General features: G+C 43.7%; 2 pseudogenes; one reads left to right on the forward strand and one right to left on the reverse strand.

Moving 5' to 3' along the window:
- Positions 1–34,980: 34,980 nt before the first annotated feature.
- LOC129562962 (cyclic AMP-dependent transcription factor ATF-4 pseudogene) lies at positions 34,981–36,285 on the forward strand (annotated as a pseudogene).
- A 16,817-nt stretch (positions 36,286–53,102) lies between these two features.
- Positions 53,103–56,053, reverse strand: LOC129563315 (dihydrolipoyllysine-residue acetyltransferase component of pyruvate dehydrogenase complex-like; annotated as a pseudogene).
- Between the last annotated feature and the right edge of the window lie 13,450 nt (positions 56,054–69,503).

A 69,503-nucleotide genomic window follows, 5' to 3' on the forward strand; every position in this document is an offset into this window, starting at 1 on the left:
GCTGAAACTCCAATACTTTGGCCACCTGATGCAAAGAACTGACTCATTGGAAAAGACCCTGATGCTGGGAAAGATTGAAGGCAGGAGGAAAAGGGGACAACAGAGGATGAGATGGTTGGATGGCATCACTGACTCAATGGACATGAGTTTGCCTATCATCCAAGAGTTGATGATAGACAGGGAGGCCTGGCATGCTGTGGTGCATGGGGTCACAGTCGGACACAACTGAGCAACTGAACTGAACTAAACTGATGCCTCTCTAGAAAAATTGTCCGTTGAGGTCATTGGTTCATTTTTTTAATTGTTTGTGTTGTTTTTATGATTTTGATATTGAGTTGTTCAAGCTCTTTGTATGTTTTGGAGATGAAATCTTGATTTCCAGATGAAGACCTTGTATTGAAGAGGAAAATTTAAAACATACAGATAACTTCATGCTCATTCTGCTTCTGTAAGATATACTTGCTGAGCCAAGAAAGGAACAAGCTGACATAGCAATCAATTAGAACCATAAATTGTTCTGATAAGTATGGAATGTTCTGTTCTGTTTAGAAATCCCCTGTACCTAACCCATACAACTCCCATACTCTGTGACTGCCCATAGTAACCAGGTAACTGATCAAACCATGTCGACTGTAATTGTGTGTACTGACTCTATAAAAGTGAAGCTCACCCTGAGGTTGGGGCCCTAGAACCTCAGAGCGTTAACTCATCTGAGACCACTGGGTTAATAAACCTGAGCTCTTCAACCCTCTGAGTGTGGTGCTTGGTTTCTCGATGGTCCGACTTCTGGAATAGTATCTTCATTTGCAAATAATTTTTCCCTTTCTGGGGGTTGTCTTTTTCTTTTGTTTAGGGTTTCCTTTGCTGTGCAAATGCTGTTAAGGTTAATTAGGCCTAATTTCTTTCTTTTTTTTTTTTTTTCATTACTGTAAATGATGGATGAAAATTAACTTGCTGTGATTTATGTCAAGCATGTTCTGCCTCAGGAATTTTATAGTACCTGTCCTTTCAATCACATTTAAACTGGAGTTTATTTTTGTGTATGGTGCTAGGGATTATTCTAATTTCATTGTCATTTTCACGATATTTAAGGACGCTCCACCCTGTTCTTGTTAGAGAAATTAAATAGTCCTGTTTAAGCTTCAGAGACAAAGCAGAGCAGGCCTCTGACCTTGCTTCTAGCTGCCTGGACACTGCCCTGAGTGTGTGTGCCCTGACTGCCTGCTGTGAGTGAAAGACTTGCAGCATCACAGATATGTTCAGCTCTGTTCAGTCGCTCAGTCGTGTCCGACTCTTTGTGACCCCATGAGCCGCAGCACGCCAGGCCTCCCTGTCCATCACCAAATCCCGGAGTTCACCCAAACCCATGTCCATTGAGGCGGTGATGCCATCCAACCATCTCATTCTCTGTGTTCCCTTCTCCTCCTCCCTTCAATCTTTCCCAGCATCAGGGTCTTTTCCAACGAGTCAGTTCTTTGCATCAGGTGGCCAAAGTATTGGAGTTTCAGCTTTAGCATTAGTCCTTCCAATGAACACTCAGGACTGATCTCCTTTAGGATGGACTGGTTGGATCTCCTTGCAGTCCAAGGGACTCTCAAGGGTCTTCTCCAGTACCACAGTTTAAAAGCATCAATTCTTCGGCACTCAGCTCTCTTTATAGTCCAATTCTCACATCCATACATGACTACTGGAAAAACCATAACTTTGACCAGACAGACCTTTGTTGGCAAAGTAACGTCTCTGCTTTTTAATATGCTATCTAGGTTGGTCATAGCTTTTCTTCCAAGGAGCAAGTGTCTTTTAAAATAAACAGACAGAATAGGGGACAAATCTTGAGATTGTTGAGCCCCTGGAGAGGGGCTGGCCGATTAAGGCCCAGGTTTAACAACATTCCAAGTTTTACAAGACAAAACAAACAGCATTAACATGAAACCAGAGCTGCAATTTGCTCACAGATTGATGAAGATATCAGTTTGCACCCTGGAATCAATAGCAGAAACTCTGAACTGCAGTCTTTGAACTCTCATCCAGAGAGCGGACTTATTTCCTGTGACCTTTTGCCAACTGGGACTCCAGATGTGCTGTGACAGGAGACTCTTTAAGTACTGTGTTAGTCTGGATGTTGGTCAAAACCCTATTTGGTGATGTATCCTCTGCTGTTTTTATTTCTCTTTTAATGTTAGTATATTGAAAGTCAGCTAGATAATTCTCTAATAAATTTTGGTATTATTTATTTGTATAGAACAAGTGGCTTATTTTGTTAACAAATCCTTTGACTTGGAAACGAAAGTGAAAACTTTTAGCAGAACAATAGCCCCTTCCCTCCCCACCTCCCCACGGATCAGTTGTTTGTATTTTTGATGAAGCTGCATGAGCAGTTTGTGTGTATTGCAGGCCAATTCATTGTGGGTATCTTTGTCCGCCAATATTTTTCCTATTCTGAGGGTTGTCTTTATCTTTCCTTTAGGGTTTCCTTTGCTGTGCAAATGCTGTTGAGATTAATTAGTCCCTGTTTTCTTATTTCTGGTTTATTTTCCATTATTCTAAGAAGTGTATGTAAAAAGTACTTGATGCAATTGATGGTGTGTGTCCTTCTGAAATATTCCTCTGGAATTTCCTAGGATCTGTGCTTACACTTGGAGCCTTATATTACTTGGAGTTTCTTCTGATGTATGGTATTAGCAACTCTTCCCATCCTATCCTGTTTTACACAGTTTGAGGAACCTCCACACTGTCGTCTGTCACGGCTCTTCTCAGTTCCATCGTTAGCCTCAATGGAGGTGAATTTGTCCACACCTTCTCCACAAATTATTGTTTGTGGAGATTTTGACAAAGGCCATTTTAACTGGTGTGAGGCGATACCTCATGGTACTTTGGATTTCCATTTCTCGAACACTTAGCGATGCTGACAGCTTTTCATGGGACTTGTTTAGAATGGTGTGATTGACACTTACCTGTTCAAATTGGTTTCTTGAAGGTCTGCCGAAGTTGGACTTCCTTTTAACTGACCAGCCAAGGACACTTTGTGAGGGGAGGTGTTTCTTATTGGCTGCCCCGCAGCCTTGTGAATATGGAGTGCCCATCCTCACACCTTTGCAAGGGATTTTATGGCAGAAAACCAGAAGGCAACCACATGTCTTCAGGCCTCATGCTGATTTTTTTTCCTGCTGTAATTTCATTGTTATTGTGTATTGGAGTAGAGTTAATTTGTGTTGTTCTCTTTGCTTCCTGTGTACAAGAACTTGATTCAGTTCCACTTAGACGTTCATCTGTTCTCTTTTGGGTTCTTTTTTCCTATGAGGTGATTACACTGTGTACTCTAGCCTTTCCTGTGGTATTCAGTAGGTCCTTTTGGCTTCTCCGTTTGATATCTATTAAAGTGTTGAGGTTCATTCCAACCTCTTAATGGCTTCCTCTGCCCAACATTTTCTTTTTGAGAATCGTAAGTTGGTTTTGTAAGTTTATGAGGCTGTTTCTCTTGTGTAAATGAATTCCTTTGCATGAATTTTTAGATTCCACCAGTCATGGTTATCTTATGTTATTTTTCTCTCTGACTTACTTCCCTTAGTATTCCAGTCTTTGGGTCCATCCGAGCTGCGGCCACGGGCATTATTCTGTGTTGTTTTATGACTTAGCAGGGTTCGGGTGGAGAGGTTTCTGTTTTTAGACAATTCGTTTGATTCTGATGTCTTGGCTCTTGTAAATCATGCTGCCCTTGAAAACAGGAGTGCGAGTGTCATCTCGAATTCTGACTTTCTTTGGATCTAAGCCCAGGACTGATGCTAAAGCTGAAACTGCAATACTTTGGCCACCTCATGCGACGAGTTGACTCACTGGAAAAGACTCTGATGCTGGGAAAGGTTGGGGGCGGGAGGAGAAGGGGACAACAGAGAATGAGATGGCTGGATGGCATCACCGACTCTGTGGACATGAGCTTGAGTGAACTCCGGGAGTTGGTGATGGACAGGGAGGCCTGGCGTGCTGTGATTCATGGGGTCGCAGAGAGTTGGACATGACTGAGCGACTGAACTGAACTGAACTGAACTGAAGCCCAGGAGAGGAGAGTAGGATAGCCCGATCACAAGTGGTTGGCTAAAATTTATAGGCACAACCTGGAAGGAGATTTGGTGGGAATGTTTAGGACTCTGAGCCCAGGAGATAGCATCTCAGTAGCTCTGAGAAAACAGCTTCAAGGAGGCAGGAGGGGAAGTCAGGCTACATGCAAATTTGCAACGGAGGCAGCAGGCACTCTGAAGATCAGGTATCAAATTAAGGAATTCAGCATTCTCTATCTGGGAAGATACATGCCTCTGAGCTCACTGAATTCATAAGCATCTCAGCTATCTGGGGTGAATCCTGTTTCCTTCTTCACCTTGCTTCTTGCATTCCCCATCTCCTCAGCAATCACCCCGAGTGGTGGTAATGTCCATAGGATCGCAGTTTTAGGAGCCCTCATTCCCATATGGAGGCCAGAAATCACCGATATCTATGACATTTCTTGTTTATTAATATGGAAGGAGGTATTTTGATTTCATAGGAGGTTCTCCTATGCTTAGTTGTTTGTTGTTTTTTTTTTTTTAAGAAATCCCTATGCTGCTTTGCATATTTCCTGTACCCATTTACATCCCAACAAAGAGAGAAGGAGGATTCCTTTTTCTCTGAGACCTCTGTGGGATTTAGTTTCAGTAGGTCTTTTTGATACTGGTCTTTCTGAGCAATATGAAATTGCTGTAATGATTCCTCATAGTGGGTTTGATTGGCCTCATTTTAGGAGGTAGTTATGTGGAATATGTTTCCAAGTGCTTTTGGACTTTAGACAGTGTGAGTACAATGTATCTCTTGAAATTGGGCCCTTCTTTGAATTCTTTTTTTATTATTTTTCCAGGGACATTACTTGAAGGGCAGGTGCCAATTACAGCCTCTCAGGCCTTTTGAATAAAATTAGGCTTCCCTGGTGGCTCAATCAGTAAAAAATCTTCCTGCTATACAGGAGACCCAGGTTCGATCCCTGGGTTGGGAAGTTCCCCTGGAGAAGGAAATGGCAACCCACTCCAGTATTCTTGCCTGGAAAAATCCCATGGACAGAGGAGCCTGGCGGTCACAAAGAGTCAGACAAGACTGAGCAACTGAACTGAACTGGGCCAGGAAAAACACCAGACACCCAAAGATTTGTGTTTCATTACTTCTTCCCCCTTACCCTTGATTGCCAGGAGAAATATCAATAACCTCAGATATGCAGATGACATCACCCTTATGGCAGAAAGTGAAGAGGAACTAAAAAGCCTCTTGATGAAAGTGAAAGAGGAGAGTGAAAAGTTTGGCTTGAAGCTCAACATTCAGAAAACGAAGACATGGCATCTGGTCCCATCACTTCATGGGAAATAGATGGGGAAACAGTGGAAACAGTGTCAGACTTTATTTTGGGGGGCTCCAAAATCACTGCAGATGCTGATTGCAGCCAGGAAATTAAAAGACGCTTACTCCTTGGAAGGAAAGTTATGACCAACCTAGATAGCATATTAAAAAGCAGAGACATTACTTTGACAACCAAAGTCTGTCTAGTCAAGGCTATAGTTTTTCCCGTGGTCATGTATGGATGTGAGAGTTGGACTGTGAAGAAAGCTGATCGCCGAAGAATTGATGCTTTTGAACTGTGGTGCTAGAGAAGACTCTTGAGAGTCCCTTGGCCTGCAAGGAGATCCAACCAGTCCATTCTAAAGGAGATCAATCCTGGGTGTTCGTTGGAAGGACTGATGCTAAAGCTGAAACTCCAATACTTTGGCCACCTCATTTGACGAGTTGACTCACTGGAAAAGGCTCTGATGCTAGGAGGGATTGGGGGTGGGAGGAGACGGGGACGACAGAGAATGAGATGGCTGGATGGCATCACCGACTCGATGGACATGAGTTTGAGTGAACTCCAGGAGTTGGTGATGGACAGGGAGGCCTGGCGTGCTGTGATTCATGGGGTCGCAAAGAGTCGGAGACGACTGAGCGACTGAACTGAACTTACCCTTGATCCACAGGACACGTCCTAACTCTTCTTCCCTGGGTTGGGAAGATCCTCTGGAGAAAGAAATGGCAACCCACTCCAGTATTCTTGCCTGGGAAACCCCATTGACAGAGCAGCCTGTCAGACTATATAGTTCATGGGATCACAAAGAGTTGAACATGCTGGAGCACACATGTACTATGGCGAATGCAAACCCAGTTCGGTAACACAAATAACTCAGATAATTAAAACTCACAATATCTGTGAATTCCTAATACCCAGCCTAGTGTGTGTTAAATGCAGATAAAATGCTCCTATTTCTCACTCAACTTGGGGGAGCTCACTGAAAGGTTTTGCTGACCACACCAAGGAGCTGTTCAGATGCTCACCTTGGTGTGTAAATTAAATAAAGCTCAGATGAATCCATGTTAAATGTTATAGTGTAGAGGTATTAACTTTTATTATTTGTTTTATAGTTCCAGTAACTATTTGCTCCTGGAAAAACATAAACAATTCTGAGTAATGAACATTGGGTTTCTGATTAGCTATAACTTTGGAAATTCACGGTTTCTCTGATGGCTCCATGTGACTTCTGAAGTGAGTAAATTGTGAACACACAAAGAACAACTTCGACCCACATCCTAGTAAACAGGCAAAGCTGGTGAAAAGTATAAATAAAAAAAAAAAAAACAGGCCATTTCAGGTCCTGGAAATTGGCTAGTCCTTCTCCTGTCCCCAGCATCATGTTAAAGGGCACAATTCAAGGGTAAGATTAAGGGTTCTATCTCCTGTCTGTCTCCTTGGAAGCAGGAAATAAATCTCTCCTGTGAAAGGTACACTCTGGGAGCTGAGGCCTGAGGGTGGAGGGCTGCAGGCCCAAACATCAAAGTGATTAATCTAACCAAATTAATGCAAATGATTTTCAACACTTGAGTTGGATATTTCAAGTATGTCGTCTATCTCCTGCGTGGTATAATGTTGATTGTTCTCAGTTAATGTCTCTATTTGATCATGGTCAACTGCAACAGTTCTACCCGAATGTGGAGCATCGTCCAGCGAGAAATCTCCAGCACAAAACTTCACAAACCACTGTGGACACATGGAAACAGTGAGGGCTCCAGGGACACCTGGAGTCCAAAAAACTGAAAGAGGCAGGAAGGACCCTTGGGTGGAGCCTCTGAAGGGAGCGCAGCACTGGGCACCCCGACCTCAGACGGCTGGTCTCTAGGACTGAGAGAGGACAGGTTTCTGTTGTGCAGAGCCTCCATGTGTGGTCATTTGTCCCTGCTGCCCCAGGAAGCTCATGCAGCTGGCGGGAAACTCTCTGTCCTGATCTAAAACCTCCCTCCCATTAGGGGCAGCTCCCTGCACCTATGCTGTTTGCACTAACCATGAGGTTCATGCTGAGCCCTGGCTCCTTTCTGGGCACAGCATTTTGGAGGGTGAGGGCAGACATCACCACATGACCAGCCTCCAGCCAGGTGCCAAATCTCTAGTGAGCTTCCCTGAGGGGACAACGGTCGGGGTGGCTTTCAGGGTTCTGCCCTTCATCTCTGGAGGAAGAAACACCCCCAAGGAAGGGGAGGGAGGAGAGGCACGATGGCTCAGGGCCCCTCCTCCCAGTGCATCCCCACTGTGCCCTGAGGCCTGTCTCAGCTATGAGCACACCAGCCTGTGCTGAGCCCTGGAAACTCCCAGCTGGTCCCAAGGGTGGCCCTGCAGACCCCACCCTTTCCTTCACGTCTAGTAGGTGGTACACCCCTTCTTGCCACTCCAGGAGCGGTTCTGGAGCTGATCTGTGAGTGGTTCTGGGGTTTGCAGGCTGAGCCCCTGTTGCTGTGCCCTGCTTCCCCACATAAACATCCAGAGCAAGCTGTCTGCTCTGCTGCCTGAATGGCCCTCTCCACTCAGTATTCTCAGGAAAGGATTGGGGGTGCTGTAGGAGCACCTGCAAGCTCCTTTAATAGGGGTGTCCTTGTTCACAGCCCTTTAAACTTGTTCACACCTTTAGAAGGAAAGTCATTAAAGGGTCTAGAGAAAAGAGAGGAAGCCTCGAACAACCAGATGGAACCAGCTGGGACCACAATGGCAATGAATCTGACTTCCAGCAGACCCCAAGCTTCATTGCATATTGATTTTAGTGTATTATTGATGTAGGAGATAGATGGGCTCCAGATTAGACTTTTATAACTGGCCTCCTGTTTGCATTTCATGGGACACGAAGAAGTGGGCTTCAGGCTGGATGCTTACAACGTGTTAGCATTTCTGAGAGAAGAGATCGGTGGGCTTCAGTCTAGGTATTTACAATCAGCCTCCTGTTTGCCCTCTGAAATGGAAGTAACAACAGAGAGTAAATAGCCAGTGTTTGTCTCTTGTAAACACCTTAAGGTAACAGTCATGGCAAGGACAAGGAGGGGGCGAAAGCCTGTATGAGAATAGGATTAAAGGATCTCTGCCCCCCACTCTTTTGGGACAAGGGAGACACATACACATTCACAGAAAGACTTCTTGTGGGTCAGAACTCAAGAAATAATGCCAGGCCATAATGAGTCTTGCTCCTCCCAGAAGCCTTCACTTCGAGATCCATCTTGGCTGAGGGGTGAGTGTGCACCCAGGGGAGGGTCCCTGGGTAGGTCAGGTGTGAGAAAAGAAACCAGATAACTGGGCTGAAGAAAGACAAGAGGAACTGCCCTATGTAAATGACTTAACCACCTCTTTACTGTGCTCCAACTCACTAGCGGGGGACACCCACACCCTTTCTCTGCCTTGCTTCTATCTTAACAAACCATTTCTTTCTGTGCTCTCCCACTTGCTGTTATGCTATGTCTCTAATAATAAATTTTATACCTGCATTTACAGTTTTTGCCTCCATGGGAAAAACATTGTTCCCTGGGGGCAAAGAGCCAGGGAAAAATAGCTTCTAGCCTCTAGCCCTTCTTGCTGGTCTGGTGGCTAGGATTCCTGGTCTCATCCAGGCTTCCCAGGTTCAATTCCTGGGCAGGAAATTAAGATCTCTTCACATCACTACTTGTTAATTCGATCATTATATGAAGTGACACACCAACCGTCGTCTAAGACCCAACATGAAGAACCAAAAAAAGGTAAAAAGGAGATGACATCCCACTAACTTGGAAAAACCCTGCCCTTCCCCTAAATGTACCTGCCTCCCCAGGATTAGCCTCACTCCTCCTCCCTTTGTCTTTACCGTTTAAAATCAAGCCATTCTCTCCAGGTGGGCAAGAAGTTGAGCTGTCAACTTCTCCATTCTTTGGCCTCTGAATAAAGTCTGTGCTGTGTTGGTCTCAGCTTTGGTTTCGTAATTACCTACTTGAACCCAAATGGAAAAAGGAAACCTTCTTTGTTGAGGCAGAGTCTTAGCCAAGTTAGGGCCCAAGCAGGGTCCATAGGACTAACTTGGTATCAGTCTGTAAGGGGACAGTGGTCTCTGCCTGTGGGATGGGTGGAAGGTGCACCCACAGCCGCAGCACCGGCTCCTGGGCCTGGACTGCATGCTCTCGTCCCCACATTCCTGACACCACCTGACAGTCTGGCTGCCAGGCGTCCAGTCAGGAGGGACCCAGAAGCAGCACTTGGAGTCAGATCAGACGTGCCTTTTCACGGGCTGTGGATGTCCTGGGTATTAGGACTTGGCATGTAGAAAACAAACAAAGCCACTAGAAGCTCACGTGTGTTGTGGACTTGAAACCTACGTGCAGGGCAAGCGCTCCCACTGGACCCTGGGTTGGAAACTTCTGCACAGGGGATGGCCAGTAGTGCTTCCTTGCCAAGTCCTCCAGGCCTCCCTGGTGGGCAAAGCTGGACCCACATCCCATGGGCTCCCCAACCCAGAGCCTGAAGGGCTAATGCTGGTAGGGTCTGGGGACGAGAGCGGTCACTCCACCAACCACCAAAACCGAGCCCATCCCAGGCCCTGCTACAAGTCTGCTCGAATTTGTTCTCCAGATCCTGAACACAGTCCTGCAGGAAACAGGGGCCATGAGTACCACATTGATGGGGTTCTGTGGAATTTCCATGAGACCCCTTTCTGCCCTGTTCTGAGCAAATGACTAGTCCGTGCAATCATCACCCCACAAGCAGGCTGAGAGGCTGAGGCGCCAAGAAGCCAAGTAACCCACCCAGAAGGACAAATGTGTGGCCATGGAGTGGGGTCTGCGCCTGCTCCCCACCCAGGATGACTGCCCATTCACAGCATGTTCACTTCTGCCCCCTTCACCCGCTCTGGGGCAGCTCACAGAGCCTGCTCTTAGGGGGACACATTCACCTTCTTTTACCAGGACTCTTATCTCACAGTCCTGTTTCTGGATCACCCGGAAGGCTTGTCACTCTGAGGAGGATTCAGTCTCAAGTCACCAGGGCCTCTTTCCTGGATCACGCTCACCACTGCTCGTCCTTCTCCCAGCTCAGAACAGAAAGGCCTCCTCAGGCTCCGAGCCCTACGGCTCTGCCTGGGCGCTCACTCCCCTCCGGCCTGGTCCTTCCCTCTCGCGTCCCCGCAGGGTCGCCAGGCGCTCCCACTGTCCAGGGCAGGCTGTCTGCTCTGTCCTGGGGAGGCCTGTGTGGTGTCAGGTGCAAGAAACAACAGGTAGCTGCGGGGCCTCCCACGCGCAGCACAGTGGCCAGCTCCTGCCTCCTGACCTCTTCACTCTGGGTGGGCCCAGGGCGGGTTCAGGGGCCCCACTGTGTGTCCTGGTTCTCATCTCATCCCAGTGCTGCCCATGGGGGAGTCACGAAGCTACTCCGTGCTTGCTGCACAGAGAGGGTCCTCGTCACACACCCCTCCCAGGAGCACAGGCTTCTGGTGGGCAGGCTCCTCCAAGGGTATGGGGCTAACCTGGGCAGGTACCCCGCAGGGCTCAGCACCCAGGAACCATGTACAGAGGCGTACTTGCAGAGCACGCCCGGTCCACCTGTTGGTCAAGTCTGACCCTGAGCCCCCTCAGAGCAGGACCTGAACTAACAAACAGCTGCTCCTGGACAGGTAACTGATCCTGGGCTTCACTCTGCAGCCTCCCTCCACCGAGTCCTCCAGAGACCGCCCCCGCACCCAGGCACTCAGGCGGTGTCTCCACACACCCCTCCTCTCCCTGACTCTAGATCCCTCTCATTAGGAGGTCTTCTTGAAAGTACCTCCCACTCATGGGCCAGATGAAATGATTAGAAAACAAGCCAGAGCTCCAGCCCCATGTCCGTCCTGACCCTCGGGACCCACAATCTGTTCCTTGCACCTGGAGGGCATACCAAGGCCCATTTTCTGCAACTGTGAGCCCCTGATGGTGGAGGATTGGCTGACCTGACCCGGCTGGCCAGCCCTTCCCAGGTGGGCCTGGGTTGCGGTCTCTGTAAGTGGGTGTAAGAGTGCCTGCAGCTGTATCGGCACCACACTCTGTTGGATGTGTGGATCTGGGCAGGCGAGAGGGCCTTGCGGGTTGCTGTTTGTGATCAGGTCTTTTCTAGACCAGGTAAGGAAGAGGTGTGTCACCTGTACCTGCTGTTGGACGTCTCCCCAGGTGGGTGACAGGGGTGAGTAAGCAAGAGAAAAGGCAATGGGAGCCAGGACTGAAGGGGTAATTCCTGTAGGGAAAAGGAAAGCTTCCAGAAGAGCACCCGGGGGCAGGACCATCCCGCCTGGCCCTGGCTTGTAAGAGCCAACTTGGCAAGCATGCTCTCCCTGGGGTGGCTTCAAGCACTTTCCTCCAGCCTGTGAGGTCTTTGCGTGTGTTCAGGAATTTTACCTGGGATGGGTGGATGAGGTTCAGGAGCAGCTAGCCTGGGGCTCAGCTAAGGTTTACTGAGAGATGCCTCTGTGTGGCCCCCAGCTTCCCACTGAAGATGCTCCTTGGAGGGGGTATGAGGAGGGTAAGGGGGTGGAGAGGGTGGAAGGGATACTGGCAGCATGTAAGTCCCCCACCCCTGACCATCTTCAGAATTGATCATCAGTGTAGCAAGTATCTTAACTGGATTTTCACCTGTGTAACTGGTGGGTTCTTAATTAGCAATGTGAAGAGTGACATTAAATGTTCTCAGTCAGGACTGAGATACTACACCATGTGTACAGGTGTAAGAACCTGAGGAGACGTGTGCAGCCGGTACCCTAGGGATGGGCTTCAGACTTGACCCCTTAACATTCTGGAGTCCAGCCACTGCTTTAGCTTTTCTGAGGGCCCAGTGCTGACGCCAAGGGTTCTGTAATCTGGCTTCCATCTGCCTTTAGTGAGATGCACACTTCTAGGATCCTCCAGAGCAGGATCTGTGTGGCTGCTCTGTGGCATCTCTAACAAATGACCATAAGCTGGGTGCTTTAAACAACAGGAGTTCATCCTCCCCCAGTCCTGCTCACTAGATGTCTGAGATCAATGTGGTGCGGCCCTCCAGGGACTCCAGGATGGAGTCCTTCTTTCCAGTTTCTGGGGCTCCAGGGCTTGCGGCCCCTCCCTCCCATCTCAGCCTTCATCTTCACGCAGCTTGCCCTCTGTGTCTCCCTTATTTTGTCTCTTACAAGGAACCTGCTAATTGGATTGAGGGCCACTCACACCCAAGACGACCTCACCTCAACATATTTCAATGTATCTATAAAGACCCTTTTCCCAGATACGGTCTTGTTCACATGTTCTTGGGGGAAAACATCTTTTGGGGCCACTGTTCAACCCACTGAAAGTGAAAATCCCTCAGTTGTGCCCGGCTCTTTGCAACCCCAAGGGCTATAGCCTGCCAGATTCCTCTGTCCATGGAATTCTCCAGGCCAGAATACTGGAGTGGGTAGCCTTTTCCTTCTCCAGGGGATCTTCCCAACCCAGGGATCAAACCCAGGTCTCCTGCACTACGGGCAGATTCTTTACCATCTGAGCCACCAGGGAAGCCCATTGCTGCTGCTGCTGCTGCTAGGTCACTTCAGTCGTGTCCGACTCTGTGTGACCCCATAGATGGCAGCCCACCAGGCTCCGCCATCCCTGGGATTCTCCAGGCAAGAACACTGGAGTGGGTTGCCATTTCCTTCTCCAATGTGTGAAAGTGAAAAGTGAAAGTGAAGTCGCTCAGTCTTGTCCAACTAGTAGCGACCCCATGGACTGTAGCCCACCAGGCTCCTCTGTCCATGGGATTTTCCAGGCAGGAGTACTGGAGTGGCTTGCCATTGCCTTCTCCGGGGAAGCCCATTATCTGTGTATAAAATCCCGCTCATTTTAGGAGGTTACCAAGGTCCCATACAGACCAGCACAGACAGCAGCTATGCGGGTGGGGGTCTGGGGGGAATGAGGACCATGGAATCACCTGGAAAGGATCAAGGCCTGGCTTCATCAGAAGGTGAGTTCTTCCACCTTGGGGCCCATGAGAATAGTCACTCCATCCTACCCATGGAAAGGGGCCCAGTGTCAAGTCCAGAAATGTCTACCTTGCAAAGCTGGCTCTTCTGGATGTTATCATCAATACCATGACGTAACCAGTAACTACTGGATTAGGGGTAGAGGAGAACTAGTGTGGGGACTGGCCGTGGGCTCTGGAGGAGGTGCTGACGGTCACTGGGGCACAAGAAAGTGGGAGCCTGAGAAGCCCCCATGTTACTGAACCAAACTTGGGTCCACACACCTGAGTTCAATAAAGCCAGTCTACCGAGGCCAGGTTGTGGTGAAGGAAAGTGAAGCGATAATTAACACAGAGGACGTGTGGCTTGTGCTCTGAACCCCGAGCTCCCTGGTTTCAGCAAAGCAGTTGTACAAGTCACATGAGGGAGGGGGTCACAGAGTATGTGATCTGCTGGTGTAGCTCTCTGGTTGGGGAGGTAACAGGCGGCTAACCTCACAAATTCTCAGGCACTGGAGACTCATGCTCATCAAGTTAACCTCTTCCATTCAGTGGGGGGTTTAGCATCTGTAAAACAACTCAGGGAGTGTGTATCAGACACTGTTATCTCCATACTTCAGAGAGGAGCTACAGCAGAGGATACGGGATGGGCTCTGTCCGGGGAAGGCCCCATTGGCTCCTGCTCGGTTACACCAGGTGTCTGGGCTCAGCAGCAGGGAAGGTGGGGTTGCCTTCTGGGTGTGGGGAGCAGCAGGATCGCAGTCCTCCAAGGGGCCTGTTAGCCCCCAGGGTGAGTTGGGGAGGCAGCGGATAGACATATGCATCTGGCCTGGGAGAGGGGTCCAGACTGGGAATGTCACTGGAATCATGACCGGGAGGAAGAGGAAAGGCCAGGAAGGGTCAGGCGGGTCACAGTTGACCCCATGCAGGTGTTGGTGGTCTTTTGGAAACAACTCAGAACCGGAAGCACTGCCCCTCAGGAGCTCAGCTTTATTCTCTTGTTCCTTTGTAAAACACGGTGTCAGAGTTTGAGACACCATCTGGAGACTTCTGAGCCCAGTGCTGCTATGTCTTCATCAAAGGGACTCAGGCCCTGCCCATGTCCCCACTGGGGACGAAGCCCATCAGGGCACTGGGGTCCACAGACTTCAGGGAACCCTCTGCCCTCAGGACTGGTCTCCCTTCTTCTGACCAGCTGCTGGCTCTGATTCCACCCCCAGAGCCTGAGGAGTAGTCCAGTGTATCGAAGGACCACTCAGTCTTCAAGTTCCTGTTGCTGGACATTTGGGTGGACTCTATGTCTTGGCTATTTTAATAGTGCTTCCCTGAAAACAGGGGTGCACGCATCATTTCAAATTGTGATGATCTCCAGATCTGAGCCCAGAAGTAGGGTTTTTGGATTCCATGGCCCCTCTGTTCATTTTTTGCAGGAACCTCCATGCCATTTTCCATCATGGCTGCACCCTTGTGCATCCCCACTCAGAGGGTAGGAGGATTCCATTTTCTGTACATCCTCTGCAGCATTTATTCTTTGGAGATCTTTCTGATGATGGCCATTCTGACCTGTGGGAGGGGATTCCTCACTGTAGATTTGATTCGCATTGATTTAATAATGAGCGGGTCTTCCCTGGTGTGGCTCAGCAGTAAAGAATCTGCCTGCGGTGCAGGAGATGCGAGTGATGCAGGTTCGATCCCTGAGTCGGGAAGATCCCCTGGAGAAGGGAATGGCAACCACTCCAGTATTCTTTCCTGGGAAATTCCATGGACAGAGGAGACTAGCAGGCTACAGTGCATGGGTTGCAAAGAGTTGGACATGACTGAGCAATGGAGAGCAGTACTGAGTGAGGGGGTGTCTTTCCAGGAGCTTGATTCATGTGTGGCTGGACACATGTATGTTCCTTTCCAGGTTCTCTCCCCCTCTAAGTTATTACGGAGTGTTGAGGAGGGTTCCTTGTGCTATGCAGTGGGTCCTCGCGGATGATTTTATGAAGAATAGTGTCTGTGTGTTAGTCTGAACCGGCTCATTTCTCCCTGCCCTCCTCTTTTCCTCCTTGGGAACCATAAGTTTCTTCTTAGGGACCATAAGTCTGTGAGGCCGTTTCTCTTTAGTCAAGAAGTTCATCTGTCTCCATTTTAGATTCCACCTAGAAAGGACACCATACAATTCTTGTCTTTTCCTGTCTCCCCTACATCACTTTGAATGATCACCTCTACTTTCCTTCCTGTGGCTGGAAGTGTCATTACTTGATCCTTTCTCGTGGCTGAACAATACTGTGTTATGTGTCGGTACCCCATCGTCTTCATCCGTTTATCTGTGTTGCACTTGGATTGCTGCCGTGTCTTGTTCATGGTACCTATGCAGCTGTGATCATGGGGCTGCAAGCGTCTTTTCAAATTTTGGTTTTCTCCATGTCTACACCAAGGTGTGGGACTGCTGGACCCTATGGTACATCTATGTTTAGTTTTTTAAAAGAAACTTCATACTCTTTGCCTCCTAATGGATGTACCAATTTACATTCCCACCAAGAGTGCAGCAGAGTTCCCTTTTCTCTGCATCCTCTGCAATATGTATTGTTCGAGATTCTCTGAGATAGCCATTCAGACTGGTGTGAGGTGATAGCTTATTGGACTTTTGATTTGCCTTCCTCTAACTGAAGGAGATGGGAATACCAGACCACCTGACCTGCCTCTTGAGAAACCTGTATGCACATCAGGAAGCAACAGTTAGAACTGCACATGGAACAACCGACTGTTTCCAAATAGGAAAAGGAGTGCGTCAAGGCTGTATATTGTCACCTTGCTTATTTAACTTATATGCAGAGCGCATCATGAGGAATGCTGGGCTGGAAGAAGCACAAGCTGGAATCAAGATTGCTGGGAGAAATATCAATAACCTCAGATATGCAGATGACACCACCCTTATGGCAGAAAGTAAAGAGGAACTCAAAAGCCTCTTGATGAAAGTGAAAGAGGAGAGTGAAAAAGTTGGCTTGAAGCTCAACATTCAGAAAACAAAGATCATGGCATCTAGTCCCATCACTTCATGGGAAATAGATGGAAAAACAGTGGAAACAGTGTCAGACTTTATTTTTTTGGGCTCCAAAATCACTGCAGATTCTGATTGCAGCCATGAAATTAAAAGACGCTTACTCCTTGGAAGGAAAGTTATGACCAACCTTGATAATATATTAAAAAGCTGAGACATTACTTTGCCAACAAAGGTCCGTCTAGTCAAGGCTATGGTTTTTCCCGTGGTCATGTATGGATGTGAGAGTTGGACTGTGAAGAAGGCTGATCGCCGAAGAATAGATGCTTTTGAACTGTGGTTGGAGAAGACTCTTGAGAGTCCCTTGTACCGCACGGAGATCCAACCAGTCCATTCTAAGGGAGATCGATCCTGGGTGTTCATTGGAAGGACTGATGCTAAAGCTGAAACTGCAGTGCTCGCTTCGGCAGCACATATACTGAAACTGCAATACTTTGGCCACCTCATGTGACAAGTTGACTCACTGGAAAAGACTCTGATGCTGGGAAAAGTTGGGGGCGGGAGGAGAAGGGGACGACCGAGAATGAGATGGCTGGATGGCATCACCGACTCTGTGGACATGAGTTTGAGTGAACTCCGGGAGTTGGTGATGGACAGGGAGGCCTGGCGTGCTGTGGTTCATGGGGTCGCGGAGAGTCGGACACGACTGAGCGACTGAACTGACCTGAACTGAAGGAGGAAACAGAACAGGCTCCATCTTGAAAGCAGGACTCCATCTTGGGCCGGACTATGGACTTTGAGCTATATGCCCAGTATCTATGGAAACAACACACCAAGTGGAAAACCAGACCCCCCCACTCCCACCCCATGGAAAAGCCCCAGGGCTCATACCTAGACTCTCCGATGCCTAAAAGAATACCCTAATTACCTGTGTAACTGAATAGAATCATAAATTCTATTGGTCATATTGGGGTATGACCACAGGCCTATTGATAATTGCCCACTGTTAACCACCTAGGCTTAAGGCATACGAGTCATGGGTTTACTTTGTTCGTATCTTTCTTTTCCTTTGTTCAGACTAGTTTCAGAGAATTTGGGGAGGCGGGTTTGAGCACGTACACTTAAGGTATATAAGGTTTTCACAAAAACTGGTCAGGGTGCTTGCCTGAGGAGACTGCCTTGGGCCCGCTGGTGTAATAAACTGCACTGCAGTATCTGCATTGTCCTCCTGAGTGAGTTTGTTTTCCGGAACATGTGGCTACAACATAACCATTAGCAATACTGAGCACCTTTTCAAGTACTTAATGGCCCTGTGTGTGCCTTCTTCATGAAATGTCCATTGAGATCTTTGGCCCATTTCCTATTGGGTAATTTTGTTTTACTTTTGCTATTGAGCTGCTTGAGTTGTCTGTGTTTTGGATATGAATTCTTTCTGGGTATCTTTGTTTTGAAATATTTTTTCCTATTCTGGAAGTTGTCTTTTTCTTTCATTTAGGGTTTCCATTGCTGTGAAAATGCTGCTAAGGTTAATTAGATCCCTTTGGCCTATTTTTATTTTTTGTTACTCTAAGATGTGAATCCAAAAAGAACTTGCTATGATTTACAACAAAGTGTTTTCTGCCTATATTTTCCTCAAGGGTTTTAGAGTGTCCATCCTTACATTGAGATTGTTAGGGTCCAGAGTTGCCCTTTCCTCAAAGGAACAGAGGACACTCACGATAATGGAAGACACACAGTGAGGTTTATTTCCAGCTAGCTGGGGTCCAAATGTCTGCCCGACGCAGCGGGTTTCAACAAGGACCCCGAGCACTCTGAGCCAAGGGTTTATATAGCATTTTTAAACCATATTAGTTTTAAAACAGCCACACATAGTAATCTTTTTACACACAGTAATTTTCCACACTCTACACACAGCTGTATATCTCACCTCCTGGTGGTTTAACGAGATAAGCCCACCCTGGCCCTTTGACCTATCTGCCTGATCTCTGTGTCACAACTGCCCACATTATGGTGTTTAAGATTCACTTGTTCTTTAGGTTGCTGTCTTCCTAGGAATCCTCTCTCATCCTTACTCAGCAAACAATTCTAGGAATCTTTACTTAAAACAACCTTAACTTTGGTTCTACAAGCAGCAAGCAGCAAGCAAAGTACAGAAGCAAAAATGCATTGCAGGAGCATTAAGTTCTATATTAGGTTCTACAAGATCTTTAAATTATTTAGAGTTTATATTTGTGTATGATGTCAGGGAGTGAGAAATGGACTGTTTCCTGCTGTATCAGTAAAAAAGGAAGTCACAGTCATCAGCAATTTCAGACCTCCAGTGTGAGCCAGTGAGCCCTCAGGGAACTCAGGAAGGAGAAGAATATCTGCTCTCTTGGCACCACTAAAGAGCCTCTTGATGAAAGTGAAAGAGGAGAGTGAAAAAACTGGCTTAAAACTCAACATTCAGAAAACTAAGCTCATGGCATCCAGTCCCATCACTTCATGGCAAATAGGGAAACAATGGAAATAGTGACAGACTTTATTTTTTGGGCTCTAGAATCACTGCATATGGTGATTGTAGCCATGAAATTAAAAGACACTTTCTCCTTGGAAGAAAAGCTATGGCCAACCTAGACAGCATATTGAAAAGCAGAGACATTACTTTGCCAACAAAGATCCATCTAGTCAAGGCTATGGTTTTTCCAGTAGTCATGCATGGATGTGAGAGTTGGACTATAAAGAAAGCTGAGTGCTGAAGAATTGATGCTTTTGAACTGTGGTGCTGGAGAAGACTCTTGAGAGTCCCTTGGACTGCAAGGAGATCAAACCTGTCCATCCTAAAGGAAATTAGTCCTGAATATTCATTGGAAGGACTGATGCTGAAGCTGAAGCTCCAATACTTTGGCCACCTGATGTGAAGAACTGACTCATTAGAAAAGACCCTGGTGTTGGGAAAGATTGAAGATGGGAGGAGAAAGTGATGACAGAGGATGAGATGGCTGGAAGGCATCACCAACTTGATGGACAGGAGTTTGAGTAAGCTCCGGGAGTTGGTGATGGACAGGGAAGCCTGGCCTGCTGCAGTCCATGGTGTCACAGTCAGATATGACTGAGTGACTGAACTGAGCAGCCATCAGACTGCAGACACTCCATAAAGTAAGCCCCGAGAAAAGGAAGCTCAGGATGTGAAAACAGAATTCTGGCCCCAGATAGGTGAGGTGCATATGAAAGGAATGATTTCAGTGAGCCAGGACTCTAGCATCTTCCCTTACACAGAAAGGCACTAAATTCCTTGACTCAGGATATCTGGTTTTCTTTAACAATAATCTTTCGATATTCAGACTACCTGTCCTTTGTTACAAAGTTCTATGTAACCTGGCTCCTCCCTCCATCTCCCGGGAGCAGTTCTCTCAGGGTTACTTGAGATGGTGTCTCCTGGGCTTGAAGTCCTAAAAATTCCCACTCAGTAAAACATAGCTCTCAAGTTTTAGGTTGTGAGTATTTTTTTAAGTTGACAGGAATATTGTAATTTTGTTCCCATTTTTATTGTTTAAGGAACTTCCACACTGTCTCCATGGGCTTTCCAGGTGGCCCTAGTGGTAAAGAATCCACCTACCAACACAGGAAACATAAGAGACTCGAGTTCAACCCCTGGGTGGGGAAGATCCTCTGGAGGAGGGCATGGCAACCCACTCCAGTGTTCTTGCCTGGAGAATCCCATGGCCAGAGGAGCCTGGCAGGCTACAGTCCACAGGGTCGAGAAAAGTCAGACACGACTGAAGTGACTCAGCACGCACACGCACTGTCTCCGTAGTGGCTGTTCCCAATCGACTTTCCAGCATTGATGGAGGAGGGTTCTCATTTCTCCACACCTTCTCCAGCCCTGGTTCTTTGTAGAGTGTTTGACAATGGCCATTCTGACCCGTGTAAGGTGGTACCTCATTGTAGTTTTGATTTGGATTTCTCTAGTATTTAGCAAGGTTGACAACATTTCCTGTGATTTTTTTTTTTTTTTTGAAGAGTATGAGTGAAACATCTTGCAATTGACTCTTGAACGTCTGCCCTGTGTTTTGATGAACACTCCTAGCATATTCCTTGAAGGCCGGTGGTGTTTACTCACAACCCCACGGACCTTCTGAATATTAAGCGCCCATCCTCACTGTTCAGTTCAGATCAGCACAGATTTCGACGTTGTTGTTATGGAAAACAGCCACAAGGTGGCAGCATTTTTTCATGCTCCTTTTTTTTTCTTTTTCTTTCTATGCAATTTCATTTTGATCTTACATTGGAACAGAGTTGATTTCCAGAGTTGTGTTTGTATAAGGTGTACAGGTGTTGCAGAAACCAGTACTCGAGAAACCAATCACCACACTGGGAGAGTTGGAGAACTCAAGTTTATTAAGCTGATGGGCCCAGAGGAGTTAACACTCTAAGCTTTGAGCCCCGGAACAAAGCGGGGTTCAGTTCAGTTCAGTCGCTCAGTCGTGTCCGACTCTCCGCGACCCCATGACGGACATGTGGTGATCCAAGGACGAAAGAGCAGATAACTAAGGAGGGTCTTGTAATGCAGGAATGGAAAAACCAGTCCTTCCCTCCCCCATGTTGTAACTATTAATGAAACAGTATAACCTGTCTCCCCTCCTACCCCATAGGAAGGAGGTATTTGCCTTACTCTTTCCCCACCCAGTATACGTGCCTCATCCAATCAGCAAATGACCCGCAAGACCCCTATCCCACCCCTTGTACCCTGGGTATAAGAGTGGACTCAGGACCTCCATTCAATGTCGGCTCTCCCTTTAGCTGGCCTGCTGTTGTAACAACGTCTCCCACTCTAATAAACTTTATTTCCCTCTCATTCTGTCTCATGTCTGGAAATTCTCTTCCAACCTGCGCCTGGACCACGCCATTTTTGGTGGCCCGTACGGGGACCTTGGGGGTCTCTTCCCCCTCCTCCTCACTTCTCCTTTCTCATAGGGACCCTCTGCAAACAGGCAAGTGCTGTGGAAGCAACTGAGGAACTCTGGCCAGGGTTACCCTCTGGTGTGTTCCAAAGGCCCCACTGCTCACTGCACCCCAGTAGCTGCTGCCTGAACGGGTAAGGGTCTCTTCTTTGTCTTCTTCCAGCTGAGAACTAGGCCAACCTACATTGTGTGGGCACGGGTCAGGCACTTAAAAGCCATTAGGGCGCCTGCCACATGAAGACTCCCGTGTGAGGATAATGGGGACATGGAAGGGATCAGGCCACAAGGGCATCCGCCCCCAGCAAGACAACTTCCGTGCATCATGTCAGGCACAAAGTGGTTGAAGCAAAGCAGAGACCATTGTCCCCTGGCCACCGCCTCCCAGATAGGATTGTAAGGCGGATTCCTCATCCTTCTTCCTGTCACTTTCACTTCTTTCCCTTTCTATCCGGATTGATTTACCAGAGCCTAGGTATTGCCTATGAGCCATCCCAAGAGTGCCTTCCATGTTTCAGGGACTCGCCAAACGGTGAGTCACCGGTGGCTCCCAGGAATCTTTCTCTGCCCAGGTCACATGGTGTCTTAGCTGTGTCTTTCTCTGCCTGGGTCACGTGGTGTCTTAGCTCTTTCTCTGCTCAGGTCACGTGGTGTCTTAGCTCTGTCTTTCTTTGCCTGGGTCATGTGACCGCACGGTTCTCAGTGGTCACCTCTCACTGTTGTCTGTGAGCGTTGGGACGGTGGACCATTTTTGTGCCATTAGTCACACAGATCACTGGGACAAAACGGACGCCTCCAGGACCCCCATTCTACGGCAGGTAGGCTAAGAGTGGGTTCTGGTACGTCCCGGGAGCCTCTCTTAGACTCAACCCTTGGCTATATTCTCAAAAACTGGAAATTTTTGACCCTGCAAGAGGCCTGGTCCCAATACAAACTGGGGGACCCTCCCAAAAAATGTTTTTGCCAAAAGCAGGGAAAGGACTCAGAATTTCCTTATGTTCAGTCCTTCATGGCCCTCAGTCAGAATCCAGATTTGGGGGACTCATGCCACAGGTGTCTTTCTGTTGCTTCCCTATCTCCTGTTCTCCTCTGTCTCTCTCCATCAGATTGCCTAGATGACCCCTACTTGACCTTTCATATCCACATGACCTCTAGAAAAGAATTCTGAGGTTCCCTTTGGTCCAGGTCTTTCTCCCATATTCAAAAGCCTGAAGGGTCAAAACTTCTCCTAACAGTCTAAAGAATCCCCTTCTAACTATGCTTATCTCTCAGGTGGAGAGGGAACCAAGTTTCCCCCACTCCTGAACATCCTAAAGAAGTCCCTTCTAACTACTCCTGTTTCTCAGGGCGGGGAGGAACCAAGTTTCTTCCCCCACTCCTGCAAATTCCCTTAACTCTTCAGATTTGTCTGATGGGACAAAGACCTCACTTCCCACCAGAGGGACAATCCAAGATTTTTATCAGATGATCTGCCCCTGATATCAGAGTCAATTTGCGCACTATTTGGTCTATATTTTAGCTATAAAACCATGACTACAGAAAGGAAAGATGACTTTTTGACACAGGATAGCCATGATATTCTTTAGACTCCGGAGAAAACTGGTTAAAATGAAATTTTTTCTCTTGGAAACTGCAAAACCGGTTCTTTTCTCATATGCAATTAAAAACAACTAGCTTGAGAAAAGGTCTGCCTAGGGAAAAACTTGAAGTTAACCCTTTCCATGTCCTTGAAATACACAGCCCACTTTGCCTGAGACCTCAGCCTTTGGCAAATTAGAACTTCAAAAAAAGGTGGGGCAGGGGGGCATCAAAGAAACATTTTAAATCTCTAGCAGAAAACTATGAGATTTCTGTCTGTCTGGATTTATGTATGTCTCAGTGTGTATCTTTGGCTTTTTAAAAAATATTGCTGAAGTTGTAAATGCTGCTGCTAAGTCACTTCAGTCGTGTCCGACTCTGTGTGACCCCGTAGTCGGAAGCCCACCAGGCTCCCCTGTCCCTGGGATTCTCCAGGCAAGAACACTGATTTAATTGGCCTAAAGAAAAGTAAGCACTTACAAATCAGACAACTCTAAATACAAGAGAAATTAACCTAAATGAATATTAGATTCACTTGAACTAGGAAATAGTCAATATTAAATATCTAGTATTAATGTTTGTTTGCTAATCTAATAGAGATATGTCTAAGAGTCATTAACATAAGCATAATATTTTCACTGTGCCTAGGTTTATTATAAGTTAAATATTGTTATATCTGTTACAAGTTTGTCAGCAAGGAAAGTACCTCAAGTGAAGAAACTTCAAAAAATGTAAATGAGATATGAGATTTTAGATAAACCCTATTAAGAATAATTATATTTAGAAATGTCTGTCTAAAACAGTCCCTCTAACTTTGGTAACCTGAATTTCTAGGGTTGTGCTAAACTAAGTGACTGATTTATTGAATAGCTAGGTCATTTCCAAATAAAATAAGACTCTGAAACATTCATTACTGAACACTAACTTCCTCTTCCAGAGAAACTAGAGATTTTGGACTATTAATGAATAATGTTGATGCCATCCTGAGATGTTCTCTAGAATTTTTTTCAGAAATTATCACTGGTATTTATGTTCACCAATCTATAGAATGCTAATATAAAGGTCAGTTCTTGGTTGCTTAAGGAAAGTAGGATGTGTGTTTTCAGTAAAGAAGGTATGAGGAATGAAATCACATTTTATGAAGGGGAAGGGAAGTAGGTCTGACTTACAGGTGGTTGTTTCAGGATGGGGGAACAAAGTAATGGGTGCAGAAAGTGACAAGGTTTGATGGAAAGTGCACCCCAAGAGAAGAGTTTTGTGCATAAATACAAGTTTTTTTGAGATGTTGAACTGCCTTTGATAATGAATTTTAGGTTTGTTTACCTGTGAAGAGATCTGTTCTATGTTTACCTTTGAAATCTTTTGTTAACTTTGGCTAAGTGAATAACTATTGTTTCACAGTGACTTCTACGATCCTCTCTGACTGAGTGTTTGATATTTTTTATATTTATTGAAAACTCTTCCTAAATCATTTGACTTCTAGCTAACTTTGGGATGCTTCAGAGGGCCCCTGAAACATCCCAAAGAGAGAGATTAAACTACTTGAGTTCATTTGACATGTTAAATTACATGGGAAGTATTGTTGGAGGAATGATGAATCTTCTCAGGTTACATTGTATGGTTGATGTTACTAATTTAGAAATCCTAGAAATTATGTGAAATTCATGAAAATCTGATATGTCCTGGTAAAATGTTGTCAGTTATAATTCTAGTTATCATATTAAAGTGCTACATATCACAGCAATGACCAGGCTACTTTGTCAATTGCAGTTTAATCAGATTTTAAGCATGCCTTCTATGGTTTCACTCTGATGCCTCTGCAAGAATACTGCTATTTTAAGATTTATGGAAAAGACTTCTAAGATTAACCGATAAACAAATTTTGTTTGTTATCTGGTAAGCTGGTACCAGACTGGAATTTAGTCTACTCTCTATGTTAAGAGAACAAAGTTTTCTTAGCATGCAGCTTTTGATAACAGATTACAAATTTCTTTGCCTTTAAGTGATTTATATTTGTTTTTAAAATCTTTTGTTACTTTGGTAAAATAAATAAACATTATTTAAGACTATGATACATGTAGACAAAGCTCATTCTGCTTCTACAAAAAATAAGCCCTCATGGTTAGACTTTTGCTATTCTGATGTCCTTAAAACATGGCAATAGTCTACTTCTAAAACAGGGATTTAAAAATGGGTGAACAATAGCTGTAAATCAAAGAGTCCGGGCTGTGGGAAATCCAAGAAGGCCACTTGGATTTTCCCGGCTCCCTGACAAAGCTCATTTTTATTTGATGGGTTAAAGCCTTCCCTGGCTACAGGGTTAATGCCCTTACAATGAGAAAATTATGTTTCACTGAATATTAAGCTTTGTTGATTGTCAAACTCAGTTTCTAGTTTTGTTAATTAAGGTCTGCTGCTGCTGCTGCTGCTAAGTCGCTTCAGTCGTGTCCGACTCTGTGTGACCCCATAGACGGCAGCACACCAGGCTCCCCCGTTCCTGGGATTCTCCAGGCAAGAACACTGGAGTGGGTTGCCATTTCCTTCTCCAATGCATGAAAGTGAAAAGTGAAAGTGAAGTTGCTCAGTCATGTCTGATTCCTAGTGACCCCATGGACTGCAGCCTACCAGGCTCCTCTGTCCATGGGATTTTCCAGGCAAGAGTACTGGAGTGGGGTGCCATCGCCTTCTCCAAATTAAGATCTAATGTTTACTAAGAATCACTTCTGAGATAGTTCGTTGTTGTTATGTTATATTGCTAAAAGACTGAATTGTTATTAAAAAGGAAACTCTAAGTTTGTTTCTAAAGCTTATCTAGTAAGCAATCTTCAGATAAAGATCAGATGCTCCATGATGTACAACCAGGAGATTAACACCAGGGTATAGTCATTTAACAAATGAAGTCAGACGACCTGGGGTATACTGGGCTCTACCTAATGAAAGTTGTGACTTGCAGTTCTTATGACCTTACTAATAACTGCTAGCGATATTATTTTCTATGTAACTTGTTTCAGAAGATTGTTTATGTTACTAAATGTGTGACTGAGCCTGTAATAAAATGCTGATATGCCGTTCCATATGAGATCAATGATTGTAATAATGTAACTCTAGATATGAGAAGAATCAAGGAGAAAGGATATTTTCCTGGACCAAGAGGCTAGTAAGACAGGTATGGGCCAGAGACTTTTGCCACTTGCAAGGCCAGATCTCATAACAGCACATTGAGTGGACTGTCAATGGAATCTTCATTAGACCTGGGAGTGAGCCTTCCCAGCTCCATGGGAGAAAATGGCCATGAAATGCCCCCAAAGCATGGTCAAATATGTGGCTATGAAGGGACTCTGCTGACTGGAAGTTGGCACTTGCCAGCTGCCTCTAGAAAGATTACATCATGACCACTGCAAACTGCTGACCGTCAACACCCCCTTGAAAGGAGTTCAGGATGGAGATCAGAAATAAGGCACTCTGTGCTCTGGGAAAAATCCAGAAGAACCGGCCTTCAGATAGTCAGATGTTTTCAGGTAAAGATTTTATGAGCCCAAATTCTTGCATCTTCTCCTAACTAGAGAAATACTAATGTCAGAAACCAGTGTCCAGTCCTGATTCTCCTGGCTAGCTCCTGAGCAGCTTTTCTATTTCTATTAATCTTTGGGCCATGTACCTTTAAATTTCTTTGTAAGTTTGTTTCTTCTGGAATACAACAAATCTCCAAGTGATAGTTTAACAAGAATTTCCCCTGACCAACAAACACCTAGACAATGCTGAAACAAGTCACCTTATCATTCCATGGACTCTCATCTCCCTCCATAAATGCACCCTGACAGAGAGCAGGCAAAGGGAACCCAGAGCCCCACGATGCTCCTCTGCAGCCTGAAAAAGGCTGTGTGGTCATTGCCCCTTTTCCCCTGAGACCTGGTTCCCAAATGCCTGGGAAGGGAAATAGGTAGACAGTTAGATATGAGCAGGGTATCAAAAGGGGCCAAAGAATTGGCCCTAAAAATAACGAGAGGGAGGAATGTGATGACCCAAGGACAAAAGAGCAGATAACCAAGGAGGGTCTTGGAATGCAGGAATGGAAAAACCAGAACCTTATCGTCCTTCCCTCCCCCAAGTTGTGACTATTAATGAAACAGTATAACCTGTCTCCCCTCCTACCCCATAGGGAGGAGGTATTTGCCTTACTCTTCCCCCACCCAGTATACGTGCCTCATCCAATCAGCAAATGACCCGTAAGACCCCTATCCCACCCCTTGTACCCTGGGTATAAGAGTGGACTCAGGACCCCCATTCAATGTCGGCTCTCCCTTTAGCTGGCCTGCTGTTCTAACAACGTCTCCCACTCTAATAAACTTTATTTCCCTCATTCTGTCTCATGTCTGGAAATTCTTTTCCAACCTGTTCCCGGACCACAACAGGACAGGCATGATTAAGCAGGTTTGTGGGTTTGCAGGGGCTAGGGGGGTTGAAAAGAGCAGGACAAGGGTAGGTGAGATAAGCTCCAGTTCCTAGTATTGTGAGTCCCCACTTTCCGAGACCTACATGATCTAGACTTTGCAAGGAGCAAGCTGAGTTACAGAGGCAGGAGAAGGAGGTAAAATTTTAACTTTTCCTCTTCACAGGAGCTTAATTCGGTCCATGCATAAACGCATATCTTTTCTTTTTCAGGTTCTTCTTCCCATATACAGAAGATCCTAAAAAGTACTGAGAAGCAAGAGTCAGAGAAGAGAAAAAAAATGTGGCAAGAGGTGGTGGAAGTGTTGGAAACAAATGCAAAATCCAAGAAATGTAATCCTGTAGAAGCAGGACTCTACAAATTTAAAGCACAGAAACTGGATTCTGGAATTCTTTATGGTGGGTACATGTTCTCTAAGAAACTGCCAGAGAAGCCACCCACTGTGCCTGTTGGCTTTGATTTTGAAATGGAGAAAAGAATCAAACAGCGAGAAGAAGCAAAGAGGGTATTGGAGGATAAACACTTTAATGCAAAGCCTTGCCCTTATCATATCCTGTTAGGTGTCGTGGGTGTTCCCAATAAGAAGGAAATTCCACTTACCATCCCCAGGACCCCTGCCTTTGTTCAGAAGAAGAGAACCCCAAAACCCACCCAAGAGGGTGAGGATGAGGAGCAGCCAATGGTGATCAGAGCTCAACAACTGCCCCATTACGGAGTACCTTTTAAGCCCAAAACCCCTGTGAGAACTGTGGAAATACGCCCTTTCTCTTTTGATTCAAAAAGTCACTTACAGAAAGAGAAGAAAATAAAACAGCTGCAGAAAGGGGAGGTGCCCAAGCTCTAGGCGCTTCCTTTGCCTCATTTTGCCACCATTAACCTGCAAGAGAAGAAGATGAAGAACACAACTAAGGGTGAGCCTTTTGCTTGGAGCCTGGCAGAAGAGGTCCCTCAAGGCACAGACTTGGGTGCTCCCCGTGCCCAGGTGACAAAGAAGGCTCCTCTTGGTGTGATGGAAAGAGCAGCTCCCGTTCCCGGATGATGTCGGCAGCCAAGACTAGTGGTGGAGTTGACTGGAGACCTTGGGTGGTACCCACATAGTCAAGGGCTGCTCACATACAGTAATTTGTGTTGCTTCCAGCCTCCTCCTCTTTTATAAGTCAGAATATATAGTTGATTTAGTTTGTAATTTATTCACCTAAAGTGTAATTTTTAACTGCTTTTATCCTTCACTTTTTATATTTAAATTAAAAAATAAAGATACTTGATTCAATTTATAGTTTATGTCTGATTCTTTCCTCTTCTCTGTACAAACTGAATTTGGAGTTAAGGAGCCCTTTGCTGTGAGGGGGGAGCCTTGTTAACCGCCTGATGAGGAAGAGACTTGACTGATGTGTCCCTCACCGAGGCTGTCTGCCGGCTTGGGGCAGAGTTGCTGTTCAGGCACCTTCTTCCCTTCTTGGTGCTGACAATGAGGGAATGCTGAGCAGGACGTGTTTTAAGTCCTCCTGTGACCTGGGCTGGAATCAATATGTTTGCCTTACTAAAAATTAAAAAAGGCAGCTTGATACTTCTCCCAACAGTGATTCTTAGCATTTACATGTCATCATTAGCACCGAAAGTGTTCTCTTTCCTCCATGTCTTCAGCACTTACCTTTGTAGACTGAGGATGGCCTTTCAAACCTTGATGTGGTTTGGATTTGCATGTCTCTAACAATTCCTGAGGTGCAGCACGTTTTCATGGGCTTTGATTTTAACTAGTGTGTGTGGAACTGATTGTGGAAGTTTTCTTCTTTGCAGTCTGCCCAGTTTTTATTTATTTTCGATTAGTTACCCATAGAAGTTTTTAAAGTGCCAGTATCATTTAGAGCCCAGCAGTCCTTGTGAATATGAAGTGTTCATAAGTGTTGCAGTGAATTAAGAAATAGTTTTCTTTTTTTTGCCTTTTGAGTCCTTCTCTACTTTAGCTGTTCCTGATCTACATTCTGCATTGACAACTAAGTTTCCTTCTTTTAGAAGTCTTTTAGAAGACTAGCCTGTTATGTAAACTGTATCCTGCACCTGTGTGTGTGTGTGTGTTTTATTTGCTCAGTCATGCCTGACTCTTTTCGATCCCATGGACAGTAGCTTGCCAGTCTCCTCTGTCCATGGAATTCTCCAGGCAAGAATAGTGGAGTGGGTAGTCATTCCCTTCTCCAGGGATATCCTGTACCTATCACCCTCTAACTCTGCATGAGCCATACTTTGCATCTATTGTCTTTTAATTTTATGCTAGTCACATCCTGATGCTTAGCTTTATGGTACTCTCTCTGCAAATCTCCCCTGATAATTTGTTTTTCCCTCTTTTTGTATTACAGAAAGAAAGCTGCAGTGGAACCCACAAAAGACAATAGATCCAACTCCTGGGACTGTCTGCCTTACCCAAGTTACTGGGTTCTCTGACGCCAGGCTATTGACTGTTTTGAAACAATGCAGAAAGAAAGAATACAGGATCCTTACATATTTGCTCTTTATCTCCAACCTCTGACTATGAGCCCCAGCTGTGTGATCCCCTTGTTTCCCCATGAAGGCGGGGAGAGACACAGTTCCTGAGGCACAAGCCTACTGTGTTCTCTCCTCTGCCAGCTTGGGGATTAAAGCCATCTTTCTATTTTCTTCAAAAAAACATTTATTTCCACAAATGTAGAAGGTTCCTATACTCTTATTCCTTTTTCATTGTTTCAAAACAGTCGGTTAATCTTCTGAAAAGAAGGAAACTTAGTTCTCAATGCAGACTGTAGACCAGGAACAGCTAAAGTAGAGAAGGAATCAAAAGGCCAAAGAGAAAAAACTTTTTCTTATTTCACTGAAGCATAAGCAATAGATTTAAAGTTTCTGTTGTGGGAAATGGCCACAAGGAGACAGGATTTCTTCCTGCCCTCCTCCTGTTACTATAGTAACCAGAGCCTCAGGCTTACTCCTAGTCGTCCTTTCTTCTGGGACATGCCAGAAGCCTGTGTCTCATTAACCCTTGTTGTTTTTTTTTTCACTTCATGTTTACTTCTTTTGGAGGAGAGCTGACTTACAATGTTGTGTTTGTCAGTGTAGAGATTCTTCATTAGTTATCCCCATACATGTATTGACTCATCTTTGCTTTTCTCATATACACATTATTATAGAATGTGTAGTACACCACTCTTTCTAAAGTAGGTCTGTGTTGATTCTATATTCTGTATGTATTTATGAGTATAAGTGAATCCCAACCTCCTAATTTATTCTTTCTACCCACCACTCCCCTTTGGTAACCGTGTGTTTCCTGAGATGGTGTGTGTATTTCGTTCTTATAAAATAGCTCACTGGTATCAGTTTCTCCTTCTGAGGTTCGTCACTTACTATGCGTGTTCTAGATTAACCTATGATTGTTCTAGATTCTCCCTGAAAATGGCATTATTTTTGTTCCGTTTCCTGATGTGGGTGAAGTGTGGAGCCCAGTGATGGTTTCTTCTTCAAGAAAGGTGCATCCTAGTTCCCTCATGCAGGTGCATCCCCTGTCCAACGATGAGAGACCCCAGGTATGTGACCTGTGCCTCCTGGGAACGCGACCCTAAGCTACTTTGAACCTGACCAAGTTCTGTCTGCATGGTAGATTCGGACTTCTGCAAGTCCTGTCTGCACTGATTATGTTTAGGTGATCATGTGTCTCTGCAATGGAAACATTTGCACCTGACCGGGTCCTCCGTGCAGTAGGACATGGAGACCTGGGTAGAGGCCCGGCCTGGCGTCTGTCCCGGAAAGCTCCACGCCTGCCTCTGAATGCCAGCACTCAGATGTCTGGGGTCTGGAGCTGGGGTGGGTTTCTCTGGGTAACCGTGCTCTTCTCTGAGTGGAGATTCATGGCCCTCCCAGGGGTCAGTGCTGAGGTAGGGCTCTTCGTCTTTCCCTCTGACAAGTTCACCTTCCCTGGGGCTCATCGAGACCCCTCAGGTAGGCTACCTGGTTGGTGTTGTTCAGTCTCTAAGTCGTGTCCAACTCTTAGTGACCCCATGGACTGCAGCACGTCAGGACTCCCTGTCCTCCACTATCTCCTGGAGCTTGCTCAAACTCATGTCTGTTGAGCCGGTGATGCCATCCAGCCATCTCATCCTCTCTTGTCCCCTTCTCCTCCTGCCTTCAATCTTTCCCAGCATCAGGGTCTTTTCCAATGAGTCAGCTTTTCCCATAAGGTGGCCAAAGTATTGGAGTTTCAGCTTTAGCATCAGTCCTTCCAATGAATATTCACAGTTGATTACCTTTAGGAATGACTGGTTTGATCTCCTTGCTGTCCAAGGTCTCTCAAGAGTCTTCTCCAGCACCACAGATTGAAAGCATCAATTCTTCAGTGCTCAGACTTCTTTATGGTCCAACTCTCACATCCATATATGACTACTGGAAAAATCATAGCTTTGACTATATGGACCCGGCTTGTTTACCCACTGGGGGCCCGCTGACTACAGCCACGGTGTCCTGATCAAGAGAATTTGTGACCCCAGGTGGGGGGGGGTGGGGGTCTGGGGACTGTGTGAGTCTTACCCCATCTGTGTGGGTCAGAATCATGTGCAGAGGGAGACCATATACTCAAAGCTAAGCAAAAGGGAAGAATACATGTGAACTTCACTTGACTTTTGTTTAGGAATTAATGCTTTACAATATCATTTTATACAGGCCTGTGCCTATTCCCTCTTTACCCCTCCAAGGTTTCCCATCCCTGGGGCTCCTGGAGACTCCTCAGGTGAGCTACCTGGTAATTATTCCAATTCACCAGCACGAGCATGGCAAGAAGGGAGCAGGTTTACCTGGGCAATTGATTGCAGGGCGCATGGATCAGGCAAAAAGCCAAGGGGCAGCAGGTTGCTGCTGTGATCTCGTTCCAGTAGACCGTCCATGCTCGGCAGAGACCAGACCTGCCCCTCGTCTTCCAGCCCAGTGTCTGCTGTGTTTTCGCAGCACCTCAGTGGGACAACAAAAGACTGAAGCTGCAAACACCAAGGCAGTGTGTTCAACATCATCAGGACAGCTGTAAAAGCAGTTAATGTCACATAGAACCAAAGAGAAAAGAGGAGGATTTCTCTGGGACAAGTGTGGGGGAAGGAGACAGACCCAATACTTCGATCTACCAAGCCAGGAGATCACAGGAACTCACTCGTTTCCACCGTAGGGGCCCAACCAGCAGAGACCTGGTGTCCTAACCAAGGGTCTTGCCACCCCAGGTACAGGGTCTTGGAGGTAGGGTCACCCTGGAGACTGTGGATGTGTGACCCCAGGTACAGGGTCTGGGGACAGGGGTCACCCTGGAGACTGTGGCCTGTGACCCCAGGTGCAGGGTCTGGGTATTGTGTGGGTCTCATCCCATCCACACGGGTCTGGATCCTGTACCCAGAGACCCCATATGGGCTCTTTACCTCAGTGTGTCTTGTCCCCTCTGAGATTTCCAACATCTGAATTGGGGGTGTCGCCCTGATTAACCTGTGGTCCTTTTTCTTCTCTTCATATTGTCACATTCACATGAGATTAGGCACCTGTGACGGAGAAGGCAATGGCACTCCACTCCAGTACTCTTGCCTGGAAAATCCCATGGACGGAGGAGCCTGGTAGGGTGCAGTCCGTGGGGTTGCGAAGAGTCGGACACAACTGAGTGACTTCACTTTCACTTTCATGCATTGGGGAAGGAAATGGCACCCCACTCCAGTGTTCTTGCCTGGAGAATCCCAGGGACGGAGGAGCCTGGTGGGCTGCCGTCTCTGGGGTCGCACAGAGTTGGACACGACTGAAGCGACTTAGCAGCAGCAGCAAACATCTTTAAAGGCTAGAGAGGGTGTGGTGAGAAGAGAGTGGCCAATCTGATGAATGTGAGTGCTTACCTCATCGGACTTTTGATTTGCATTTCTCTAGTCAGTAGTGATGCTAAGCATCTTTTCATGTGCCTATCTCCTATCTGTAGGCTTTCCTCAGAGAAATAACCATTTCGATCCTTGGCCCATTTTTTTCCCCTTGGTTTGTATGCATTTTTGATATTGAGCTGGGTGAGCTGTTTGTATGTTTTGGAGATAAATTCCTTGTGAGTCTCTTCCTTTGAAAATATTTCTTCCTATTCTGAGGGTTGTTCTTGTCTTTCCTTGAGGGTTTCCTTTTGGTATTCAAAAACTTTTAAGGTTGATTCGGTCCCATTTTCTGATTTGTGGTTTATTTTTCATTTTTCTAAGAGGTAGATCCACAAAGAACTTGCTGCATTCATGTCAAATTGTGTTCTGTTTATATTTTTCTCAAGAATTTCATAGTATCCATCCTCACAACTGGGTTTTTAAATCTATTTGGAGTTTATCTTTGTGTATGGTGTTAAGGAGTATTCTAACCTCATTCTCGTTTTCATGGCTGAAGGAAGTTTCACAATGTCCTCCACAGTGGCTGTTACCAATTTACATCCCAAGCATTGGTGGAGGAGGGTTCCCTTGTCTCCACCCCCACTCCAGCACTTATTGTTTTGAGAGTGTTTGGCCATGGCCATTCTGACTGGTGTGATATGATACCTCGCTGTGGTTTAGATGTGCATTTCTCTAATAAATAGTGATGTTGACATTTTTCTTTTGATTATTTTAAAGGGTGTGGATTAAACTTACTTCTTGAAATTGGCTTCACTAACACCTGCCTTGTTTTGAATTCTTTTCTGATGACCACCCCTAAGGCATTTCTCCGTGCCTTAGGAGGGCAGGTGTTTTTACTTTGTGAAATGAAAATATCTCCTGCCATATTAATAAACAAAAATGTCACAGCCATCAGTGATATCTGGCCTCCAACTGTGAATGAGGGCTCCCCAAACTGCAATCCAGAGGATGCTGCCACCCCCCATGGTGATTCCTGAGGAGTGGAGGGAATGCAAGAAGCAAGGTGAACTAGGAAACAGGATTGGCCCAGATAGCTGAAGTGCATAAGAAAGGAAAGAATTCAGTGAGCCCAAAGGCTTGCACCTTTCCATACACAGAATGCTAAATTCCTTAACTGGATATCTGATCTTTTTGCTGTTCAGACTGCCTGCTCCCTTTTTTGCAAACTTGTATATAGCCTGACTCCCCCTCCTGTCTCTTTGGAGCAGTTTTGTTAGAGCTACTGAGATGCTGTCTCCCAGGCTTGGAGTTGTAAACATTCCCACCAAGTAAAATAACTTTCTACTTTCAGGTTGTGACTTTATTTTTTAGTTGACAACTTACCTACCTTCAGTTCAGTTCAGTCGCCCAGTCGTGTCCAACTCTTTGCGACCCCATGAATCACAGCACGCCAGGCCTCCCTGTCCATCACCAACTTCCGGAGTTCACTCAAACTCATGTCCATCGAGTTGGTGATGCCATCCAGCCATCTCATTCTCTGTTGTCCCCTTCTCCTCCCGCCCCCAACCCCTCCCAGCATCAGACTCTTTTCCAGTGAGTCAACTCTTCACATGAGGTGGCCAAAGTATTGGAGTTTCAGCTTTAGCATCAGTCCTTCCAATGAACATCCAGGACTGATCTCCTTCAGAATGGACTGGTTGGATCTCCTTGCAGTCCAAGGGACTCTCAAGAGTCTTCTCCAGCACCACAGTTCAAAAGCATCAATTCGATTTTTTTTCTTCCTCCCGCGCATAGATGTAGTTCCTCCGGGCAAGTGCGCACAGTCTGTCCTCCCGCTCCCCCTGGGTCCGCGGCCACCATGGCGCATTAGAGGCAGCAGTGCCTGCGGCAGCATCGGCCTTTGCAACAGCAGCAGCAGCAGCACCAGGCTCTGCAGCGGCAACCCCCCAGCGGCTTAAGCCATGGCGCTTTTCACGGCATTCAGCAGCAGCCTTGCTGTAACCGACAAAGACACCTTCGAATTAAGCGCATTCCTTGAATTAAGCACCAAAACCTCGCAACATGGCCGAGATGAGCTTACTGAGCAGCGAGGTGTTCGTGGGGGACTTCGTGTCGCCTTCGACCAGTCGGGTTTGGGGGCTGAAGAGAGCCTAGGTCTCCTAGATGGCTACCTGGAGGTGGCCAAACCTCATGGGTTCTCCTGCGACAAGGCTAAGGCAGGCTCCTCCGATTGGCTGGCTGTGGCTGGGTTGGTCAGTTTCTCAGACAACAGCAAGGAGGATGCTTTCTCCGGGACAGATTGGATGGTGGAGAAAAAGGATTTGAAGGAGTTTGATTTTAATGATACCCTGTTGAGTATAGATGACCTGGAAACCATGCCAGATGAGCTCTTGGCTACGTTGGATGACAGGTGTGATCTCTTTGATCCCCTACTCCAGGAGACTAACAAGGAGCCCCCCCAGATAGTGATCCCAATTGGCCATCTTCCAGAAAGTTTACCAACAATTGACCAGGGTGCCCCTTTCACCTTCTTGCAACCTCTTCCCCCTTCCCCAGGGGCCCTGTCTTCCACTCCAGATCATTCCTTTAGTTTAGAGCTATGCAGTGAAGTGGTTATCTTTGAAGGAGATAGCAAGCCGGACTCCACCACTTACATTACTGTGATTGCTCAGTGCATAAAGGAGGAGGATGCCCCCTCAGATAATGAAAGTGGCATCTGTATGAGCCCTGACTCCTCTCTGGGCTCTCCCCAGCATAGCCCCTCCACTTCCAGGGGCTTTCCAAAGAAGAGCCTACTATCTCCAGCTGCCCTCAGTGGCTCTTCCCGCCCCAAACCCTACGACCCTCCTGGAAAGAGGATGGTAGCAGCAAAAGTAAAGGGTGAGAAGCTGGACAAGAAGCTGAAGAAAATGGAGCAGAACAAGACAGCAGCCACTAGGTACCGCCAGAAGAAGAGGGCAGAGCAGGAGGCCCTCAATGGTGAATGTAAAGAGCTAGAAAAGAAGAATGAGGCTCTGAAAGAGAAAGCAGATTCCTTGGCCAAGGAGATCCAGTATCTTAAAGATCTGATAGAAGAGGTTTGCAAGGTAAGGGAGAAGAAAAGTGTCCCCTAGTTAGGGTAGTCAGGAGTATGTGCGCTTGTATATAGGAGGCTGAAGCTGTGTTTTAATAAATTATTTTGTAGTGAAAGTAAAACAAAACAAAACAAAAGCATCAATTCTTCAGCGCTCAGCTTTCTTCACAGTCCAGCTCTCATATCCATACATGACCACTGGAAAAACCATAGCCTTGACTAGACGGACCTTTGTTGGCAAAGTAATGTCTCTGCTTTTTATTTTTATTTTATTTTTTTTTTGAAGGTATTGGTGAAAAACAGTTTTTGTTTTTATTTTCAACAATGTGTCTTGGGGCGAAAATCATACAATGTATAAAAGCATAACCAAGGAAATAAAAATATACCTGAAATCCCATCACTATTGATAATTTTGGTGACTCACTATTAATATATTACTCTCTGCACGTAAACATGACTGACATGCAGTTTTACATAAATTATGGTTTGTGTTTATAATACAAACTGTTGGTTTTTTTTTTACAAACTTTTTTATTTTATTTTATTTTTTTTCCAATTTTATTTATTTTTTCAAGTTGAACAGACTAAATTTCTTTAAACAAACTTACTTATACTCCAGAGTCCTTTAAAAACTTAATAGCATTTATACATTGAAGATATTTGATTTTCTTGTAACTAGCACTTCAAATGCAACAAGCATTTGAAGCAACAAGCATTTGACCCAACAAGTAAAACTTTCTACAGTTCATAACTTTTATAAATAAAATAAATTAAATGTACAGTGAATAAGTTCTCTGAAATGTTTCAATATTTCTGCAGGTTTCGTAACATCGTAAAATACATTTCAACTAAAATTCACAAATCTAAAAACCTGTTAGGCATTTTTAGGCGTTTTAAGTTGGAAATGAAGACCAATGTTACATCGTAATATGCCAATTACAAATAGTACTTCAAATAGCAAATACTACAGTTTGTCCCAAACTTTAAAAACTATTCATGAACTCAACACTGAACTATTGATGGCTATGAGAATTGTTTCCTAGCCTTTTTGAAAATTTCAACCCATTTACGTTTAAGGTAATTATTGATAAGTACGATCCCGTAGCCATTTTCTTTATTGCTTTGGGTTCAAGTTTATACACTCTTTCTGTGTATCCTGTCTATAGAAGATCCTTTAGCATTTGTTGGAGAGCTGGTTTGGTGATGCTGAATTCCCTCAGCTTTTGCTTGTCTGTAAAGCTTTTGATTTCTCCTTCATATTTGAATGAGATCCTTGCTGGGTATAGTAATCTGGGCTGTAGGGTATTTTCTTTCATCACTTTAAGTATGTCTTGCCACTCCCTTCTGGCCTGAAGAGTTTCTGTTGAAAGATCAGCTGTTATCCTTATGGGAATCCCCTTATGTGTTATTTGCTGCTTTTCCCTTGCTGCTTTTAATATTTGTTCTTTGTGTTTGATCTTTGTTAATTTGATTAATATGTGTCTTGGAGTATTTCGCCTTGGGTTTATCCTGTTGGGGACTCTCCGGGTTTCTTGGACTTGGGTGATTATTTCTTTCCCCATTTTAGGGAAGTTTTCAACTATTATCTCCTCAAGTATTCTCTCATGGTCTTTCTTTTTGTCTTCTTCTTCTTCTGGGACTCCTATGATTCGAATGTTGGAGCGTTTAACATTGTCCCAGAGGTCTCTAATATTGTCCTCATTTCTTTTAATTCGTTTTTCTTTTTTCCTCTCTATTTCATTTATTTCTACAATTCTATCTTCTAGTTCACTTATCCTGTCTTCTGCCTCTGTTATTTTACTGTTTGTTCCCTCCAGAGTGTTTCTGATCTCATCTATTGCATTATTCATTGTATATTGACTCTTTTTTATTTCTTCTAAGTCCTTATTAAATCTTTCTTCCATCTTCTCAATCCTTTTCTCCAGGTTATTTATCTGTAACTCCATTTTGCTTTCAAGATTTTGAATCATTTTCACCATCAAAATTTGAAATTCTTTATCAGGTAAATTCCCTATATCTTCTTCTTTTGTTTGTGTTGGTGGGCAATTATCTTGTTCCTTTACTTGCTGGGTATTTCTCTGCCTCTTCATCTTGCTTATACTGCTTTGCTTGGGTTGGCCTTTCCCTCTTCTTACAGTTTGTGGAGTTCTCTTTATTATGTAGTTTCTTCGCTGTGTGTGGGGTTGGACGGGTGACTTGTCCGGGTTCCCTGGTTAGGGAAGCATGTGTCGGTGTTCTGGTGGGTGGAGCTGGATTTCTTCTCTCTCCTTTAGAAGACAATGGGCTGCTTTTCTGGGAGCCTGATGTCCTCTGCCAGTATTCAGAAGTTGTTTTGTGGACTTTACTCCGCGTTCAAATGTTCTTTTGATGAATTTGTGGGGGAGAAAGTGGTCTTGCCATCTTATCCCTCCGCCATCTTGTTCCTTCCTCCCCAGAACACTGGATTCTTATATTCCACTTGGTCGTGGAGTATCTCTTCCCAGCTGCTCCAGCAAGGCGCAGCCACTGTACCTTACCTTGGACGAGGGGTATCTCTGTCTCTGCTTTTTAATATGCTATCTAGGTTGGTCATAACTTTCCTTCCAAGGAGTAAGCGTCTTTTAATTTCATGGCTGCAATCACCATCTGCAGTGATTTTGGAGCCCAAAAAAATAAAGTCAGCCACTGTTTCCACTGTCTCTCCATCTATTTCCCATGAAGTGACGGGACTAGATGCCATGATCTTAGTTTTCTGAATGCTGAGCTTTAAGCCAACTTTTTCACTCTCCTCTTTCACTTTCATCAAGAGGCTTTTGAGTTCCTCTTCACTTTCTGCCATCTGACACCAAGGGTGGTGTCATCTGCATATCTGAGGTTATTGATATTTCTCCCGGCAATCTTGATTCCAGCTTGTGCTTCTTCCAGCCCAGCGTTCCTCATGATGTACTCTGCATATAAGTTAAATAAGCAGGGTGACAACATACAGCCTTGATGTACTCCTTTTCCTATTTGAAACCAGTCTGTTATTCCATGATGGAAGCTAAGGCTCTGTAAATGTTATTGTATTCTCTTTATTCTATAATGGTTACTTAGCAAAAGATTTAGTCTTGCTTCTCTACTGAACCTCAAATGAGAGCCTTTAAAATTGTAACTTCTCTCTTCAGGTAATGCAACAGTAACACATATATTGATGTGTGTGTAATATAGCATACACTTTGCCCAGATGGACTTATAATAGCAAAAATCTCAATGAAATTATTTAATATGTACCCTTTCTGAAAACATGCCCTGGTAAGACCAACTCATTGGATGGACTGAGTAGAAGCTCCAAAGCACTTCCCAAAGCCACACTTGCAAGAAAAAAATGTCATGGTAAATGTTTGGTGGTCGGCTACCGGAACTAATCCACTACAGCTTTCTGAATCCCAATGAAACTACTGCATCTGAGGATCATGCTCAGCAAATCAATGAGATGCACCAAAAACTGCAAGGCTTGCAGCCAGCATTGGTCCACAGAAAGGGCCCAATTCTTCTCCATGACAATGCCCCACCTCAGGTCTCACAACTAACACTTCATAATTTGAATGAATTGGCTCTGACATTTTGCCTCATCTGCCATATTCACCTGACCTCTCGCCAACTGACTGCCACTTTTTCAAGCATCTTGATGACTTTTTGCAGGGAAAACACTTCCACAACCAGCAGGATGCAAAAAAAAGCTGTCCAAGAGTTCATCATATCCTGAAGCACAGATTTTTTTTTTTTTTTGCTACAGGAATAAACAAACTTATTTCTCATTGGCAAAAATGTGTTGATTCTAATGGTTCCTATTTTGATTAATAAATTTATCATTGAGCCTAGTTTTAATGATTTAAAGCTCACAGTTTGAAACCACATTTATGTTGGCCCCAAACTAATAGATGGACAAAAGGCACATAATAAGATGCTCAGCATCACTAATTATTAGAAATGCAAATCAAAATCACAATGAAACACCACCTCACACCAGTCAGAGTGGCCATCATCCAACCTTCTCATAGATAGGACACAAGTCAGGATCTTTATGTATCTTTGTACCTATTTGCATCTTTCATTCATAAAACGATTAATGGCAGAGAGGCAGAAGTAGCATGATGCTTTGAAAGGTTCTTGATTCTCACCAAATGAGAATTTCTAACAAAGTATTTATTTTACATAAAACTGAGAGATGGTATTAAATGTAAAATTATGAAAAAGAAGGAACTGAAGAAGCTATGATGCAAATGTTGTTGAATTCTTTTGTCAATCTCAGGGAGAGAATATTAAATGTTTAATGGCATTTTAATGATGATAACCTCAGAATTAGAATTCTCCAGCAGTGTTAGTGCTGAGGGAGGCTATTTAATACATTTTTAAAATGTCATGTAGGTGGGATTTACATAAATAGCAGCAGTTATATACACATGCAGATAACTAACATTTGCTTTGCTAATATGTATCACTGTAAATCTAAGACAGGGCACAGTACAATAGATTAAAACATTTATCCAACCAACGAAACAGGCAAATTAGCTAGTTGCCATGGAATTTTCAATTGGAAAATCCCTGACTAGATCCAGGTATGTTATGTTAAATTAGTGTCTTCCTTTATCAGATAATTTCAATAATCTGAAGATGTGAGAAAGAAGCAGCACATCTTTTGTCTTCAATAGTTTGTGAATGCATGAAAAGGATGTTGGATATTCTACATCCAAAAGAGTGGAAGGCTCTTAGTCCTCAGGGCAACAAACAGTATGCTGTAACTCTGTTCCCTTGGGCACATGGAGCTTTAGAACTTCCTGTCAACCCAAGTTCAGTGCTGTTCCTTTGCTTAACTCTCATGTCTCTGAGTAAGATAGTCATCATGCTACCATCAGGGAGCACGGGTAAGCCAGTTTCATCTAGAGAACTAGAGTTCATGCCCACAGAATTTCATGTAAAAGAAAACAATCCCTCAGATCCATCAGACCAGCTTTTACATGGAAGTTCCTGAGCATGAACATGTGTGATTTAATCTGCTTCTCGAACCCAGGACATCTGAACAATTGCTTGAGGTCCCCAAGGAAAACAGAGATCATGAAAGGACAAAGCAAGCTTCATCACCAACTCCTTTATGATGGTTTCTGGTGGTAGACATGACAACATGGAGAACATGCCTATATCAGATGGACATGAGTTTGAGTAAGCTCCGGGAGTTGGTGATGGACAGGGAAGCCTGGTGTGCTGCAGTTCATGGGGTTGCAATGAGTCAGACATGACTGAGTAACTGAACTGAACTGATTATGGTGTATAACTATTTTTTATGCATTGTTGGGTTCTATTTGCTAATATTTTCATGTAGATTTTTACACTTATGTTCATGAGAGATACTGGTTTGTAGTTTCTTTTTTTAGAATTTACTTTTGGCTGTGCTGGGCCTTCATTGCTGTGTGGGCTTTTCTCTTGCAACAAACGGGGCTTACTCTCCGTTGGTGGTACATGGGCTTCTCTTTGAGGTGGCTTCTCTTACTGCGGAGCATGGGCTCTAGAGCACAGGTTCAGTAGTTCCGGTGCATGGGCTTAGTCGCTCTGTGGCATGTGGAATCTTCCCAGACCAGAGATCAAACCTGTGTGCCCTTCCTTGGCACATGGATTCTTATCCACTGTACCAACAGGGAAGTTCATTATATGATTTCTGTTGTTTTGAATTTGTTAAACTGTGTCTGTGGCCCAGAATGTGGTATGGTACATCTTTGTGAATCTTCTGTGTGAGCATGAGAATAATGTGTGTTCTATTGTTGCCATAATTCATAGATGTGAATTGTATCCAGTTGATCGATGTTACTTTTTTAATATTTATTTATTTGGCTGTGCCAGGTCTTAGTTGCGGCATGCAGGATCTTCATTGCATCGTGTGGAATCTTTTGTTGCAGCTCACAGACTCTCTAGTTGTGATGTGCAGGCTCAGTAGTTGGAGGGCGTGGGTTCTAAAGCATGTGGCTTCAGTAGTCATGGCACATGGGCTTAGTTGCTCCATGGCATATGGGATCTTAGTTCCAGAACCAGGACTTGAACTCGTGTCCTTTACATTGCAAGGCTGATTCTTAACCACTGGACCACCAGGAGGTTCCTAGATATTATTGTTGAGTTTAACTCTGTCCTTTCTGATTTTCTGCCTGATGATCTGACCATTTCTGATAGACAGGTGTTGAAATCTCCAGCTCAGATAGTGGATTTACCTATGTCCTTTGCAATTTTATTAGTTTCCTCTTCACAGTTTGTCTGTTATTAGGTTCATTCACATGAAGGATTGTTATGTCTTCCTGATAATTGATCCCTTTATAATTATTTATCTCTGATACCTTTCCTTGTTTTGAAGTTTGCTCTCTGTGAAATTAATAGGCTACTCCTGCTTTCTCTTGACTGCTGTTTACATGTGGATTTTCTTTCATCTGTTTGTCTTTATACCCAGCATGAGTTTCCTATAGACAACATATGACTGAGTCTGCAGTTTTGATCTAGCTTACAATCAATTATTGGTCATTTAGATCACTGACTTTCAAAGTGATTATTGATGTAGTTGGATAAGTATCTACCACATGTTACTGTAGTTTATTTGTTGCCCGTTTCCATCTAACTTTTTTTGACACTTTTTCTGCTTTTTGTGATTTTTACCTGCGCATTTTGTATGATGTCATTTTCTCCCTTTTATTAGCATATCACTTAAATATTCTTTTTACTTTTTTTTAGTGGTTGCCCTAGAGTTTGCATCATACATTTACAGCTAATCACAGGCCACTTTCAAATAATGTCAAAATTCAAAGGTTTAAATACCTTAAAATAACAAAATAATCTTAGTTCTTTCATTCAATCCTTGGAATCTTCACTGTCATTTTTAAAATTTATATACAAGCATATTGTTGTTGTTTAGTCATTAAGTCATGTCTGACTGTTTCCCAGGCAAGAACACTGGAGCAGTTTGCCATTTCCTTCACCAGGGGATCTTCCTGACCCAGGGATTGAACCTGCAACTCCTGCATTAGCAGGCACATTCTTTACTGCTGAGCCACCTGGGAAGCCCATATACAAGGATACACAAGCATATATAAGTATATAATATATGCTTACTTAATTGAATATATTGTTGGTAGTATTCTTTAAAAAAAATGTTATCTGATAGATACATAAGAACTAAGAAAAATAAATTTATTTTGACTTCACTTATTCTTTCCTCAATGCTCTTTCTTCCTTTATGTAGGCCTGAGTTTCTGACCTTCTCTCTAAACAACTATTTTTTCCTTCTGTCTAAACAATTGATAATTTTCCTTCTCTAAACAACTTATTTTTACCATTTCTTCCGAGGCAACAAATTCACTCTGTCTTTGTGTATCTGAGAAAGTCTATATTTCTCCTTCATCTTTGATAGATAATTTTTCAGGATATAGAATTCTAAGTTGGTCATTTTTGCTCAATACTAAATACTGTATTCTCTTCTTACTTTCATGGATTCTGAGAAATCAAATGCAATCCTTAGCTTTGTTTCTCTAGGGTACTAGAGAATGATTAAACAAAATTCAGGAAATACAAACAAACTTTAACCCTTCATGAAGCAAACAGTCTCCATTTGGAAAACTGCAAAATGGGGGTGAAGGTAAGAAGCTTTTCTAAGAAAGAATGAAGAACAAGATAGAGACAAATAGAAAAATTCTGATTGGTTGGGCAACATAGTTGATCTTGTTTAGGACACGAAGGAGCAAGGTAATAAGTATAGAGCCCAGAACTAACTTGGCCTTTGGGGATTGACTGACTGGATATTGCAGTGTTTTTGGTCACAAGAGGAACATGTCCAGAGACACAAAAGTCATATAAGTTTAAATTTGCTGCCACGTCACCCTAGGCAGAAGCAGTTCCATCTTGGACCTAGAAAGTTATTTCAACACCAGACAAGGTGATTTGTTTTTGTGTTTCCCCTCTCTGGTGTCTCTCAGGATTTCTTGTTTATCTTTGGTCTCATGTAGATTGAGCATAAAATTCCAGCCAGTTTTCATAACCCCCAAAACAATGATGCCATTAAAGTGCTGCACTCAGTACACCAGCAAATTTGGAAAACTCAGCAGTGGCCGTAGGATGGGAAAAGGTCAGTTTTCATTCCAATCCCAAAGAAGGGCAATGTCAAAGAATGTTCAAACTACCATACAACTGTGCTTATTTCACATTCTAGCAAGGTAATCCTCAAAATCCTTCAAGCTGGGCATCAGCAGTACATGAACCAAGAACTTCCAGATGTACAAGCTGTATTTAGAAAAGGCAGAGGAACCAGAGGTCAAATTGTCAACATCTTTTGGATCACAGAAAAAGAAAAAGAATTCCAGAAAATAATCTACTTCTGTTTCATTAACTATGCTAAAGCCTTTGATTGTGTGGATAACAACAAACTGTGGAAAATTCTTAAAGAGATATGAATACCAGACCATCTTACCTGCCTCCTGAGAGGCTTGTATGCAGGTCAAGAAGCAATGCTTAGAACCAGGCATGGAACAACAAACTGGTTCAAAATTGGGAAAGGAGTACGTCAAGGCTTTATATGGTCATCTTGCTTCTTTAACGTCTATGCAGAGAACATCATGTGAAATGAGTCACAAGCTGGAATCAGGATTGCTGAGAGAAATACCAATAACCTCAGATATGCATATGACACCACTCTAATGGCAGAAAGCAAAGAGAAACTAAAGGGCCTCTTGATGACAGTGAAAGAGGAGTGAAAAAGCTGACTTAAAACTCAACATTCAAAAAGCAAAGATCGTAGGATCCATTCCCATCACTTCATGGCAAATAGATGGGGAAATAATGGAAACAGTGACAGACTTTATTTTCTTGGGCTCCAAAATCACTTCATATGGTGACTACAGTCATGAAATTAAAAGGCACTTGCTCCTTGGAAGAAAAACTATGACAAACCTGGACAGCATATTAAAAAGTAGAGACATCACTTTGCCAAAGATCCCTCTAATGAAAACTATGGTTTTTCCAGTAATCATGTATGGATGTGAGATTTGGACTATAAAGAAAGCTGAGCGCCAAAGAATTGATCCTTTTGAACTGTGGTGTTGGAGGAGACTCTTGAGAGTCCCTTGAACAGCAAACAGATCAAACCAGTCAATCCTAAAGGAAACCAACCCTGATTATTCATTGGAAGAAATGAAGTTGAACCTCCAATACTTTGGTCACCTGATGCAAAGAGCCAGCTCATTAGAAAAGACCCTGATGCTGGGAAAGATTGAAGGCAGGAGGAGAAGGGATGAGAGAGGATGAGATGGTTGGATGGCATCACTGACTCAGTGAAAATGAGTTTGAGCAAACTGCATGAGACCGTGAAAGACAGGGAAGCCTGGAGTGCTACAGTCCATGGGGTTCCAGAGTCAGACGCCACTTAGTGACTGAACAACAGTTGTTTCATCTGTTCATTTGTTTCTTTCTCTTTGCCCCTTCAGTTAGACTCTGATGACCCCAGGCGGGTTAGGTTCTCATTCCTAGGTTTCCCCAAGTGCAGCCTTATTAACAGAGTGCTCTCTCTGTTAGAGCATAAAAGGTTTCCTCACTGACATTTAATGTGAGGACCTGGTTGAGCTCCTCAGGGTAAATCCCACAATCTTGTGGTTGTCTCCCCCATCATTAGGTCCTTCTGGAGTTTTTAACACAGGTGGTCTCCACTGAGCCTCTGACAACTCATAAATTACAGTTAAGGCTTTCCTACCCCAGGACTGGCTCCTGGGGTAATTTCCACTTGTGTGTCTCCACTGCAGATGTTTTGTTCTAGCATGTGGGATGCAGGAGTGGGACAGAGGTGGGTAGTTTCTGGCCCTGGGACAGTTAGGCAGTGAGGAAACCTGAGTAGGTTAGCCTCCATAAAGTGGTTTCTTCTGAGGTCAGGTCTGGTGAAGACCTGGAGCATTCGGAAAAAATGATACTCAAACATAAAAGCATCATGAAGAATTCCTTGGACCTTATAAGCAAAAGTAACATTCCTTAGTGCCAATAAAAAGTGCACATTAGGTTTTGACTTGATTTACTGATCATCAATCCTTGATTTGAGAAAACCCCTTGGAAAATGGAATGGCTAACCACTCCGGTATTCTTGCCTGGAGAATTCCATGGACAGAGGAGGCTGGTTGGCTACAGTCCATGTGGTTTCAAAGAGTTGGACATGATTGAAGTGACTGATACACTTTTGCTTCTTATCCAGTATAATGGAGCAAGACCTCACCAGTGACATGTTTTAAATTACATTTATATGATAATAACTTTTAAAGCTCTGAAAATGCAGTTTTGTTAGTCTGACTTCATCCTCTCCATACTCAGAAACCACACATTGTAAGCACAAGCTGGGAGGACATCTGTGCAAGTAATTCAGGGAAGCTTGAGAACACGACTGTGTCAGCAGGATGTGATGAACTCTGTGGCAGACAAGTGTGTGTGAGTAACTGGTTGTCTTGGTGATGAGATATTCAAGGCCACATAGGAAGACAGTGCAGACATTGTCTTGACTGATGCCTTCCCAACAGGGTGATTCCCAATGACAGACTCTGAATAATAAGTAGCCTGTTCCTGGGAACCACACGAACGTCTCCTCATCAGATGTTTGTTTACATAACGAATCGTTGCCTGAGATACTGAACCACCCCAAATTCTTGACACACTGCTTTTGTGTTATATGGAAACTCACAAGTGTTGTCTTACATGACTGTACAAGCCACCTAAAACATTTTAGCAGGTTCAAAGCCACTTCTGCTTTCACCTGACTCATTCTTTTTAGAGAGAGAGATCTGTTTTTAAGGTAGGGTTTAAATGGTGCCTCTGGAGAAGGAAATGGCAACCCACTCCAGTACTCTTGCCTGGAAAATCCCATGGATGGAGGAGCGTGGTAGGCTACAGTCCATGGGGTTGCAAAGAGTCGGACACGACTGAGCGACTTCACTTTCTTCTTTCTTTCTTTAAATGGTGCATGAGACCAGAATCTCTTTTAAAAAAAAATTTATTGGAGTTTACTTGCCTTACAGTGTGTTCTGTTCATTTCCACTGTTCAGTTCAGTTCACTAGCTCAGTCGTGTCTGACTCTTTGCGACCCCATGAATCACAGCACGCCAGGCCTCCCTGTTCTACTGTACAGCAAAGTGAATCAGCTATATGTGTAACTATATCCCCTCTTTTTGTATTTCCTTCTCATTTAGGTCACCAAGGGGGATGATTTGGGAGATTGGGATTGACATATATACACTATTGATACTGTGAATAAAATAGATAATTAATGAAAACCTACTGTACAGCACAGAACCTTAAAAAAAATTTTTTTTTAAATTTCTTTACGGCTGTGCTGGGTCTTGATTGCTGTGTGGGCTTTTTTCTAGTTGTGGCACATGGTGGCTTCTCTTATCGTGACGCACAGGCTCAATAGTTGCGGCACAGGCTTAGTTGCTCTGCAGTAGGTGGGGTCTTCCCAGACCAGGGATCAAACTCATGTCTTCTGCATTGACAGGTGGATTCTTTAGCACTGAGCCACCAGAGAAGCACCTAGAATCTTTTTAGAATACTTTTCTATCAGTCATTAACACAGTCTGGCAATCAGACTGATACACTTTTTAAATAAATTTAAGCTTCTTTTTCTTTGAGTCGGGGAAGTTAATACTGCTTCAAATATTTTCTAAAGTTAGGTTTTAAATTTCACATTTGTGTATCCCAGGAGGCAGGCAGGACTTTCTAATATATGACAGTAAGGGTCAATAACACTTAAATTCGTGTTTAATCATAACATGCTTACATTGTGGAAATGTGCATAAATTATTAATTACAGCTCATTAAATTTTTACAAATGGCAACACACACCAGTATTCTTGCCTGGAGAATCCCATGGACAGATGAGCCTGGTGGGCTACAGTCCATGGGGTTGCAAAGAGTCAAACACAACTAAGCAACTAACACTTTCACTTTCAACTTTTCTCAAGCAAAAAAAAATCTAGGTATCTTTAGTTTGTACTCTCGTAAATGAAGACTGTCTTGTTAAGATCTGCTGGGCCTGTACCTTGGTCTTCATGGTCTGAATTTCTGCAGCTTCTTCTCAAAATGTCTCCAGCTGTAACCAGAGCTACTCCTGGTCTCCACTCAAAACTCGCCCCCTCCACTTTTAGCAGGAGTGAGTATACATCTCTAAGTTAAAGGGTCCAGAGATCTCAAGCCAGGCCCCTCAAGGAGTTTATAGTCGGTTTTCCAGGGGCCGTAAACCTAATCCCAGCAAACTGACCAAGATGACGACTCATCCAGGAGATAACTTCTCCAGAAGACCTTGCAAGCAAGCTCCCTACATCAGAGGCAGGTTGTCCTCTTTCACTCTGCTCTCCTGTCTTCTCTCCTTGCATCCTCGCTTTCTTCATTTACTTAAGAATCTAGATTATTAACAGATACTCAAACCTCTTATCTACACAATGTGTTTATGTTTCCCATCTTTTTCTTTTGATGCTTTGAGTCACTCCTTTGTGTGTCTTTTGATTAAGATGCACATTCAGTATAATTATTGTTTTTACTTGTGCCTCCTTGAATAACAACCAGCTTCCTCTGATGCTAGTTCATTGCAATAAGAAAGGTGATCTTCTGTGTAATTGGAATCAAGCAATAAGTGCTTTGTAAATGACAAAACACTGGGTCAAGTGGCCAGAAAAATCAAACTCCCATAAAACCTAGACATGAAGATGTCTGCCTGAACATTTAGCAGCTTTGTAGCCCATGTTTCACAGAAATAGAGCTTGGGCAACCTTAGCTTCTACTGAGTACAGGACTACAAACCCTGGAAACATGTCTTTCTTAGTATTATTCCATGTCACTTTGCTCAGAAGTGTCATCACCAAAATCTGAAATACTGAGAAATGGACTTTGTCCCTTCAAGTGATCCAACAAGTGATCTTTGAGCAAAAAGAAACAGCAAATCTGGCAGTAATAGATTCTGGAAAACTGCCAGCAGAGCCTTATCATATACCCACAACTCACTAAAAAGCAGTGAAGATGGAAATCGCTTCTGTTTGCAGACAATGGTGTTGTAATCTCCACCCTGGGCTGACATGGATGTCAAAGGAGAGGGGCTGAGAGTTTAAACCCACGTGGTTTTGGTTTTCCCCGTGATTAGAAATTATTCATCCCCAAGATACATTCCTGTCACTATGTGAAGGCTGAGAAAAATGAAAGACAGGGTAAGTCTGGCTCTGGGAAATACTTAGCCCTGAGTATCAACTGTAAATCAGTAAAAAACACTTGAATTATCAAGACTGTTGAGAAAACTCGGCTCAGAACTTGGTCTCGTATGCACCTGAGTATAAAGCTATTGTGTCTCACACACTGCTGGGTCCCAAGGAGTTCCCGATCTCAAAATACTCGTCTGAGAATCTGTCATCTAGTCAGACTGTACAAACCCATCACTCCACTCTTTCTGTCTGGGCTGTTGAGATTCTGCCAGGGTGTTTTCCTTTCTTATTTCAGCAAATCCAGCAAAGTAAGCCTTGTCTGCTCAGCGAGGTTTTTGACAGTTTTGCTAAAGCCTAAAGTTGACAAAAGCTAAAAACACAAAAATCAATAGTTTATCTATAGTATAGCAAGGCATGCCTAGAAACAGAATTGGGAAACAATCTTTCCACACTATGTACAGCAATAATAAAATGCTTATAAACAATGTCCACAAGAAAGGCATAGGATCTGTAAAAATAAAGCAATCGAGTCATTCTGAAAGAAGTAATGGAAAATGCCATCAAAATGGAAAAGTGTGAGAATTAAAGTATCAATTTCTTCCAAATTATCACAGAATTCATACAGTCTTAAAGGAACACAATACTTTACAAACGTTTTACCATGTGAAACAATTAGCACCATTCTCAAATTTGTAGCTTTAGAAGAAATATGAGTGGAGTGTTACATCTGTAATTTATTTTGGCAGGTAAATGATATTAAACTACATAAGCATTAGTCTTATCTTTATAAAAATGAACAAGATTTAATTACATCTTCAAAAGCATTTACATTCAGCTTAAGTCATTCTGATTTCTTTATATTTTTCATTCTAATTTATCTTTTAATTTTAAAGATATGTTAAAGTAACATAATTTTCATTGAACAAATCTAGGTGATCTATTGAAGGAAAAGTAATGTTTAGATGGAAAAAAATTTAGTCGTATTTTGTAAACTTTTATTACCTTCATTTTAGCAAAATCACTATTTTCAATTATTTATATAAATATCCCTTCCCTTCAACAGAACACAAAAGCTGTGCAGTGATAGTCAGTGGTCTTGGATATTTTGTCAAATTTCAGTCACATAGCACTCATAATTTCACCCATTTTAAAGTCTTGAAGATTCACATATTATTTGATAGTTTATTGGCATTTGTAATTTTATCTTTAAAAGTGTAAACACATCACACACGCACCTCACTTGTACTGTTGCTCACGACTGTTAGGAGAGGCTGCAGGAGGGTTCCTGAATTCATCTGAGAAGCTGGCAGGGGAGGGTGAGGAAGTGTAGGCGTCCCGAGGAGGTAGGGAGGGAACAGGGCACAGGTGGGGCCGGGAGGAGCTCTAGGTCCAGAGAAACTATGGAGGGACATTGACCAGGGTTTCTTGACCACAGTACTTATTTATTTTTACTGTGGTATCTTTATGCTTTTGTTTGTACATTTTACTACTGTAATACAGACAGACAAGATGGAAGATCAATATTGGATTATGGTAAATTCAGCAATCTCATATCACTTCAGACCTATCTGGTCTTTGGTGAGGATTATTCTCAACGTCATGCTCTATGAAGCTATAGCATCCATTATTGTAAAACCTGTTTTACAATATGAAAATACAGTATCATGGGTCTGAAATGTTTCTGAAACAATCTCATAAGAAATAGGAACTTTTATTTATTTTTTAAATATTTATTTTTCTGCACCTGGTCTTGTTTGTGACATGTGGGATTGAACCCAGGCCCCTCGAATTGGGAGAAGAAATACTTTTTTACCTGATTTTTATTTAGTTGTTAGCTCTGAATATGGCAACTAAGGCTCTATATAGGAAGAGTAGGTCTGGATATGATGAAGAATTTAAGAATACAAGACTTAGGGGTTTTGTTGTGAAAAATAAAGCAAAACGGGGAAAAAGGCAAGTAACACTGCTTTAAATGTGAGGCAAGTGGAAGTTCACAAACAAGAAACGTGGTGGAAAAGGCCACTCCAGTGTTTATTGAGGAAATACCGTGTGATGGGCCAGGCAGGTTCCCATCCCGTGAACTGTACATTCTAGTGGGCGGATGGGACACCCCATTTTCTGAACCCCAAGCGTGCCCTTGACATGTTTTCACTAGCAAGTGTGGTTGGACCTATTTAAGTTGTGTGAAGCAGCGGAATCCGGTGAGTCAGAAATGCGCAAGTTCTGACATTCTGCAGGTTATGAGGAAGGCCTTACAGACAGGTTTTAGTGAACAGATTTCATTCCTTGTGTTGTTTTCATTAAATACTAACATTTCTGTGATGAGGCAGAACCAAACAGGGTCAAAATCATGCATGGATCATTGGAGTTAAGACTTTTAAAAAATGTTTATTTATGTATTTATCTATGACTGTGCTGGGTCTTTGCTGCTGCGTGGGCTTTTCTCTAGTTGCAGCAAATGGGGGCTACTCTCTCACTGCAGTGCCTGGGCTTCTCATTGCAGTGGCTTCTCCTGTGGTGTGCAGGTTTCCGTACTTGTGGCATATGGTCTCAGAAGTTGCAACTCCCAGGATCAATGGTGTGTGTGCTTAGTAGTTGTGGCCTACAGGCTTAGTTGCCCCACAGCATGTGGGATCTTCCTGAACCAGGGATGGAACCCGTGTCTCCTAAATTGGTGGGTGGATTCTTTACCCCTGAGCCACCAGGGAAGACTTGGAGTTAGTCTTTTAATAAGTAAGCCTCAAAAAGAAATAACAGGCCTCAAAGATGACGATGGTCATCTTACTTGCATTCATCTCCCTAACAATAATCGCTGGTATTCATTGAGTGCTCTTTGTGTATCACACATCAGTATGTACTTTAAATGTATTATCCAATTTGTTATGTAATTGTACCAAAAATATGTTGGATATTGATGTTTAATGTCCCATTTTCAAGTAAAGTATACTCACCACCATCTATTAATATTATGTCTGTTTCCAGGAGCTCAGTTTCTCTGGCTTAATCCTGTTATGGAAAGCTTGCAAGACACACATCTCAGCAGGTAATAGCTGAAGGCTTTTCTTCTAATGTATTATTTTATCATTTACACTTAATATTTTTGTGTTATACCTACTGGTGTTGTTTCTAACTGAAATTAGTCCATTTCTACGTAAGTACATCTCATGATGTCAACATATTGTGATTTTTTTTCTCTGTTAAATTCTATAAGCATATTCTTTTGAGGAAATTATAGAATTCTGCTCTCACAATGACACATTTAAATTGTTTAAATAGATACCCACACAAATTCTCATTTATACCAAGGAGCTGGTCATTTCTGAAGTCATGGAAAAATAAACAAAGACCAGCTGGTTGAGCAGTCCTATAAAAATGTTGACTTTTAAAATTTTCTCATATTTTCCTTTAAGTTCTCCATGTTTCCCATCCATGATAAACCAAGATTATATAACAGAAAATTTAAAATTAGGCTTAAATTCCAAAATCAAGTTTCAGTTCAAATCCTTTCTCCAAGAGAACTAGTTTTCCCAACTTCTCTTTTTCTCAAATCTAATCAAAACATTTGAGATAATTAAAATTCAAAACCTCAGGGTCTCATTAAGTTTACTTTTATGTGTCTGTCTCAGTAGGGAACCACAATTCTACCGCTGCATTTCTAGTGGAAGGACTTGCCACCAAAGGGCTATGCCACAGACCCCTTGACTAGGAGTACACAGCTTAAAATCTGGTGTTTATTAAATGAGCACAATATTGGGATGCAATTGGCATTTTAAAAAATTCAGTAATGCCCATTACAAATATCTGGACAGACTCAAAAATAACTGGTTAACCTTAAAATAAAGTGAACTACCATTTAATAACACATTTATACCTTGGTAAGAATGAAACAGTGTGATCTAGCAGAGTCTAGAAATTCTTGGATTAATTATAACATGGTGATAGGTTTCTTAAGGTACTTTCTAAACTCAGCAAGCCACTGGGCTCCATCTGCTCCATCCACAATTTGATGATCACAACTAAGTGTAACAGACATCAGGCTAGCCACATCAAATCATTTTTCGTTATCTGCTGGAACCAGTCTATCCTCTGAAGCACCAATTGCCAAAATACATGCTTGGGTGGGTTAATAATAGCAGAGAAGTTCTTAATTGCAAACATTCCTAAATTTGAGATTGTAAAAGTGCCACTCTGGAACTTAAGTGGCTGTAGTTTACCCTCTTGTGCTTTGGTTGCTAAAGAAATAACGTCATTAGCAACGGTTTCCAGTCCTTTTATATGTGCATTAAATACAATAGGTGTGATGAGTCCTGCAGGAGTACTGCCTGCAACGCTGCTATCAACAACATGATTTTGTCTTACAACTGTGTCCAGCCAAGAAGTTTCCTTCAGGAACTTTTAAACACGCCAAAGCTGAAGCTTTTATAATGAAGTCATTGACAGAAATTTTGCTTTTTCCTTGTACCATCTTCTTTCCGTACCCACAAAATTTCTCCCATATTTATATCAATGATGCTAAGTCGCGTCAGTCGTGTCCGACTCTGTGCGACCCCATAGACGGCAGCCCACCAGGCTCCTCTGTCCCTGGGATTTCCCAGGCAAGAGTACTGGAGTGGGGTGCCATTGCCTTCTCCATTTACATCAATAGAAAGGTAATAATGAGGTATTGTTGCTTAGATTGCATTAACTGCTGTGCAATGACTTGGCAAATGTCGGTGACTGGGATATCTCTGAAGACACCTGTAGGAACTGGAGCCACTCCTCCAGGGGAGGCACAGCGGCTGTTGGAGTGGGAGCAGTTTTCATAGGCACAAAGAAGTTGATGTCCTTCTTAATGATTCTGCCATCTGATCCTGTCCTTTTTACTTGTGTAAGGTCAATCCCTTTCTCTGCTGCCAACTTCTTTGCAAGCCGGCTAAGGTGCACTCTTCCTTTTGGTCCAGCTGGAGCAGCTGGCCGGGGGGAGGGGGCTGAAGGTGGATGGGCTAGGTGGTGTGCTGGTGGTTTTAAATCAGTTACTTCAGTTGGCCGATAGTCAGCAAACGCTGGTATATCTGCCGCTTTTTCTACAATGATACAGAATGGGGTTCCTACAGGGACATCTCGTGTGCCTTCAGGGATCAGGATTTTTGCCTTCTTCCTGCACTTCGAAACCTATAGAGGCCTTGTCAGTCTCTATCTCTGCCAATAAATCTCCTTCGTTTAGCTCCTCACCCACTTTTGTCCCCCCATCTCTGAACTGCCATGGTCACGATGGGAGAGAGGGCAGGAAGAACCTCCTGCCTGTGAGTAGGAGATGAGCTGCCAGGAGCCTGAGCAGAACGAGCAGGTGATGGAGCAGCGGAGGCAGGGGTTAGTGCCGGGGCTCCTTGTGGGGCAGGTGCTGCCAAAGAAGCAAGTGTGTAATTTTTAAAGGTTTCAATATCTTCAGGCTTTTCAACTGTGATACTGATGACTGCTCCAACTGGAACATCTCTGTTACCTTCAGCAACAAGGATCTTTGCCATGTAACACACCTCCACGCTCTCAAATCCAACAGTAGCTTTATCAGTTTCAACCTCTGCAATTAGTTCACCCTCACTGTTTTTTTTTCTCCTTCCTTCTTTTCCCAGCGGGCTCTGGTGCCTGCCTGCATTGAAGGGAAAAGGGAAGGCAATGGAACCGTCTGATGCGGGGGTAGGCTATGCCGGAGGCGTCTAAGCGATCCCCAGAGCTGCAGCAAGACGCGATTCCGCGGTGAGGCCCAAGTGCGGGGACCCTGCCATACCCTGTGGTCTTGCTGTTGTGACGAGCCAGAGCCCAGCCAGCCTGCGGGGTCACGCACGGAGCTCCTGGCTCCTCCCTCAAGGCCGTCCACTGAGCCCCGAATCCTGCCCTCGGGGATGCATTCTAAGCCCTTCGCGCACCGGAAAAGCAACGCCGTCTCCGGGGTGACCTCTCCGCGAGCAGCGCGGCGTTGCCGTCAGCCGCGCCGCGCGGCCGCAAGTTGTCGTAAAACGGGCTGCAACGGCTCGCTTTTCTGCGGACCAGAAAAGTGGTGAACGTACGGTCTTTCTCCGTGAAATGGGGGCTAAGGATGAACCACGGCGGGTCAGGGAGGCTGCTATAGAGCCACGCGGGGCAGGGGCGTTCCAGCAGGCCAAATCTGGGAGACTTAGGCTTAGAGAGCAGTGGAAGATGGTGGGCTCTGTGGTGAAGGCTTCTTTGGGGAGGACAGGACCTGAGCGCTGTCCGTGATTCTTAATTGTAGCTTAAATTATGGATGATACTTAGGCGTCAATTAATTTTTTAAAATTTTGTGATCCCATTTTTATTTATTTTTTATGCAAAGACTTCCTCTCCTGATCCTCACTTTTTCCTTTCCTAGCTGTCTGTGATTTTTATCTGTTTCTTACAACTTGATTTGTTAAAAAAAATCACATCATCCAGGTGGCATGTAAAATACTTTCTATTAGTTTTAGATAAGAAAAAAGAGAAATGAATTCCCTGGTGGTTCAGTGGTTAGGGCCCCATGCTTCCACTGCAGGGGGCTCAGGTTTGACCCGGGTCAGGGAACTAAGATCCCACCTACCACTGGACAACTGTGCCCACGACCACAACTATAGAAGAGGCTTGTCCTGCAAGGAAGACCCAGCATAGGAAAAATATATCAAAATGTTCCCTCCGTCCTGCACCCCACCGCATCCTGCCTCTCTAGGCTGATTCATACCTATACTCATGGCTGATTTACATTGTTGTGGGGCAGAAACCAGCACAACACTGTAAAGCAATTATCCTCCAAACAAAAATAGTTTTTAAAAAGTAGTATCAGGGGCCCCCCCTCAAAAAAAATCTGTGGAATATGTAATGAAGGTATACGGGTCAAAATTCAGTTATTTGAAGAAAATAATGTATATAAATTTAAATGAAAAAATTAAAAGTCATGAACTTTGCTTTATCTTCCTGGCTTATGCATTAATCCTTTCCCTTCCCAGTGGTTGGAGGTGGAAATCTCACAAACTAAAGGAGAATATATTCGAGAAAGGCAAGTGTTTGAGAAGAATTGCAGCAAATTTGCAAATATTTATTGGCTTGTTCAGATTCAATAGCTAAATCACTTTATGAATTTTTCCTTTTTCTCTCATGAAAACTTTCTAAATAACTCAAAATGCTGTCATTGGTAGCTCACATGGAGCCTGACTATTTTTACAGATTGGATCAGAATTCAGAAGGCAAGTAAATACATATGCAAGTGTTTGTGTATTCATTAAAACTTTTAAAATTTCAGAATCAATAGCAAATGAATATATTAACTCTTGCTCTAGGGAGTATATTTCTATTTTCAATATTGGTGGTGGTTGCTTAGTCGCTAAGTCGTGTCCAACTCTTGTGACCCCATGAACTGTAGACTACCAGGCTCCTCTGTCCATGGGATTCTTCAGGCAAGATTACTGGCGTGGGTTGCCATGCCCTCCTCCAGGGGATCTTCCTGACCCAGGGATTGAACCTGCATCTCTTGCATTGGCAGGCAGATTCTTTAGCACTGAGCCACCAGGGAAGTCCATTTTCAATAATAAATTGCTACAATTACTGTGCATTTTTGAGCTGAACAAGGTAACACAGAATCAAATTTTGTTGTTTTTCTATTAATGAATCAATAGTTAATGTGATGAACTAAGGGTAAAGTCATCTTTGAAACTGTGTATCAGAGAAGAAATATCTAATTAAATTAATTTTTAACACAAGAAGTCCCTGCAGTGGTGATCTGATTTTGATTAAAGTTGTATTAAAACTACAAAGTTTTTGCGCAAACTGTTTCAGAAGAGAGAAAAAGTTGTAACCGTGCGTCTAGGTATATCTTCCCTTCTTGAAGTTGCAGTGACTTTCAGAAATGCCTGTCTTTACCCCTGTCCAGAATCGATTTTCAAAAGTGCACAGTTTCAGTCATCAATCAGTATAGAGTCATGGGGACTAAATCCTTCCTTAGACGCACTCATCTTAACCACTAACATGGTTAAGATGACTGCAGTACATCTTTAGTACATCCAAACATCAACCTTTCACCTCATTGTCATCTACCTTTGGATCCACATACATTTCTGGTATTTTTTGAGACCAGAAAAACCTAAGAAAGAAGAAAGCCCAGCAAATAAGTAATGATGTTGTTTTCTCCATGTGTAGTTGTGAATTTCTCATTTTTCCCATGACCTGAGTTTAGTTTCCCCTTAGTGACCTTTTCTTCACGTCTTTAATATGTGCTGAGTTTTATCACAGAAAATGCTGCTTTTCAATGAACTCCAATCTATTCTTTGAAAACTCTCAGAAATGTTTGGCCTTGTGTGAACAAAAGAACAGAAACCACCTACAACAAATCTAAAACTGTAATACCGGAACACTGTTCTCCACAAAGAACAGTAAGAGAACTGTTCTCCACAAAGAAATAAACAAGTGTTTTAGAATAAGAAAATGGTAATATAGTAAAAATAAGATTGGGAGTCACAGAAGAATCAAGCAATAAAATTAGAAGACACTTTTTAGCTCTGGAAAGCAAACGTAAGTTGTGGATAATCCAATGTCTGTGCTCAAACAAATTAGTTAGTGTACTTTCAGGGTGAGATACAGATTGCTTTGTTTAGAGATGCTTCTTTTTATCTAGACAGACATGTTGATGCTGAATCCAAGTGGAAGATACCTGAAAGTCACATTATGTCAGCACTATAATGATATCATCTCCATAGTTTGAATAATTCTGGGTTTGTATATTTACATAAAAACTTTCACTGGAAATCCAGAACCAAAACTAAATTTGTCCAAAAGGTCAGTGGTGTTGACAGGTAAGAAACAAAGTCAGGGGAATCATCTGGAGAGCAGAGCAGAAACTATTCTAAAATAAACACCAGTTTAAACTGTTTGACTATATGGCATTTGGTTTGCATCAGTTCAGTTCAGTTGCTCAGTTGTGTCTAACTCTTTGCGACCCCATGGACTGCAGCATGCCAGGCTTCCCTGTCCTTCACTATCTCCCAGACTTGCTCAAACTCATGTCCATTGAGTCTGTGATGCCATCCAACCATTTCATCCTCTGTCATCCCCTTCTCCTCCTGCCTTCAATCTTCTGCAGCATTCCAGTGAGTCGGTTCTTCCCATCAGGTAGCCTACAGCATCAGCTTCAGCATCAGTCCTTTCAGTGAATATTCAGTACTGATTTCCTTTAGGATTGACTGGTTTGATCTCCTTGCAGTCCAAGGGACTCTCAAGAGTATTCTCTAATACCACAGTTCAAAAGCGTCGATTCTTCGGTGCTCAGCTTTCTTTATGGTCAAATATCCATATGTGACTACTGGAAAAACCATAGTCTTGACTAGATGGACCTTTGTTGGCAAAGTAATGTCTCTTCTTTTTAATATGCTGTCTAGATTTGTCATAGCTTTTCTTCCAAGGAGCAAGTGTTTTTTTAATTTCATGGCTGTAGTCACCATCTGCAGTGATTTTTGAGCCCAAGAAAATAAAGTTTGTCACTGTTTCCATTGTGACCAGATGCCGTGATCTTCATTTTTTGAATGTTGAGTTTTAAGCCAACTTTTTCACTCTCCTCATTCACTTTCATCAAGAGGCTCTTTAATTCCTCTTCACTTTCTGCCATAAGGGTGGTATTATCTGCGTATCTGAGGTTATTTATATTTCTGCCAGCAATCATGATTCCAGCTTGTGCTTCATCCAGGCTGGCATTTCACATGATGTACTCTGCATATGAGTTAAATAATCAGGGTGACAGTATACAGCCTTGACATACTCCTTTCCCAATTTGGAACCAGTCTGTTGTTCCATGTCTGGTTCTAACTGTTGCTTCTTGACCTAAATACAGATTTCTCAGGAGGCAGGTAAGGTGGTCTTGTATTCTCATCTCTTGAAGAATTTTCCAGTTTGTTGTGATCTACACAGTCAAAGGCTATGACCTAATCAATAAAGCAGAAGTAAATGTTTTTCTGGAATTTTCTTGCTTTTTCTATGATCCAACGGATGTTGGCAATTTGATCTCGGGTTCCCCTGCCTTTTATGAATTCAGCTTGAATATCTGGAAGTTCATAGTTCACGTACTGTCGAAGCCTGGCTTGGAGAATTTTGAGCATGACTTTACTAGCGTGTGAGATGAGTGCAATCGTGCGGTAGTTTGAACATTCCTTGGCATTGCCTTTCTTTGGGATTGGAGTGAAAACTGACCTTTTCTAGTCCTGTGGCCACTGCTGAGTTTTCCAAAGTTGCTGGCATGTTGAGTGCAGCACTTTCACAGCATCATCTTTTAGGATTTGAAATAGCTCAACTGGACTTCCATCACCTCCACTAGCTTTGTTTGTAGTGATGCTTTCTAAGGCCCACTTGAGTTCACATTCCAGGATGTCTGGCTCTAGGTGTTTGATCTCACCATCGTGATTATCTGGGTCATGAAGATCTTTTTTGTATAGTTCTGTGTATTCTTGCCACATCTTCTTAATATCTTTTGGTCCATACCATCTCTGTCCTTAATTGTGCCCATCTTTGAATGAAATGTTCCCTTGGTATCTCTGATTTTCTTGCAGAGATCTCTAGTTTTTCCCATTCTATTGTTTTCCTCTATTTCTTTGCATTAATCACCAAGGAAGGCTTTCTTATCTCTCCTTGCTTTTCTTTGGAACTCTGCATTCAAATGGATATATCTTTTCTTTTCTCCTTTGCCTTTAGCCGCTCTTCTTTTCTCAGCTGTTTGTAAGGCCTCCTCAGACAACTGTTTTTGCATTTCTTTTTCTTGGCAACGGTCTTAATCACTGTCTCCTGTACAATCATCTGGAGAACAGAGCAGAAATTATTTTAAAATAAACACCAGTTTAAACTGACTGTGGCATTTGTTTTGCATGAATAAACATATTGTTTCAGAAGACAATTTTAAAACAACATGAAAAAGAAAACAGCCTTCCAAATTAACGGCTTAATGTCCAATTTGTAGTACTGAAATAAAAAGGACAAAGATTTAAAAAAGAGAAGAATCAATAAAAACATATTTGTGGGGAGATTAGAGTACCCACTTTTTGTTTAAATAGTGTATAGATTGAATATTGGCTCTAATTGCTGCATTCAGCCTTTGAAACAGTTCCATCCACAGCACTGATGCTGACTTTCAGTGTAATGTTGCGGCTGAGTCACCAGAATCGGGTGGTGGAATTTTGCTAGTAAGGCTTTGTGCCGCCCCATTTCAGTGAGGGTCACAGGAGAATGTGGGAGTCATTGCAGGGCCTCAGGCAGGATAGAGTTAGGATGAACATGGTCGCTCTAAGTTGACGTGCTGGTGATAACTCACATTCTAAGGTGCGACTTCAGAGGCAAATATTATTGAATGGTTAAAAAAAGAAAAGGATATTTAGCCTTGATATGATATTAACCCTCAGCCCTCATTACTATGTATAAAATAGATAACTAATGAGAACCTACTACATAGCACAGGAAACTGCTCAGTGCTATGTGGTGACTTAAATGGAAAGAAAATCCAAAAAGGGATGTGTGTATACATGTGGCTGATTCACTTTGCTGTGCAGCAGAAATTAGCACAGCAGTGTAAAGTAACTATATACTCCAATGAAAAAGAAGAAAAATAATGACTGTTACAATTCTGCCTAAAGGCATTAGAATGAGCACAGCTCAGCTAGAGATATATGAATCTTCTGAAGCCTTATGAAGTACTCAAAGCATAATTCATGAGCTAAGAAAATGATGAATGAGAAGATGGATGTTAGCTGAGCCTACTGTAGTAATCATTCCACAATACAGCATATCAATCAAAACTGTCATGCTGTATGCCTTAAACTTATACAGTTATGTATGTCAACTGTTCATTGATGTATGTAAATGAACTGAACTGAATGTCAATTATTTCCTAATAAATCTGGAAAAGTAATAAAATTTAAAGTTAACAAACAACAAAAAATAGGTCTTATTGGGTCATTTAGATCAGCCCCACGAGAAGCCTTCTGTCTTCAGGGGGTCTTCCTTCAAACACCAACCACCCCTTCTGAAGTTTCAGTGTTTCCTCAGTTCCTATGTGCAAAATTCAAAGCCTCTGAAATGATACACAGAAATGCTCCTAATCTGAGCCTTGTAAATCCCCCTCACCTTCTCTTATACCCAAACACGTCTTCATCTTAGGTATGCAGAGTCATTTTTTATTGTTTCTGTTCATTACCTCTAAACACGTTGATCTTTCCTGACTGCCTGGAAAACTCCCAATATCCTCTAAGAGGCAACCTGAGTGTTAACTTCTCTAAATTGAATCCTATTCAGGGAGTGCACTTGAACATCTCCCATGAAAGACTTTCTTCTGGACCCTGGACCTGCTCTCCCTGCCCCGGAGCCTGGCCCAACCTGGCGACCCACTGCATTGAAGCCCCACAGTGAGCTGTATGTGCCATGAATAATTTGTATCATGCGACGAGTTGACTCACTGGAAAAGACCCTGATGCTGGGAAAGGTTGGGGGCGGGAGGAGAAGGGGACGACAGAGAATGAGATGGCTGGATGGCATCACCGACTCTGTGGACATGAGTTTGGGTGAACTCCAGGAGTTGGTGATGGCCTGGCGTGCTGTGATTCATGGGGTCGCGGAGAGTTGGACACGACTGAGCGACTGAACTGAACTGAATGTCGGACAGTACTGAGCGACTGAACAAGGACTCACAAGCAAAACTTTTACGGTTGCTATTTCAGGGAATGACCACAAGGCGGCAGGCTTTCCTCTAGCCCAATTGTGATTCCCTGGGAAATGAAGGCTTTTGAGAGTTTTAATTCAGGGCTGTAATTTAATGTGGAATGGCAAGCCACTCCAGTACTCTTGCCTAGAAAATCCCATGGATGGAGGAGCCTGGTAGGCTGCAGTCCGTGGGGTCGCTAAGGGTCGGACACGACTGAGCGACTTCACTTTCACTTTTCACTTTGACACATTGGAGAAGGACATGGCAACCCACTCCAGTGTTCTTGCCTGGAGAATCCCAGGGGGAGCCTGGTGGGCTTCCATCTATGGGGTCGCACAGAGTCGGACACGACTGAAGTGACTTAGCAGCAGCAGCAGCAGTACCTGAACGAACACCCAAAAGCTTTTGTTTTTCTTGAATATTCTTTTAAAATTGACCTTTATTCCATGTTATAGTGACATAGTTTCACAACGTGTTGTCAGTGGCAGGTGAACTGAATATATTTTCTATTTTGCTGTTATTTCTGCTTTCTCACCATTGTACTCTGATTAAATTCTAGAGACATAAATTCTGTTTCTTTTTAATTTACTGGCTAAGCCACTTGGGAAGCCTCTCATTAGCAGAACAAACATAGTACCACCAAAGTTAGAAATCTGATTATGAAATAGCATGTTCCAAATTATCTGGAAGTAGTTAGGTCTTTATTTTTGAAAGAATTGATTTTGAAATAACCTAAACTTTGGTCGATCTTGCATTTCTGTGTTAAAATAGCAGAGGTATTTGAAACATTCTTTCCATTTATTTTGAACTCCTCTGAGAAACTAAACCACAGTGCTTTTGCCCACTAGGCTCAGGAAGTTTGATAAAAGAATGAAAAAAATGAGACACCTCAGATGTCCTAAGACAGTCTGGTAAGTGATTTGTCTCACAAGACATTGCAAGGCTTGAGTTCATTGCTGCTGATGCATAATACACGTCATAAGCTTGGAAGGGTCACTGATATATGTACATGTCATTGAGAGTAATCTTCTATCAACCAGAGACTGAGGGTGTCAGGGCTGACAGGAAGCTCTCACCTCCTGACTCTGAATCTCTCCGACTGCCTGAGCTCCTTGAAAGTGCAGGTGGTTCAGTCATGTCTGACTCTTTGCAACCCCATGGACTATACAGGGCAGGGAGTGGGTTGCTGTTCCCTTCTCCAGGGGATCCTCCCAATCCAGGGATTGAACCCAAGTCTGCCACACTGCAGGTGGATTCTTTACCAGCCGAGCCACAGCGGAAGCCCAAGATTACTGGAGTGTGTAGCCTATCCCTTCTCCAGGGTATCTTCCTGACCCAGGAATTGAACTGGGGTCTCCTGCATTGCAGGCAGATTCTGAGCTCCTTCCTTTAATGAATTCTGTCCGCTTGCCCTTCCTCCCTGTTGACTGATGGTGACAACAGCCCGTGGAGCCCAAAGTCTGGTCCAGTAGCTGACTGCGGGCTCTTCTCTTCCCTTTCCAGTCCTGCCTTTTCATCCCTCTCTCTTTTCTCTGCTCGTTGCCTCCCTTTGCCATTACCACTGGGAGCCGGTGGGCAGGCATTATTCTTCATTGCTCAGTTGTGTCTGACTCTTTGCAACCCCATGGACTGCAGCACAGCACACGTCCCTGTCCATCATCTCCTGGAGTCTGCTGAAGTTCGTGTTCATTGAGTCAGTGATGCCATCCAACCATCTCATCCTCTGTCGTCCCCTTCTCCTCCTGCCCTCAATCTTTCCCAGCATCAGGGTCTGTTCCAATGAGTCAGTTCTTTGCATCAGGTGGCCAAAGTATTGGAGCTTCAGCTTCAGCATCAGTCCTTCCAATGAATATTCAGGACCGATTTCCTTTAGGATTGACTGGTTTGATCTCCTTGCAGTCCAAGGGACTCTCTAGAGTCTTCTCCAACACCACAGTTCAAAAGTATCAATTCTTCAGCGATCAGCTTTCTTCACAGTCCAACTCTCACATCCATACATGACCACTGGAAAAACCATAGCCTTGACTAGAAGGACCTTGGTTGGCAAAGTAATGTCTCTGCTTTTAATATGCTATCTAGGTTGGTCATACCTTTCCTTCCAAAGAGTATGCATCTTTTAATTTCCTGGCTGCAATCACCATCTGCAGTGATTTTGGAACCCAAAAAAATAAAGTCTGACACTGTTTCCACTGCTTACCCATCTATTTCCCATGAAGTGATGGGACCGGATGCCATGATCTTTGTTTTCTGAATGTTGAGCTTCAAGCCAACCTTTTCACTCTCCTCTTTCACTTTCATCAAGAGGCTTTTGTGTTTCTCTTCACTTTCTGCCATAAGGGTAGTGTCATCTGCATATCTGAGGTTATTGATATTTCTCCCGGCAATCTTGATTCCAGCTTGTGCTTCCTCCAGCCCAGCATTTCTCGTGATGTACTCTGCATATAAGTTAAATAAGCAGGGTGACAATATACAGCCTTAATGTACTCCTTTCCCTATTTGGAACCAGTCTGTTGTTCCTTGTCCAGTTCTAACTGTTCCTTCCTGACCTGCATACAGGTTTCTCAAGAGGACATCACATGGTCAACACTGAAATCAGATTGATTATATTCTTTGCAGCCAAAGATGGAGAAGCTCTACACAGTTAGCAAAAACAAAACCAGGAGCTGACTGTGGCTCAGATCATGAACTCCTTATTGCCAAATTCAGACTGAAATTGAAGAAAGTAGGGGAAACCACTAGACCATTCAGAATATGACCTAAATCAAATCCCTTATGATTATACAGTGGAAGTGAGAAATAGATTTAAGGGACTAGATCTGATAGATAGAGTGCCTGATGAACTATGGATGGAGGTTCGTTTCCCCTTTAATTTTCTTCAATGACATTTTGTAGTTTGCAGTCTAACTTGTACTAGATTTATTCCTAGGTCTTTTATGCATTTTTGGTAAATCATATTTAAAATTATTTTGTTTTCAATTTCTTTTTATTTTTATAAAGGAATACAATGGATCACTGGCCTATGTCCAGTGATCATCTTAAATTCAAGTTTATTTTTAAAAATTGTTGGATTTTTGACACAATTGTATTATATACAATATGTGATGGTTTTGTATTTCTTACTTTCCAGTTCCTATGACCTTCATCTCTTCTTTGTAGCTGGTTCAAGTGTAATTCTAAATAGAAATTACAGTGGTTCCCCCTTCTGATCTTATCATGTGATAGATCACACAGGTTGCATTCCTAAAGATAAGCCACTCTTACTTGCAGAAAGTGAAGAGGAACTAAAGATCCTCTTGATGAAGGTGAAAGAAGAGAGTGAAAAAGCTAGCTTAAAACTCAACATTCAAAAAAGCAAGATCATGGCATCTGGTCCCATCACTTCATGGCAAATAGAAGGTATCTTCCCTTGTAGCTCAGTTGGTAAAGAATCTGCCTGCAATGCAGGAGACCCAGGTTCAATTTATGGGTTGGGAAGATCCCCTGGAGGAGGAAATGGCAACCCACTCCACTATTCTTGTCTGGGAAGCCCCATGGACAGAGGAGCCTGGTGGGGTTGCAAGAGTCAAACACGACATAGTGACTGAACCACCAGAAAGGGGAGAAGTGGAAGCAGTGACAGATTTTATTTTCTTGGGCTCCCAAATCACTGCAGATGGTGACTGCAACCATGAAATTAAAAGATGCTCACTCTTTGGAAGAAAAGCTCTGACAAACTTAGACAGCATATTAAAAGGCAGAGACATCACTTTGTGGTGAGCAGAGTGAGCTGGGACTCAATAAAATCTCTTTGGGTTGTAAATTAGTTCTTTTTTTCACTTTCTTTTTGTTTTGCCTAGAACGGACATCTTGAGGTTTTGCCTTGCTCTGTCTGGCTGAGTTTCCTTAGTGTATGAGTATTCTTGATCTATCCCTGTGGCTACTGTAAGGCGAATGAGGAGCAAAGAGAGCAAGCCGGGCAGTCAGGCAAAGAAAAAGGAAATTTATTAGAGGGAAACGAGAGGGTGACTAGCCGTTAAAGAAAACCAGGGTCCTCGCTTTCTGGTGGGGTCTTTCTCATACCCCACCAATGAAAAATTCTCTGAAGGGATGGTTAATTTTTAGCCTGTAGTTGAGTCCTGTGGTCATGTAGCCAGAGGTCTGGAATCTGGTGGTCTCATAGTTTTGAGAAGGTAGGCGCCGGTGGGAAAACAGAGTGTCGTTTGGGCAATTTGGTCAGTCTCAAGGGTCACTGTGATTTTATTCTTTGTTTGGAGGTCAAAATAATAAGCCATTTCTACCATGAGCCCCCATGTAGACCCTGGCATTCAGCCTTTTTGATTTGGGATAAGGGCCGAAGGTCAATCTTCCGTAAATGCTTCCTGCGGGACAAGGGCCTCATGGAGGTGAGATGAGAAAAGCCTGTTTGGGGGTCAAGGGGATTTGTGTGGGGTTGAAGTTTTTGATAATTTGAGCGAGTTAGAAGCATGGTTGGGTTGGTGAAGGCTCATAAGCGGTTCTGAAGAAATTTTTTAAAAAGACGCGTTAAACATGGGCCAAAAGTTAGAATAAGGGTAAGCAGAAGAAGAGGACCTAGAAAAGGCAGGACCCAGGGCATCCAATTCCAATCGCTTAACCAGTTTCCCCGTGAATTACTGAGGTGTTGACGTGTTTTCAAGGCCCTGTTTATCAGATTTCTTGCTGCTTCCTTTACAACATGGCAGCTCAGCTGGTAAAGAATCTGCCTGAAATGTGGGAGATCTGGGTTCAATCCCTGGGTTGGGAAGATCCCCTGGACAAGGGAAAGGCTACCCACTCCAATATTCCGGCCTGGAGAATTCCATGAACTGAATAGCCCATGGGGTCACAGAGTCGGACACAACTGAGCGACATTCACTTTCTTCCTTTACAACACCTGATTTATTGGTGCAGCAAGGTTCCTCCAAAAATAGACATAGGCCCCCTTTTTCTGCCATGAGATCTAATCCTCTTCTGTTTTGGAGGACCACTACCAGGGAATCTAGTTGGTTTTGGATAGTGATAAGGCTAGTAGCTATTTTTTCAAGGTTCTCAGTGAGGTATTTAGAAAGGCTTTGGTAGTCATTTAAAAAGGTTGTGAGTCCTGTGTCCCTGTTCCAATCCCAGCCGCTATTTCTGTACTTATTAATAGAGGAATGAATTGATTTGCCCATTTTGGTTGGTTATAAATTAGTGGGATAGGGAGGGTCTGAAAGGAAAATGTGGTTTCCAGGTTATGCCAAGGGATTTGGCTACTTGTTGAGTGATTTGTGAGATAAAAGCTGGCCCATTATCGGATTGGAGAGAGAGTGGGAAGCCAAAGCGAGGGATGATTTCTTGTGTGAGAAACTATGTTACTCAGTTTCTGAGGCAGTTTCTGATCTCACAGGAAAAGCCTCAATCCATCCTGAAAAAGTGTCTCTGAGAGTGAGCCTGAGTTTTCATTTTTGAGTTGGAGGCATGTGAGTGAAGTCAATTGGCCAGTCCTCTGCTGGGATATTGGAGAAGGCGATGGCACCCCACTCCAGTACTCTTGCCTGGAAAATCCCATGGGCGGAGGAGCCTGGTGGGCTGCAGTCCGTGGGGTTGCTAAGCGTCGGACGCGACTGAGCGCCTTCACTTTCCCTTTTCCCTTTCATGCATTGGAGAAGGAAATGGCAGCCCACTCCAGTGTTCTTGCCTGGAGAATCACAGGGACAGGGAAGCCTGGTGGGCTGCCGTCTATGGGTTTGCAGAGTCAGACAGGACTGAAGTGACTTAGCAGCAGCTGCTGGGATATGCCCTCGAGCCTGATGTGTTGGGAATGAGGGAAAAGGCTTTAGGGCTCCCTGCGGTGAGACTGAGGAACGAATAATGCAAGAGTGAGTGATCTGTTGTGGAGCGAAAGAAGGTTCAGCGTGCTGACATGAGGTCTTCAGTTCAGTTCAGTCGCTCAGTCGTGTCTGACTCTTTGCAACCCCATGGACTGCAGCACTCCAGGCTTCCCTGTCCATCACCAACTCTCAGAGCCTGCTCAAGCTCATGTCCATCGAGTAGGTGATGCCATAAAAAGTCTTAAGAGATGATAAAGATGTTTAGTGCCTAAGTGTAGGGCCTGATGAATGTCCCTAAGAATCTGTGTGGCCTGAGATTGGAAAGGACACAGCAGCCCTGTTTCTGTAACCAGTCTCCTTGTGGGTGTGCTCCTTCTTGTAATAATCACATGTTTTCTTTGGGGAGGTGAAGGGGCTTTATGTTGGGGATTACTGTGAGTTGTTGAGTTGGTGATGGGAGTGAGGCTTATTTCGCTTCTCTGTCTGCGGTGTTGTTGCCATGTAAAATGAGTTCTGAGGCTGCATGGTGACCTCGGCAATGTATGATGCCTACTTCAGTTGGCATGTTCCGTTCCGTTCCGTTCAGTCGCTCAGTCGTGTCCTACTCTCCGTGACCCCATGAATCACAGCACGCCAGGCCTCCCTGTCCATCACCAACTCCCGGAGTACACTCAAACTCATGTCCACAGAGTCGGTGATGCCATCCAGCCATCTCATTCTCCGTCGTCCCCTTCTCCTCCCGCCCCCAACCTTTCCCAGCATCAGAGTCTTTTCCAGTTGGCATGTTAGCTGCTTTCAAAAGTTGCGGTATAAGCAGGGCATTAGTTATGAGAGAGCCTTTTGTAGATAGGAGCCCTCGTTCCTTCCAGATGGCAGCATGTGAGTGTATGATATGGAACGTATATTTAGAATCAGTGTATATGTTTGCTTTCTTGTTAGCTGCGAGGGTAAGGGCTCTGGTTAGTGCAATAAGTTCTGCCTTTTGGGAAGAGGTTCCCGAGGGGTGAGGCTGGGATTCAATAATTTCCGTGTCAGAGACAATTACACATCCAGCTACCTTTTCCTCTTTCTGATGTCGTACAGAAGCTGCCGTCAATATACCAAGTAAAGTCAGGGCTGTTTAAAGGGGTCGAGGAAATATGGGAAAAATGGGGCATCAGGTCTTCTAATGCCTCTTTGCAAGTATGGATGGGGGGCTCAGAAGAACTAGGGATAACGTGGCAGGGTTGAGAGTAGGACAGCGTTCAGAGGAGAACTCGGGAGGTTCAAGAAGGGTGACATGAATTAGCTGGATGTGTGAAGGAGCTAGAAGCGTCATGGATTTGTGAGAAAGTAAGTCCTTAAAGTCACGTGTGGTGAACGAATGACAGTCGGTGCTCCAAAGAAGTTTTTTACTTTCCTGAGCGAGGAGTGCAGCTGCTGCCAGAGCACGCAGGCAGGCTGCCTATCCTTGAATTGTGGTGTCTAGCTGCTCTGACAGATAAGTGACAGGGGTGAAGGAGGGGCCCTGATTCTGTCCCAAAACTCCTAGGGCAATTTTGTGTCTCTCAGTAGTGTAGAGTATAAAGAGGCGAGACGGGTCAGGAAGTGTGAGAGCTGGGGCTGGGAGAACAGCTTGCTTAAGGGTCTTAAA

This window comes from Moschus berezovskii, chromosome 9 (genome assembly GCF_049115385.1).
Source record: "Moschus berezovskii isolate FMDL1 chromosome 9, NW_MosBer_1.0, whole genome shotgun sequence".
NCBI lineage: Eukaryota > Metazoa > Chordata > Mammalia > Artiodactyla > Moschidae > Moschus > Moschus berezovskii.